We start from the raw sequence: 72089 nt of genomic DNA on the forward strand, positions 1-72089 counted from the left end.
GAGAAGCAAGGTTAACGATTCTGCACCAAAACAACTCATATCAAACTTGCTGAAACGCTGTTTAAATCTAAACTCAGAATCTTCATCTTCATCAAAGCTCACTACATTGCTGTTGTAATATATTAGTGAGATTAAGCTTAAACGTTAAGAGAAATATCACAGTTGTGATTATCGCTTTTAAGAAGCATTTGTAAACTCTTAGAATTACATTAAGTTGTAAGTAACTAGAGTGATCGTGTTGATCAGAATACTCTAGGAAGTCTTAGGAGTGAACTAAGCAGATTGTAACTAGAGTGATCGTGTTGATCAGTAGACTCTAGAAAAAGTCTTAGAGGGTATCTAAGCAGTTGTTCCTGGAGTGATCAGTGTGTGATCAGAAGACTCTGGAAGACTTAGTTGCTGACTAAGTGGAAAACCATTGTAATCCGTGCGATTAGTGGATTAAATCCTCAGTTGAGGTAAATCATCTCTGCGGGGGTGGACTGGAGTAGTTTAGTTAACAACGAACCAGGATAAAAATATCTGTGCAATTTATTTTTATCTGTCAAGTTTTTAAAGCTACACTTATTCAAACCCCCCCTTTCTAAGTGTTTTTCTATCCTTCACCAACATCAACGATGTTATCGATATATTTGTGCATAAAAAGTGACATCTCATCAATGTAGACAATTGGTGATTTTTTGATCGGCGGTGTACGAGGTGGCTTCGAAATACGGGCTCCTTTGTTACTACTACACTTAGACTTCGGTGTCTCGTGAATTTCCGGGAACGATGCATCAACATGTTCAAAGTAGGAAGGAGATCGTTTTGTTGACGTGTCATCTTGTGTAATTTTGGACTTTTTCGGTGCACCTTTCGTTTTAACCGGTTGAGATGGCGGTTTCAAATCGGTGGTCTCCGGAAATGCGATCTTTCGCAATTGTTCTTTTATGTGCATTTTTGTTGTGTCGTCCGCTTTAGCAAACTTCTCCATTATCACTTCCAACTCGTCGGAGATGGTGATTTTGGAGTCATTTTCTTTCGGCGGGTCAAAATCATCAAAACGAAGTTTCTTCCAATGGTCGGCTACCTCATCCATGCGTATGAGTGAATTCAAATTTTTCTTTTTTGCAAGTATACAAGCACACGGAAGGCCGTATGTAGTTCTAATGGTCCACCCACATAATGAACTATCAGTCCCCGTGGTCTCCGACCGCTTAGCTTCATGAAACAAAAAATTCAAACCCGTTCGAGATATGTTGTAAATCAATTGGGAGAATAGAATTTGGCCCTTATACCGGTGTTCCATAACCGTCTTGCTCCGACCGAACGATGTTTGAATTTCATTGTGTTGATTTTCAAGCATTTGGTTCACGGTGTCCCATCCGCGACACAAATCTCCCTTGCTATCACCCAACCACCTCTTGAAGACCGCATGTGCGGATTCAACTCGGTTAGTCGTGGTGCAACCAAGATGTCTAACCCGATTTGTCCAAGCGCACACGACTTTTTCTCTAACTTTGTCAAGAATGGTGGATTCGACGTAATGACAAAAAATCTTAATGGAACCACACAAAGACCTAAAGTGTACCAATTTCTCGGTATAATCCTCTTCGGAGTATGCATCCAAAATTCCCCTCCATGCCGCCATTATCCTATCAACCACAACACCGGCTTTGACAACTTTACCATTTTCATCCGGCCTATCTTTTGTCCAAACCGCGGGTTTCAACTTGCTTCTCACGTTGCAAGTTATGTGATACCGGCAAAGTAAAGCGGTAGATGTCGGGAAGACGGTATCGACCGCATTTATCAAAGCATTGTCCCGATCGGTGACAATGACCTTTGGCATAACCTCTTGATCAACTAACAAAAACTTGCAAATTCCCAAGGCCCACGTAAAGTTGTCTTCTTTTTCACACTCCAAAAAAGCAAACCCCACCGAATAAGTCTTGTCCGTCGAGGTCACACCGACGATCTCTAGAAGAGGAAGCCTATATTTGTTTGTCTTGTACGTCGAATCCATGACTAGAACGGTTGGAAATGTGTTGAATAATTTGATACTTTCGGGATGAGTCCAAAAAATATCACGCACCGTAACTTTATCCTCGGAGGTTCGGAAGCTTGAAACATATTTGTTATCGTCTAGTAGTTTCAAAAGTTATTGCATTTCCGACCGAGGGCCCATATTCAATACTTTGAGATTGTGCCGTTCATTGTAAACTTGCTTGATATTTGAAACGCTATCCGGATTCTTACGCTTCAAATCGACAAGTATGTTGCGAGGCGCCACTTTGACTATCGTTAGGTCCGATATCACATTCCTCTCTTCGCGGGACAAACGACACGCCATTGGATGCCCGTGTAACTTGACATCCAAGGCATGATTATGAATTCCACAAATTACGGTTAACCGCCACAAATCATCAACCCTCCGAGTAGCACGCAACTTAAACGGACACCCGCACTTCTTCGATCCCGTGTCCTCGTGTTTTAGCACCCGGTTTGATTGTACATAACTACCACCCCGTTCGCAATTCAAAACAACGAAAGTTTTCCGCCTACTATTTCCGTTGTCCGACCTTAAAATAACAATTCCAAATCCATGTTTGTGAGCTTCCTTCCGAACCCAATCAATCAATTATTCGCGACTACCGAAGCTCCGATCATTTGTAAAATGTTGCCGAACATCGACCGCATCGATCATAGGAGTAACGTCAATAACCGGATCGTTATTAACGTTGACAATTTCCGGAACTATGCCTCCATCGTCTTGCACAATGTTGTCCGGATGCGCCATACCTAACAAATGAATAAATTAGCAAAATTGGCCAAAACTGCTTTTTTTTTTTAAACTGCCAGGGCATATTTCGGAAGTTCATTTCCGAAATTTATTAGGTAATATATTTCGGAAATGAACTTCCGAACCATATCAGTTTTCAGCATAAAATTTATCAATCAATGTAGTGAAATAGGGGATGAAATGAGTGATGTTTACCTGAAATTGATGCTTTCTATGCTCCCTTTAACGTGATCAACAGTTTGAAACTTGATTTTAGGGCGAAAAATGGATGGAGATTGATTGGGTTTTAGAGAGGGGTTTGAGAAGTTTTGGAGAAAAATGATGAAATAGTGAAGGAGGGAAATTTGTATATGCAGCAATAGTTTCGGAAATGAACTTCCGAAAATATGCACGGATTTTGAATTTTTTTGACTTCGGAAATGCACTTCCAAATTGTGGAAATTTTTTTTAAAAAAAAACGCTTCGAAAGTTTATTTCCGAAGCAGGGATATTTTGGGATTTTCGTTGGGGGTGACCCCATAGAAAGGTGGCTAAAAAAATTTTCTTAGAATTAATTTCCAAAAAATGATTATAAACAATAAATATATGTTATTGAACCATGTGAGACACTCACCAACAGAATTATTGCACATCTACATCAGATATTGAACCATGTCTCTAAGGAGCCAATAACAACTAACAGTCCCAATTCATACACTAACCAGCCCACAAAAAAGAGTTTCAAAATCAGTTTGAAATCATATTTATAAACAGATTGCATACAGTTAAAATAATTCTAATTCATACACAACAATATCAAGTAACATGCAGACCCAATTCATATACTACCAAGCACGTAAAAGAGTTTCTAAATCAGTCTAAAATCACATTGTTATATTGAGTAGCTTATGCTTGTAAAGATTTTACAGCTCACACTTCGGCTTCAGCCTCCGTAAACTTATTTTGAGCTTCTTCTATCAATTGGTGTGCTTCAGCTAATTTACTCTCAGTTGCAACATTTGTTTCAGCACATTCACTACGCATCTCATTCAAGGCCTTCTCAAGCTAAAAAAAGCAATAAGAAATGCTAACTCAAACTTTGAATAAAAATGGATATTATTCAAGTGAGAAAATAGAATGGAAATAAAAATGAAATGGAATAAAAAATAGAATATATAGTTTTGCAAGGGAGGATATTATTCAAGTAGCTTACACTTCCTACGCATGCATCTTTCACGCCTTTCTCTCTAATATGAGAAGGTCCATGTGATGCTGATGATCATATATCTAAATAAAATGTTAGTCAGAAACAAAGTAAAGCAAGAAAGAAAAAAAATTGCTGACACCAATAAGGAAGGAATGTTCATCATGTATGTTACAAAATCAAAACACCACATAAACCTTTCACGGAGTATTCACTTGAAAATGCAATTTGATTGGTGGAAGAAAAATATAAGTTTGTAGGATAACAAACTATTTTACAATTCTAGAAAATTCAGTATCAACTCAATTTTCTCAACCAACCTAGTGAGTTGACCAGAAAACTAAATCATGATTATTCTTACTATACATGTGAGTCATATATAGAGATGCAAGCTTCGGCGGAGATCAGGAAAATGTAGGAGATCTTACTAATTCTTCATATTCACTCTTCCTTGAGATCTTACCGCTTCATCAAATGACGACAAATAAAAATTGCCACCATACTATAAATGCTTATCATATCTCTTTATTCATGGCTCACTGTTCTTATCATATCTCTTTATTCATGGCTCACTGTAATTGGAACAGGTGGGCAACTTTCATTCAAGTACTCGAAACCATCAGTTTGCATCACAACTGAAAAAAAGAAAGGAAACATAAAACTTTAGATGATAATCATAATTCTGGATGAATAACAAATAGGTAACAGTACCAATTTACTAAAGGCCATTGGATGTGGGATACCTCCATTTTAGAAGCTTGAGTAAAACATCGGTCTTGAGTAAATAAATAGAGTATTATGTATTAGTTATCGGTCAATCGATAAAATTATCAAGAGATAAGAAACTAAAATGTTTGACTTGAAATTTCATACACATATAGGACTTACCACCGCTTTAAAATCAGATCCGATAATTACTTTTGGTAGTATCAATTTCCTTTTATTAAAAGAGATTTTATAATTTAATTTTAATATTTATGTTATCATATCAGTATTAAGTGTGTATCAAATATATGAAATTATAAAATAATGATACCATATTTTTTATCATGTCAACCATACAAATGATAAAATATTTTTTTATTGTTTGTTTATTTTATGAGTTTAAAGATAGTGTACTGACAATGACAGTATAAACTAACTTACACATATAACCAATCAAAATTCTAGTTTTTAAAACCCAAGTATCGAACAAGAGACTAACAATACATGGCTCCATTAAATTAACCACTATAGCATTAGTGTTTCTATATTAACTTGAAGCTAAATTCTATGTATTCTATGTATATCTTATAGAAATCTATTTTAGAAATGTATAAACAAGTATTAGTGCAGTATTTTGTTTTTCTTGTAATTATTAATTTAATATATATTCATATTTTAAAGTAAAACTAATATTTATTACAATTTAATGTATTAAATAAATATATAATAATTATAGTACGCTTAGATGTTTGTGTATAGTAATAAAGTAGGATATTAGTTTGTTATTATTTTTTTTTAGCATAAACTAATAAGTATTTTTAAAGTTGGATTCAAATTTAGAACATCTAATTAAATTATAATCGATTAATTACACCACTTTCTATTAAAATAAATTTAGTTTTAATTTAATTTGATATAATTAAATTTTTGTATGCACATAATATATATATATATATATATATATATATATATATATATATATATATATATATATATATATATATATATATATATATATATATATATATATATATATATATATATATATATATATATATATATATATATAATTTTTATAAGACCGGGTCAACAACTATGCGGGTTAAATAATGACCCGTTGGTCTGACCAGTGACCCATTAACCCTATGCATTGACGGGGTCAATCACCTACTCTTTATTTAATGTTCAATCTAGATTAGATTAGCATGTAGCATGCGAATCTTTAGATGCATCTTTCTTTAGTTGTTAAAAGCCAATTGTAGTTTACAAACCTAGTATAAAGTGTTGAATTTTTGTATTCCAATACTACATTAATTGTTCAAGGTCGACTAATCGCATGGTCCCGCTATCTAGAACTACTAAACAACACTTGCTATGATACATGAGTACAAATGAAGGGATACAAATACAATATTACAATCCAAATATTGGGTCATTTGCACCAAATATAGAACTACCAAACTGTCTCGTATTCAAATCATTGCCATCCAAGGCTGTCCCAAAACGATCTAGCCACTGAGTTGGACTTGCAGTTTCATTTTCCTCCACCCACTCAGAACTCATGTCAATATCATCAAATTGAAGCATATCAACTTCTAAAGACTTTGCATTCATTTGCCTATTCAACTTGAGATTGTAGTTTATATAAACAAGGTCGTTCAGCGTTTCTCGATCAATCTTATTCTTTTTCTCCGAGTGAATTTGCCGGAAGGTACTCCACTGCCTCTGAAGTGAGAAAGTGCTACAAACTTGACTTAATATTCTAATGGCAACTCGTTGCAGCCCCGGAGCAGAATCACCATACTGTTCCCACCAAAGCCCTACATGTCATAAGCAACGAATTTGAAGAATAAATAACCATCAACCCAAATGAAACAAGAGCAGTTCATAAGACCGACATTAAAACAACAATTTCATTTTGTGTTTCTTACATGGTGCAACTGTGTTTCTTGCTTCCTTTGCTAGGCTACAACCGAACATTCCGTGTGCCTTTGTAAACGTATAGATTTGATTGGTCATGTCGCGCCTCATATCTGGTACAGGAAGCAACTTCTCGAGAACATTATAGAAGTCTTCTTTTATAGACGAGAGAAATTTGATTTCAGGATTGTACTGGATACTGGGGTTTAAAAAAGCCGCGGCTGCATGTAGAGGGGAATGAAGCTGTTCCCTCCATTTTTTATCAACTATATCTAAGAATGTCTTGCATTTATTCTCATCCATTATGTAGTATGTTCTGATAGATTCTTTAGCCCTAGTCATTAGTTCATATATCGAACCTACCGTTGGTTTCCCTTCGGATACTTCTCTTAATACCTTCAGAAATGGCTCGGAGATGGCCACACATTCTTCCACCGTCCTCCAGAAATCACCATCTTCAGCAATTGCAATACAGGAAAGACTCTGGGGTTTGTTTACATAGGAAGTGTTCGACGCATATTCGGGGCTGTGAAACATATGCTTCAACCGTGTTCTTAGCTTCAACATTGACTGCAAAGACAGGAAGGTGGATACAGATTTTGTCGCCCCGGTCCTGATAAGTTCCTGACCTCCGTTATACTTCTTCATAAGATCAAGCAATGAAGCATTATTGTAAATCAACTTTGATATGGTTTGTGCTTGTAAAATACACCTACTAATCCAATCAACCTTGGTGAAATCCTCCAATATTAGATTCAAACATTGCGAGGCACAAGGAGATACAAATATTGTCCCGTAGTTCTGCACTATATGATTACCAATCCCAGTGTAGTTAAAGCTGCTATCCATAATAATTTGCACAACATTCTCCGGACCAAACTCCTGAATCACAGAATCAAAAAGATCAGCGAGCCATTTCGTGTTCTTGAAATACGGAGACGCGTCCACTGATTTGTGGAAAAAAATCCTGGACGGTGACGAGACTAAGAAATTAATAATGGCCTTTGATTTATAATCAGTCCATGTGTCTGCAATAATGGTACAACCCGTAGTAGCCCACTCTTTCTCAACATCTTTCGACTGTAAACCGACTTCTGTTTTAATCCTCTCCAACCACGTTGTTTTCAAAACCTCAGCTGACGGACCTATAATCCCAGAGCCACATTTTGCAACGGCGTCAATCATCAACTGATAGGACGAAGATCGCGCAACACTGAAATCTATCTTATTCTCGAAAAAGAATAGAGCGATACTCCTTTCCGCAATCTCTTGATTATTTGTCGAAGAAGGCGTCATAGGATTGCTTAAAGGGAACATCTTCCCAATAGGAGATAATGTTGTGTCCAAAGATATAAGAGCTTTGGTTGCAGAAAGAGTACCGGGAGATTTAACTTCCGGTGCTTTTAGCTTCTTCACACTAGAGGTTTCTTTAACCTCTTCCTTCGACGCAATTATGTTTCTTACTCGATCAGTAACGTCGTCTCGGACCTTACTGCAAGGATTGACTCCTTTGCTTGGAAATCGCGATAAATGATGCTTCAATCTGCTAATGCCACCATTTAAAACTCTTTGGCAAAATTTACATTTCACTTTGTTCCCATCTAGTTTCTCTGCATATTCCCAACATACATCTTTTTCTCGGACCACTAACAGGAAAAAAAAACTACTGTCAGCACATTGTTCTTTAATTTGTTGAATTATTACCATTACAAAATAATAGATTCAACTTACTTAGGGTTCAGAAAGTATTTTCCGTGGAATAGTATTAATAACCTACACAAAAGTACAGAATCTCATAAGAATTAGAACACTCTAGAATGAAGAATGATCATTCAAATCTTCAAGTGAAAAATTATCGAATTCAAATAATATTGCATTTTTACTCGTTTCTGATAGCATAAGAACAAGATTATTTAAATTGAATCCAGTGACCAATCACAGGGAATTGAATTATTGAATTATAATATTAAAACAGTGGCAAGAAAAATAATCGAAATATAAAAACATAAAAAAAAAAAAAAAAAGAGATCCATGAGATTTAAGATAGCGAGAAATTTGGAGCTTACAGAGGAGAGATTTGGTCTTTCCCGGCGGAGAGATAAGCGGAGATCGCAGATTTCGATGGATTTTGCAATTTATCGCGATATTTTCGAACTAGGGTTTTTGTGCTGTTTCGTTGTGTTTTCGTTCTTATCTTTCGTTTTTTTTCTCCTCCTTTTATCTTCTCTTGTATTTTCTCGTTTTTGTTTTTTATTTTATTTTAAATTTTATCATTTTGTGGTTGATTTGCGTATTTGTATCTGTATTGGGTTACCTTTTGGCGATATATCGCGTACCTCTTCACAATTTTAAGCGATTAGTTATGGCCACGTTAGATTTCGTGAGGGTTTTCTAAAGAGACTAGCTACAAAAGAGTAAAGACACCTTAACATGTGTGTGGATTGGACGTGAACAAAATTTATTATAATAAAATTGAGTTTGATAGAAATGATTTTAAGAGTATTGAATTTGACAGAATTGATTTATGTTTGGATATATTTATGTAATAGTGAGTTGAATCATAAACTTTAATATAAAAATCACTCATAATTAATTTTAGAATAAATTCTTGAGGCAGAATCAATTGTACTTTTGATAAAACAAACACCTCAAAATATATTTTATGGTTAAGATTAAAATATATTTTTAAAATTTTATGGTTAATTTCTCTTTCTTCTTAATGCCACATGATTTAACAACAATTTAATATCATAACTTTTTTTTTTGGTTTATCACCACCGGTTTAGTCCGGTTCGGGGGTCAGTTCTGGCATCAAGTAATATCATAACTTTTCATGCAAGCTAGAATTTTCCTCTTCTTAATTTGATTCAAATCATAATTTGAACTTGACTCGAATCACAACACAATGTGACTCGGATAATTATTTGCATTTTACTCGAATCATGGCTTAAAAAATCCAAATTCCCACCTAAGATTTAAATAGTTATTTCTTTGATTCAAACATACATGTGTGAGACAATGACTCATGAAAGAGACTGTGAGATTATTTTCATGATGAAAGTCTTGGTGAAACCTTAAGAGAAAAATGAATGTTAATTTGTCTTTTCTTCTCTAATGTGTCTATTATTAGCACTTTGTTTTCTTTCTCTTGTTTCAAAAACAACCTCTTGAGTGTTAATCCATGTCCCATTGCATCTCCTTTTATTATATCTCGTGTATGTAATTTGTTGTTTGAGGAAAACCAAAGAAAAGGAATTGATCAATCTAGTAATGATTCATGACTGATCGAGCTCTTGATAACCATCAAGATCCAAGACTAGTTTTATCTAGAAATTTGAGAGAACCTTTGTGTGTTCTTCTTTCACCTCATTTAAATTCCTTGTAGTTATCTTGTGAATTATAGAGTGTTTGTGCGAGATTCCGTTGGCATTTCTCATCATTGAACAAATCTTTCACTCGGTTGAATTCAAATTGCAAGTTGTTGTCACCCAAGATTAACAATTGATTCACTGTCTGACACTACTCCTTTGCAAGAACCACCCGTTCTTTAAAGCTCTTAACTCAATCGAATCCAATTGCATAACCTTGTCGAAGACCCCCAAATCAACCCCTATGATTCTCAACCCAACCTTAGGTTACAACCAATCTAAATTGAACGTTATCAACTAAGTCTAGATGACACCTAAACAATGAATGAATATGTATACTTTATTTGTGTATGCATAGAAGTTGAAGATGATGAGCAATCTTAGTATATAGTTATAGTTTCATCAATCTGAAAGATGCATGTATTATGTATATATAGGTGTTAGTTGAAGATTTCGACTAAAGGATTATAATACCTTGAAGTGTTGGATTATGATGAAGGAAGAGTTTTCATAGAGCTATTTAAGGTTTTTTCTCTTTGGAGAAGCATTATTCGACCAAGAGTAATGTTAGTAATATTTGACAAGTATCTTTCGACGTAGGCGTTGGTATAGTCGAAACACTGGAGCGGGAAGATTTGAAATTCAAATGGAGCGGTTTCGTCCAGCGAACACGTGGGAACATCTAAAGTAAAGTAAAAGGTTCGAAACGTCGAACGTGGCAGACATCTATGTAATGACCGTTAGGGTCGAAGTAGTATAAATAGGAGTACTATTGTTTAGTTTGGGATGTTCGAATTAATATACAGAAAATTCACAAAAATACTCGAAGTACCGGCGCGAGAGAAAAGAGTCTTTGCTGAAACAATGTATGTGTGAAGAACATCGTATTTGCGTTTCATGTTATTTGTTTAAATGCAAAGTTATATTTAACAGTTCTTTGTTTATACGTTTGCTTTGTTTCGTTTCAAAGTCATTTACTTATTGCAATTTACATTATAAAGTTGTATATTTCTGCAAATTAGAAAGATTATTGAATATGAATCAAATCACTAAAACACTATTCGACAATGTCCTAGGATCAATCTAGTCGATCCTGCGAGTAACCAGATTGTTTAGACATTTTGGAAGACTAGCGATTGTTTGTTAGAAATCACTAGTAAACAATAGGTATGAGAGTTGAAGGCAAAATAAAGACTTAGAAACTCAATAGAAAAATTGATTTTTGCAATTTGCTCAGTATGTGTCGACACTTTATGGTAGTTATTGATGCATGTGTCGACTTGTAGCATGTCATGAGTTGTTGACTCATGCAATTACACTAGTCGACCTATATAAGATTTGGGTCGACACAAAGAAACACAATATTTTCTTAAAAACAATAGCACATGAGCCAACCCGAAACACGTATGTGTCGACATTTTCTTAAAAACAATAGCACATGAGCCAACACGAAACACGTATGTGTCGACTCATAGAGTCATTTATGCAGCATGTGTCGACACATGAAGAGGGATGAGCCGACACGGGAAAACAGAAACTTTTTGCCTTAAAACATGTAGTACATGCGCTGACATGTAACACATATGTGTCGACACATGCACATGATTTTTGTGCAAAATGTGATTTTTCATGCATTCTGCCAAGCAACAACCATTCCAAACTTGTTCTAGCTGATTTCTAAGATTCCTAATGACTTCTAATGCAAGGGTGCACACATATACTCAGAAACACCGTTCAATGTACATAAAAGCTAATTTTATCATAATTTTGACATCATGCAAAATATCTAAAAGGCAAGTGCATTAACAGGTTATATAATTATTGTTCATTTTACAATTTAGTACTCATATATATATATATATATATATATATATATATATATATATATATATATATATATATATATATATATATATATATATATATATACACACACATATATATATATATATACACACATATATATATATATATATATATATATATATATATATATATATATATATATATATATATATATATATACACATATATATATATACATATATATAAGGCATATCATATGAGAATGCCATATTTATATAGGAATGTGAGAATGAATCTGAACCATTGGATTTTAAAATAAATGGTGGAGATTATGGGTGAATCTTTTTTTTCTCTCTCCTACATCATTTATTTCAAAATGTATATATATATATATATATATATATATATATATATATATATATATATATATATATATATATATATATATATATATATATATATATATATATATAGGGCATATCATATGAGAATGACATATTTATATGAGAATATGAGAATGAATCCGAACCATTGGATTTTAAAATAAATGGTGGAGATTATGAGTGAATCTTTTTTTTCTCTCTCCTACTTCATTTCTTTCAAGATACAGGAGAGAGAAAAAAAAGATTCACTCATAATCTCCACCATTTATTTTTAAATTCAATGGTTCAGATTCATTCTCACATTTTCATATAAATATGTCATTCTCATATGATATGCCCTATATATATATATATATATATATATATATATATATATATATATATATATATATATATATATATATATATATATATATATATATATAAAAGAGTTTTTAAAATAAGAGATAGGAGAATTAGATGTCAACAATTAATTTAGATATATGACCTTGATGAAGTCACATGCAACAATTAATTAGATGTCACTTAATTTTATGAAGGTCTATTTTAACAACATTCTGTTGTAAATTTTAATTATATTTCAAAAGTTTTAAATAAGTTTACTTTTAATTTTTAAATGACAAATATTTTTTAAAGAAAAATATTATTATTAATTTATTTATGATTTATAACCATATTTAATTTGGTTAATGATTATTTTATTCTAATAATAATTTGACTTAGTCAAAATAATTAAACATTTTTTCTCTCTTTCTTATTTAAACGCCTATCCTTCTTTTGGACAGATGATACAAAATGGAAACAAATAACATAAATTGCAGAGATTTTTTTTCTTCTGGTCACATCTTCCAGCCATCTATAAGATGATTTCTTGTTGTTCTGTTGCCTCAGAATCTTATTAAGAATCTGAGAAGAACCTGTTGAATCCTGGGGGATTTGCGCTTATGAGGCGGATAAATCCTTAAGGACAGTGTATTTACACGCCTCAGGTTTATGTAATGGCTTATTATTTTGCAGGTCAAAGATTAACGATTACAAGAAAATGGAATCAAACTGCCTGGATGATCATATTCTACAACAATCTTAAGGATTTATATCTTGTTATGTGAAGAACAAATACAATGAGTGACTGGAAGATTGCTTGCATGCTTGAGCATGATACTTATTCTTTCAAGGTACACACCTTATTCTCATTATTTGATAGTATATTTAAAATGAAATTCCTTTGAAAATATAATTCACGCGGGTTCAATGTTTACTTTTATCGTCTTGGATACATAATTATATATTTGAGTGATATTTTCTTTATAGCTAAAATTTGAAATAAGGTAATTTCTTTGTGTACATATTGATGGATTGTGCAGTATTTTTAGAACTTTAGGCAACTACTTTTATATTAATTAAATTAGTTTATTTTAAATTATAATAGACAATCTAAGTTATTTGTGTGAGGGTTTGAAGAGTGAGAAAATGTTCCAACTTGATATTTTGTTAAAAAAATTTTTTCACGTTAAGAATAGAAGAATAGAATTTAGTCAATTTTTAACTTTTAGTATTGGACATTTCCTATTTTAAAAAATATTAATTTTCTTTATAAAGTGAAAGTAAGTGACAATATTTCTCCGAGAATCTTATCAGTATTAGGATATTATTACACTTTAATACACATTGATTGTGTTTTTAAAACGGATTTTTTCTTGTGATTTACTACTAATAATATATAACTGAAATTTAATTACTTATAATGATTGAATAGAAACGAGTAATTATAATAATGAAGATTTATTAAATTATTTGTGATTTTGAAAAGTCATTTAAATAGACCTGTACAATAAATTCATAAATGAATTTATTTATATCGTGATGGTATGTATGTATTGTTATTGAAAAAAAAAAGTATTTTAATAGTTGGTGATGATTTTTTGTTTATTTATTTGGATGATATATGGTAACTAAAATTAACAATATTTTTTTCCAAACATTTATCATAAATTATTATTGTGTTTTAATTATATAATATTATATTATTAAATATTTTTTTATAGAATGTTTCTTACGTTAGAGATTATGTGTTTTTCATGTCGTTAGAAACGGTATGATATTGGTATCATTATTACATACACTAATACACAATTATTATAAAATTATTTTACCATTATGCATATAACTTTATTTCATAAGAATATTATTTGAGAATCTTTTTAAAATAAAGATAAGTTTTGATTGAAATTATATGGTTGTTAAAATATTTATTTTGGGAATCCTTACATGAATTGTGTTAGTTTTAAATGTGGGGCACCGGTAAATAAATAAATAGTTACACCTCTTTATTTCTATAGTGACTTAATGGATATCAAATATCTATTTGGGTGGAGATTTTGTTTACTCATTTAATATAATTTAGTTGACATGAATTCGCGTTTAATTCTCAATTATATTAAGTAGAGTTTAATATTATTTAAACTAAATAATTAATTGAGTTAATTGTGTAATATTGAGATATTTTTGTTATAGCAAATATTTGTGAGAATAAAATATATTAATATATTTTTTAATTTGCAAAAATGTATTTTATTGTGGGGGCATACATATAACAGTTATACTGCAGGAATTTAATTTGATGTATACAAATATGTATTAATAGTAATATTTGAAAAGAATATGTGAATTATAATATTATGTTGAGATGATGAACCATTGTATTAAATTAATACGATGATGTTAATTAAATATGAACTCAATGAGAATAAAAATATGAGTATATTTATTTATCTTTTATTTGATGAAAAGTTGTCACTTGAAAGTTATTCAAACAGACATGAATAATACATATTTTTATAATTTTTTTTCATCATTGATAATATTGTCATTTGAAAATCATTCAAACAGACGTGCATAATAAATTCACAAGAGAATTTATTTATGTCTTCATTGAGATAATATTCTCGTTGGAAGTGATGTCGCTTATATGTCTAAGCAGACCTGTATAAACTTAATTTCAAATATTAAGTTTATTGTTATATACTTGAGTATATGAGATTGATTGACTTAGAGACGTCTTAGTCAATATTTTTTAGGAAGAAAATCTGTGACTTCCTCATTTGTGTTTAAAGTAGCTACTGAATATTGAGGTAATATCCACTATTTATATGAAGTCAGATCAAAGTGATCCTAGTCGGTCCTTTGACAAATCCCTAGGACGAAATAAATTTGTGGCACATCGAGGATAATTGGACTTAAGCCAATTGAAATTAACAAGTGATGGGAACCCAACCTTTATGATTGGAGATCCCATGAAAAATGTTCATATGGGTAAGAACAAGTCACTTGTTAGTTCTGCTAGCACAAAAAATTATTAGATTAATTTTTTTTAAGTCTTTTTCTTATGGTGTAAATGAGAAAGTGCTAGACACTGCATTATTGAGAGGATAAGCTTATGTAGCTTCTAATGAATTTCATATCCCTTATGGGTGGTGTATGATTTGCAGCATACACTTGATGAAATCACCTATATGAGTGTTGAGTGGGGCCGCTTATATGAGATCTTGGCAAAATCTCTAGAGCACTCATGAAAATAACCAGGCACGCGCATGGCCTACTAGCGCACCACAGCGTCAACAATAAGAATTGTGGGGGTGTGATGTGAGTGGTAGACCTCTAACATACACTAAGTGATGTTGGTTCATATAGCTTGCTACACCAATCTCACTGTATGTTAAGTACTATCATTCTAGGACTAGTTCATATAGCTTGCTACACTAGTTTGATGCATCACATTCATGATGTGAATCCAGAAAATTTTATTTTTTCTTCTTTTAAACTTTTGAAATATGTGGGGGATTGTTGTAAATTTTAATTATATTTCAAAAGTTTTAAATAAGTTTACTTTTAATTTTTAAATGACAAATATTTTTTAAAGAAAAATATTATTATTAATTTATTTATGATTTATAACCATATTTAATTTGGTTAATGATTATTTTATTCTAATAATAATTTGACTTAGTCAAAATAATTAAACATTTTTTCTCTCTTTCTTATTTAAACGCCTATCCTTCTTTTGGACAGATGATACAAAATGGAAACAAATAACATAAATTGCAGAGATTTTTTTTCTTCTGGTCACATCTTCCAGCCATCTATAAGATGATTTCTTGTTGTTCTGTTGCCTCAGAATCTTATTAAGAATCTGAGAAGAACCTGTTGAATCCTGGGGGATTTGCGCTTATGAGGCGGATAAATCCTTAAGGACAGTGTATTTACACGCCTCAGGTTTATGTAATGGCTTATTATTTTGCAGGTCAAAGATTAACGATTACAAGAAAATTAAATCAAACTGCCTGGATGATCATATTCTACAACACATTCAACTTAGGGTGTATTTAATATTATTATTTTTTTTTAAATTTCCTAAAATAAATCTTTATAAAAACAAGTGGATATATATATATATATATATATATATATATATATATATATATATATATATATATATATATATATATATATATATATATATATATATATATATATATATATATATATATATATATATATATATATGAGAAATGAGAACAATGAATCACGACCATTAAATTTTGATTTGATGATTTTAATGGACTGTATTGGTTTCTCTTTCTATGATCCTTAATATTTATTTTAAATCAATATAGAAAGAGAAACCAATCCAGTTTATTAAAATCAACTGATCAAAATTTAACGGTCGTGATTCATTGTTCTCATTTCTCATAATAACCAAATGTTCTCACTTGAGTCGTCATATATATATATATATATATATATATATATATATATATATATATATATATATATATATATATATATATATATATATATATATATATATATATATATATATATATATTCTTAATTAAATTTAAAAACTACATGTAGAATTGACTAAAATATTCATTTTGGTGGTTACGGGGTAGTTGCATTACGATAAGATTAATGATGTATAATTAACACCATGAATATATATATTAACTAGATATAGTACTAATAATGGTGTATTATTGCAATAATGGTAATATGTATTATCTGGTACTAGTATATGATAATGTAGTATATATAATGGAGTACTTATTAACTTTTATAATTATCTATTAGCACCATCTATATATTAATTGAGTCAAATATATATTATCAACTAGTAATAAGTAGACTTCTACTTACCCGTTTAAATACATAAGATCAAATAATACTAATGAGTCAAATTTAATAACGTGATATCTCTGAAAAATCTTTATCACATATTTATATAGCAATATTCACCGTTGGATAACATCATATAGATTACGTTCATAAAATTTAACATCAATAAGAAATTATTTGATTTGACAACGAGATGCATAAAAACCAACGTCGTACAAAACTTTAACAAAACCGTTAATTTTGACCATTCTCTTTAACATATAAATGATTTTCAGTTAAAATTTATGGACATCATATGATGCTAGCTTCCAGTCCAACGGTTGATTTTGTTGTATGGATATACGGTAAAAAATTATCGAATGTGTCATTTGATCATGTCTCATATATATATATATATATATATATATATATATATATATATATATATATATATATATATATATATATATATATATATATATATATATATATAATCATATGAGAATGATGAGAATAAAAATTAACTATTAGTTTAAATTATGTAGTTGAAATTATATTATAATTTAAATGAGCCATGTGCAACTATTTTTCACTCTTTTTCTCTTTCTCTTTCATAATAAATACACAATTTTTTTTATAGAGCATGTGAGCAACACATGACTCACTTAAGTTATGTTTTAATTTTATCCACATGATTTAATTTAATGGTTATTTTTTATTCTCATCATTTTCATATAAAATATATATTCTCATATGATACGCCTTCTCTCGTATAAAAAAGAATTTGAAGGATCAAATACACCTATATAAACCACATAAGTTGTTAGTGTTTGTCGAGAGATGACATTTGAAGACATCGCCTTTCATATGTCCATTGGTGAGACGACATTCGAATACACCGTCTTCTCATATGTCCATTGGTGAGATGAGCCTCACCTTGGATGATGTTTCTTGTTTACTCCATATACCTACCAGAGGCCGACTACTAGGTCATTTTATTATTTATATATTTGAAGCATTAGTCGTTATGATTAAACACTTATGGGTTGGTCCCAGTGGGGGATCTAGGAAATATTCGGAATGGGGGCAAGCAAATAAATTTATAATATAATATGTAAGAATAAACATACACTTTAATATAATATGTAAGATAATATTTATTTTTAGACATGATATATCTTATATTAAAGTGTATGTTTATTCTTAAATATGTAATAAAAGTTATAAGAACAAATTATTAAAATAATTCTCTTTGTCGTAAAACATAAATATATATTTAACAAAAAAAAGAAGAAGTGTTTTTAAGAAATAGATAGATTTGGCCATTTGGTATTCACTTGTTGAATTAGATGCGAGATGTTGGTCTAAAGTTCAACCTTTAATATTAGTGTTTTTTTTTTTTGTATTTTTTAAAAATATAAACTGTAAGCAAGTAGATGATATTTATAAATTAAAACTTGTATTAAAATAAAAAATATACATATATTTTCAAATTAATAGATTTATTTATTTATTTTTTTAAATAAATCCAAATTAATATCATGAAATTTTTTAAAATATGAAAAATTAAAATTAACTATATACATATAAAACAAATTTTAAGATATATTAATAGATAAAATAGACAAATAAACTACATTGTCATTTTCTTTTAAAAAGTGAAATATACAATATGAGTGCTTGTGTTATAAAAAATAAGTAATAGTAATAAATAAGTTATCTCTTCTAATTTTTGAAATTTATTTTCTTAAAAGAATTGTTTAAAATAGATAACAATTACTATTATTATGAGAATGAACAAGGTAGAGCTTAATATTAAATATAATGATGTATTCAAGCAATGTAGTAGTATTATATATAATTATATAAATAGTTTTCTTTTGTGGGCTTGGGGGCAAGGTTGAACTTATAATTAAATATAATTATTTATTCAAACAATGTATTATATATAGTTATGTAATTAGTTTTTCTTTGTGGGGGCTTGAGCCCCCTTGGCCTTCTACATGGATCTGCCCCTGGTTGGTCCTACGGAGGCTCAATTTGAGATAAATCAGACACGAGGATTCTATGCACGATTTATATGGTTAGATTTGATATACATCGACCATTTTAATGGCTCTATTTCTCATTGCGTTGGTGATGCATTTATAGACTATCACATACTTTGTTCCATCAAGATATATTTTTTGTACTTGGTTGACATAGAAACTTTTACGGATAAGAGTGCAACATACATTGATATTGTACACCTAAAGTACTTCATAGACATAGAGAGTATTCATTAGTACACATGAGAAATTGTAAGTCTAGATTACTTGTACACTTAACTAGACGAAGGAAGTAAGATCAAGACTAAACACTTGACATGAAACCCATGTCTCCTTCAGATGATATTTGTGTAACTTAAACATTTTATATAATTCCTAATATTTTTTGTTTAAGAGACATGGATATTACAACATTTTCTTGTTACCGCTTTGTGGAAAATTATCGATGAATACAACAAAGAGTTTTCTCGTGCCTGTTACATTTTTCAAAATACGGGGAATACTAATATTGATATGTATATGCATTATCTGGACCGCATTTTGGAAGACTAAATATGTTTTACTCCATGCCCCGTTCACCTTCAAACACGACCCTTAAAGGATATTTACTCGTACTCAGAGTGGCTAGAATATGGGACTCAACTATAACATAACTTTATTTACTAAAACAGGTTGGTAAGTGCCAAAATTATTTGTTTCACATAAGATCTTATTAACTTAAATCACAAGAAATCACATGAAAACCCCCTTAATCCGTCATTAAAAGGAGATAAAACATATGTATGGAAATTTTAACTAAGTTATTCATGAGTATAGTGAAAATATCCAAGGAAAATATAGAATATAATAAGTTCAGTAGCAGAGAACTTGCTAGAAGAAGCACAAACTTGTCCAGAAAATACATGAAAGAAACATGGCATCCTTTTTTATACATTCTCACCATGCGAAGATATTGGATTACTGGGAGATAATAGGCGGTTCTAGATAACTTCTAGGTCAAGTTACTTCATGGATAAGTAAGGTAGCTCGTGTGGATCTATGTGCTTGCAGGTATGGAGCTAAGGATCCTAATATCGTTGACTATCCTGATGTTTTGATAATGACATAGTTAATGCATGTTGAAGTCGGTGGTGGTATCTTTACAACTCTTTAATGATGGTGATTAACTTGAAGATATCTTAAGTCTCATAAAGTAGAAGGTTCAAAGTTTTAGAGAAGTTCTTGTATGATCGGTATATCTGGCAAAGGAACTTGAAAGGTTTAGAGTAATGACAGGGAGAAAGTTTGAAAGCTCGTCTACTCGTGTCTTTATGAGTGGCCGAAGTCTTATGAAAGTAGGAGAGTAACCCCTAATATACAGTGACAACTTTCTCACACACACACACACACACACACTCTCTCTCTCTCTCTCTCTCTCTCTCTCCCTCTCTCTCACACTCATAAAATAATTTTAAGGCTTCTGTTTATTTAATAAAATCACCTAAACATATTTTTAGGCCTAGCTAATTGATTAAGGGAATATATGATTAATTGGAAGAAATTTTTAAACTGAATAATTGATTATACCTAACAATCTAATTGATTATTTTCATTAAGCTAAGTTTAAAATCCTCTGGGACAATCTCTTAATAATTAGCAACTGATAAATATCAAAACCTTCCATTTGTGGCTTGAACAATAGATTATTGTGGGTTAATAATCAATTAGACTAATCGATTATTCCTATTAATTCGGCTCTTAGATTGTTTTCTTTTTTAGCCCTATTTTATCATATATAAAGGAGGCTTCTCCTTATTTGAAATCACACCATAATTTTGAGTTTTCTTATTTCTTAGTATTTTATTACAATCCTCTTCTCTCTTTTGTATATTCTCTCCATCAAAGTTGCCTTAATGCCTTTTGGATGAAAACTACTTGTGAGGAAAGTATTATGCTGGTGTCATGTTATTGTCTATTTCAAGAGTGTGATTTTCTTTATGGTTCGTGTTTGGTTGTTGAGATAAACCAATGAAAATCTCTTTTATCTTCTAGAACTTATTCGGTAAAAGTTATATTTGATTATTTAGATTAGCCAGTAAAATCTTTACTTGGTTCGTGAGTTTAGCCCTTGAAAAAAGCTCTTGTTTGATTGGGGAATAAGGTAGTGTAAAATTTCTAGATTCTCTTGTAAAAAAAGGTTTGTGGGAATAATTTGTAAAAGCTTAAGATTATCATTAAGACTTCCAAGAAGATCTCTTAGGGACAATAGTAAACCAACGTTCGTCCGCACCTATATAAATCTCGGTGTCATCTATCTAACCCTATATCTTTGTCATTTAATTTATTATTTCAAATTATTTATGATGTTTTTATATATGTTTTCTTAATAATAAAACTCATTATTATTTTAAATAAGAAAACTTTTAAGTTAACGGCAAATTATGAATACTACAATTCACCCCTCTCCTGTGCTTGAAGTCACTTGTCCAACAAATGACATCGGAGTCTTTGTTAAATACTAATCATCCAAGGAGGAAATGACTTCAAGCTATTCACTCAACAAACCCCCATCATTTAATAGAGAAGGATATAATTTGTGGAAAGAGAAGATGAAGTTCTTCACCGAAGGGATGAATCGTGGTATTTGGAAAGCTATGAAGAAATGTCTATTTATTCCTACACACAAAGTTTATGGTGTTCTAGTGAATAAACCTAAAAAGGATTGGATCAAAGATGATAAAGAAAATTTACAATGTTGTATAAAGGTAAAAACTGTCAACACTACCGCTCTCGATCTTGATGAGTTTTTGAGAATTTCTCATTGCAAGATTGCAAAAAAAAAAAGTGGGACATCCTCTAAATTATCCATGAAGTAACTATAGAGGTAAAGAGGAAAAGGTTGGGCACATTAACTCACGAGTATGAAATTTTAAGAATGAAATTTGAAAAGAACGTAAATCAAGTGCAAACATGGTTTACCCACATCGCGAGTCATATGAGAACTAAAAAAATACATTTTCAAATGAAAAATTAGTTCTAAAATTCTTAGATGTTTAAATTGTAGTTGGCAATCTAAAGTCAATGTGATTTGTGAATCTAGAGTTTTAGAAACCTTGGTCACACACACTTATTTGGAAAACTATAGGAACATGAGAGAGAGCTAAAAAGGCTTGCCATGGACGAGGAGAGAGAGAGAGAGAGAGAGAGAGAGAGAGAGAGAGAGAGAGAGAGAGAGAGAGAGAGAGAGAGAAGAAGAGCAAAATTCTAGCTCTTAAAGTCGAAGATTCTAATTTCGATGGTGACATATAACTCATGGTGACATATCACTAAATGTTGGAAGAAATAGAAAGCCTTAGGCTATGTTTGGATTGGTGGTATGAGATGAAATGGAATGGAATGGTATGGTAATTAATGAGATTCCATTGTTTGGATTTACAAATAATGGATGGAATGGAATGGAACATGATGGAATCCATTCCATCCCATTCCATCTAATTCCCCTTTTTTATTCCATCCAATTTGGGGTGTATGGGATGGAATGAGAAATTTTAAATAAAATAACCAAACAATGGAGTGAAATATTTATTTCGTTCCGCTCCGCTCCACTCCGCTCTGTTATGTTTCATTCTGCTCCGCTCCGTTATGTTCCATCAATCCAAACATACAAAATGATCTAGTCCAAAACTCTCTCCCTTCTAAAAAAAAGGGATGAACTTGCCAAGTGTGATAAATGTGATACTTTGAAAACTAAAATTTGTGATATTCAAAAAATACTTGGCAAGTTTACTAAAGGAGTAGACAATTTGAATCTTTTGTTAGAAAATTAAAGAGTTTCATATAATAAAGTTTGTCTTGGCTATGAACCAAAGAACAATAGTAAGAACTTAAATAATATTTATAATGCGAAATATGCATCTTCGTGCAAAACCTTAAAATGTAATTACTATTATAAAAATATTTCTATGTTATGTTTCATTAAAAAAGTCATGAGAGCAATCAAGGACATCATCCTTCGTACTATTTTAGAAATTATTGTGAGCGCAAAATGAAAAATATATCTGCCTCGTCACATCCTTGAGTTTCTAATAAAAAAATCCAGTGGTGACATGAGTAGGCATAATGTAAAATCTCTTGATTCGCTTGTAATGAAGGTTCGTGGACATAGCATATAAAAGATCAAATTATTATTAAAACTCTTAAGAAGACCTATTGGATACAAGAGTATGTCAAAGTTCAACCGAACCTGTATAAATCTAAGTGTCATATCTCTAACCATATATTTTACTTTTTGACATTTATTTTATTATTTCAAATTATTTATGTTGTTTTTTCTCTATATTTTTAATAATAACATTCATTGTTGTATTAAGTAATAAATTTTTTAAATTAAGCACGAATTTTGAATACCACAATCACCCTCTCCTATCTCTTGTACTTGAAGTCACTTGTCCAACAGCACACTTGTCGAGTTGACAAACTCGCTAGATGAAACTGGACAATTTCAAGATCACTTAGCTGAGTAACTTTAGAATGAAGAAATGATTTTCTCGTTGGGCAAAAATAGAGGTTTGCTTGGCGAAATAAGGTAGCCACAACCCACTTGGATGAGCTAGACATAACTTATGGATAAAAAAGCAAGCTTGTTGGACGAAAAAGGCCTACTCACACCTCTATATATAGAGGTCACAACCTTTCACAATTCATGAATTCCATAATTTAAGATTTATATATCATAAATTAGAGAAAATTGAGAAAGAAATTTCAAGAAAAATATTAAAGATTGAAGATAGAGGCTCTATCCGGTTAGAGAAATTTCCTTTGATGTTATTTCATCTCTCTTTCTTTATGATCATCATTGTAAAGTTTCTATTGTGAGAATTGGATCGAACTCTATTAAGGTTGAAGGGTAGCTTTTGGTTCGAAGGAGAATATGCATGAGGATGAAGCTTGTTCGCATGCTGTTGTCGAAGACCTAGATACTGTAGTCGAAGTGTGTTCTAGTATGTGGGTGTTGAAATGCTAGGGTTGTTAGTATTTTGAATTGGGTCTGTTTGTAATGTCCAATTGTTTATGTTACCTTATAATGGGTATTTGTGAAAAGCCCATTAATTTAGTATGTTAGGTTTATTATAAATAGCATACTAGTCTCTCATCATTGCATATGACAAATCTTAATTTAGGATGAGAGGGTTATTTGTTATTCTTGTAACACTTCTAATCTTGATTCAAAGAGAAAGTAAAGAATATCAGTTATAACCAAATCATTGTTGTTCTCCTTGCTTCTCATTGTGTTCCCTATTATACTTTGTTCTTGGCATCGTTTTTACAACATCTATGAATAAAAGTAGCGAAATTTTCTTTTGTTGGAATTAAGTGTAATTGTCCAAATACTCATGTATTCATCTTGATCATGGCGTTATAAATATTCTAGTCATTCATTAATATTGTTGATTATATTGGTTCTTAATACTTGTTATACCTTAACTATTTATAACTTGTTATAATAGTTTTGCATTGATTACTAAAAAATAATTTTCATAACTAGAACAAATATTTTCATCGGTTAAATACTAAAACTCTAGAGTCGGATTTAGGTTTAACATTCATACATATTATTGAAACTTAACATTGTCGTATTGATTAACCGACTAAGAGACCTCTGGTAATTAGCTATACGATTGATTTCACATCTTTATTTAGACATAAACAACATATGCAAATCAATATGTAATAATATTATCTGATGACTAAGAATATATATATTTTTAGTCATCAGATAATATTATTACATATATATCTAGAGAATACATGAGGATAGATCGATAGGATAATGAACTCTAACCCTAACTTTATTTTTATTTATCGTTAATTAAATTTAATTCTATAAAAAAAAATTCCAACTACTTTTAAAATTATAAAGAGATATGATATACAAAAATACTTATTTTTATTGTACCGACGCAATTCTTGTGTTTACATGTCTCCTAAAATTGATTTATAGGGATGTTGAAATATTGTCTGATACTCTCTCCATCCCAAATTATATGGCGCTTTGAAGAAAAAATTTGTTCCAAATTATAAGTCACTTTATAATTCTAATGTCACATTAATACAATTTTTCCCAATATATTCTCAATTATTTATTACTATTCTTTTTCATACTCTTTTAATTTGGGTTTCCAATATAATTATTGAAGGACATTTTTGTAAAGTTATGTATCATTTCACTTTTCATAAAATAATAATTACATTTTTTATTTCGTGTGAAAAACACAAAAATGTTTTATAATTTTGGACGGATGTAGTAGTACTTGGTTCAAGAGATTGTACAAAATTGGTTAGCTGATGGGTAATGAATTACTGCATTTGATTACATTCAATAGGGGAGAGGATCTTTCTAGTTTTCTCTTCTCAATTTTACCTCCAATGAAATCTAAGGCACTTGTTGAAGAGAGATGAAGAGATAAAAATATTAAAATAAAAAAAATTAACAACAGATAAAGTTTTAATGGTGCAGGCACTATTTTCTCTCTCTCTCTCTCTGGTATAAATATACACATGAGACAATCCCTTCCCATTCAATAATTTTACAAAGTATCACATCCTTCCAAGTTGTCCAAGGAGACTTCCAAAGACCAGCTCTTCATGAGATCATGAAGAAGGCACATTCTAGAGGAGTGATATTGGAAGGGACACATTGCAGGCATAAAATCCCTTAATTCTTTAAACCAAATTCCTTAATGTAGAGGAGTATTTTGCAAGTAACATGTACAAGTGGTATAGTTGTATGGATATGAAAAAGTATATTTTGCAAAACAATAATGTATAATAAGGGTCCATACATTTCACATCATATGCACCCTCCTACTTGTACGGCATAAAATAATATTATTATATATACTAGTAGTTAGCAATTGGGGTTGAAAATGATGATTATATATCGAATGAGTTTGTCTTACTCCATTTGCATGTGATGCCGCTCTTCCCGCTACCATATCCAGCTCATCCTCCATCATTACCATTTCCATTTCCCAACTTCTAACTAACTGCTTCTCAAACAACAACATATGGTCCCTCTCCTTCTCCATTTCTTCCTTTGCTTCTAACCATCCAATTCATCAGTTTCTTGAAGTAAGTGTGTTACTTTTCTCTCTTTATATCAAACTCTATCAATTCCTTTGTTTCTTAGCTTTATGCATTAGTATTATAACTAGTGTTCAAAGACTTGGTCAGCAAATTATTATTGGCTGGTGTTAAACATTAGCTGTTTATTTTGACTTTACTGTATATAGTCTTGGTGAAATGTATACTGTATATACAATTGTACATTCAAACAAGCCTCATACACAAGTTGCTTTTTTTATTTTGACTATACAACTTTTGTTTAATTATCTAATCCTATGTTAATGTTACCTACCTCTTCAGTTTTGTTAATTTCATGTGAAAGTGACTGATACCTTGAGAAGAAAGAATAGAGAGAGAGGTTATTACTTTACATCAAGTGTTGTTATTCTCTCTTCAAGTCAAAATATGGACAAGAAGCTATCTCTCTTGTTCATGTTTTCAGTAGTGTTTGTTAGTGTTGGAGCTGAACCAGTGGAAGATAAACAAGCTTTACTTGATTTTCTTCATAAGATGAGTCATTCTCCACATGTCAATTGGGATGAGAATTCTTCTGTATGCCAAACATGGAGAGGAGTTACCTGCAACGCCGACCAAACTCGAGTTATCGCGATTCGGTTACCTGGAGCTGGATTAAGAGGTCCAATTCCGCCGAACACGCTCAGTCGCCTCGCGGCGATTGAGACAGTGAGTCTTAGATCAAATGGTATCACTGGTTTTTTTCCTGGTGGATTCTCTGAGCTGAAGAACTTGACTAGTCTTTATCTTCAGTCTAACAAATTTTCTGGGCCATTGCCATTGGATTTTTCTGTTTGGAATAATCTTACTGTTGTCAATTTGTCCAACAATTTTTTCAATGGTAGCATCCCTTTTTCAGTTGCAAATCTGACTCATCTCAGTTCATTAGTCCTTGCAAACAACTCTCTTTCTGGCGAGATTCCTGATATCGGTATTCATAGCCTTCGAGAGCTAAATTTAGCAAACAATGACCTTAGTGGTGTTGTGCCAAAATCACTTCTTAGATTTCCAAGTTGGGCTTTTTCTGGTAACAATCTTACATCGGTTAATAATAGTTCGCATCCTCCGGCTTTGCCTATGCATCCACCTTATACTCTTCCACATAAGAAAACCAAAGGACTAAGTGAAACTGCGTTATTGGGAATCATCATCGGTGTTTGTGCACTTGGATTCGCGGTGATTGCAGTTGTTATGATTCTGTGCTGCTACGACTTTGCTGCTGCAGGTGTAAAAGAATCTGTGAAATCGAAGAAAAAAGAAGTCTCAACGAAAGCAGAAACTTCTGCGAGCCGAGATAAAAACAAGATAGTATTTTTCGAGGATTGCAATCTCGCGTTTGATCTAGAGGATCTTTTGAGAGCTTCTGCTGAGATTCTCGGAAAGGGAACTTTTGGTACAACATATAAAGCTGCTTTAGAGGATGCAAGCACTGTGGTGGTGAAGAGGTTGAAAGAGGTTACTGTTGGGAAAAAGGAGTTTGAACAACACATGGAAGTTGTAGGGAAGCTTAAGCATGAAAATGTGGATGCAATAAGAGCTTATTACTATTCAAAGGATGAGAAGCTAGTTGTATTTGATTATTATCAACAAGGAAGTGTTTCTTCCATTTTACATGGTATGTTGTTGAATCTTTTCTTTTATATTATCTTGATTTACTTGATCAATTTTCCGAGTTTTGAAAGTGGCTAATGTAATCTAAATCATGAAGGTAACCGAGCGGAAGGACGAGCTTCTCTAGACTGGGATAGCCGTTTAAGAATCGCGATTGGAACCGCGAGAGGAATTGCTCACATCCATGTTCAACAAGGAGGGAAACTAGTTCATGGAAACATAAAAGCTTCAAACATCTTCGTCAATTCACAAGGATACGGTTGTGTATCTGACATAGGTTTAGCAACATTGATGAGTTCAATACCTTCACCAGGGACAAGAGCATCAGGATACCGTGCGCCAGAAGTAACAGACACGCGTAAAGCAACGCATTCGTCTGATGTATACAGTTTTGGTGTCCTGCTACTCGAGCTTCTAACTGGAAAATCGCCGATATATTCAGCAGAAGGCGAACAAATTGTTCACTTGGTTAGATGGGTGAATTCGGTTGTGAGAGAGGAATGGACTGCTGAAGTTTTCGACGTGGAGCTTTTGAGGTATTCGAATATAGAAGAAGAAATGGTGGAGATGCTACAGATAGGGATGGCTTGTGCTGCAAGAATGCCAGATCAGAGACCAAAAATGCCTGAAGTGGTGAGAATGATGGAAGGGATTCGTCCAGAAAATCGACCATCGTCTACCGAATCTAGATCAGAAGTTTCAACTCCAACTGTTTATGCAACTTAAATACATTCTAATTTTTACTTATGTTTCATGGTGTGAGATTCTTTTGTTTTGGCCAGTAGCTTTTAAGGTGTAATCAGTGGTTTCATTTCAATTAGTATTAACTTGTGGAGTTCTGTAGTTGTTAAGCAAGTAAATTAAATTAAATTGGTGCTAGGTAATTAAGCTTTTAGATTTAGCTGATTGTGAATCAAATTGGGTCCCTTTGCCTGTTACTATTTGATTGTGTTGTGGGATTCTTTAGTTTGGGATCTACAATGTATATGGAACCCAAGTTCTGATAAAATTTTCAAATAAAGTGTTTTCTAAGTCTTTTACAACTTCTAATTATTTGACTATCTTCTATCTGATTTGATACGATTTTAAACCACTTAAATTATTATTATTTTTTTTTTTATCTTTTCTATTGTAGATGCTAACACAACATTCTTTTTGTTAGGTCATGAGAGAGTCTGGGAATAATCATATTGAAGTCTGAAAAATCACATAAAATAAATTGGACACCACATTTTAACCAAAAATCTTAAGTCGTTAAATTTATGAGTCATCTTACTTATAAAGTGTTCAACATATACTTTTCCATCTAATATAGAATTCACACTCACACTTAATATACCAACACTCTCTAATATTTATCATTTCTAATTTTATCTCGTCTAATCTAACTATTCATCCAACACAAAATTTTCATTTGTGCTACATGCATCACTAGTCTTACAACTTTATATACCAACGCGTACCAAATAGTTCCTTAGAGTTTCTAATGAGACGCAATTGCGGATTACGGATCCTATAATTTTTCCTCTTACGGGGTAAATTCTCACACACACACACACATATATATATATATATATATATATATATATATATATATATATATATATATATATATATATATATATATATCATCTTTATCTTCTTATTGTATGTATATGAATTACGGATGCGTACCATTTTTTTTGTGTAAAGAAAAAAGATGATAGACTAGTTGATATTTCTATCCGTTAATGAAAAAGCCCAATGCAAAAAAAATGCACGTTGGGTCTTTAAAACAATTCAAATAATTTTGATAATAATAGTTTGATCTGTTTTACCGAGAAGGTCTACGGTTCGAGTCCGTATAGCCCTAATATTACTAGCGATGCTACTCAGATTTATATTTATTATCTCATATCTGTCATTACAAATATATTAGTACTAATACTATATGTACAATATTAGTACTATATTGAATACTAAATACTCCATATTAGTAATACTACTAGTATAAATATACTTTCAATACTTTTTGTAATAGAAAGAATCAATCAAGTAATTTCTATTGGAATAGATTCATAGTGGATAGAATAATATTAGTATACTCAGATAAGAATCTCCATTTTATTAGAAATAATGTAAACTTCATAAAATACAAAGCATTTCTATTTAGATTAGATTAATGAATCTAATAATTTGAAAATTTCAATTCAAATTGACTAAGAATTAATATGAATCCAGTATATTTTCCCCATTCATAGGAGTACATTTATGTTTTTGCTTTATAAATATGATATTTTTTGGACATTTCTAATAATATCGATCTTGATTCCTATTTTGGCATTTCTAATTTCTGGAATTTTAGCTCCAATTAGGAAAGGGCCAGAAAAACTTTCTAATTATGAATCTGGAATAGAACCGATGGGATCTTTAGGCTATGTTTGGGAGTTTGGAGGAGAGGGGAGGAAAAGGCTTCGAAAACGAATTTTTTAAAAAATATAGAAAAATATTTGACATTTTTTAAAAAAATGATTTTGTTTAGAATGATAAAAGAGTCATTATCACTATAAAATTTATAATTTTCAAAATAGTATAACAACCTAAAAGATATTTGGAAAATTTATATAAGCCCTCCAAAATCCTTCAAAACCGTCATTCAATACAATTTTTGAGTTCCCCATTTTATGGGATTTTTGATGTTATGAATAAAATCAAATCTTCCAAAACCCTCATATTCAATTTTTTTTATTCTTTTTACCCAATCATCCTATTTTTCAAAACCTTCAACTCCCTTCCCCTCCAAACTCTCAAACATAGCCTTAGAATTTCTAATGAGACGCAACAAGTTAAAGACTTTTTATAGTAACATTTATCATATTTAACTTGAAAAAATCGGAAGAAAGAAGTTTGTGATTCACATCAATTTATTCCTTATCAATAATTAATTTTGTCTCAATAAGAATTTTAAAAATTGATTCTACCATTAATTAAAAAAAATATTAAAAAAAATTGATTACATTAATCTAATAAATGATATTATATATTAAAATATAAGTTAAACCCTATTTTGCCCCCTGTCATTTGGGGCGAATCTGAAAAACAATCCTGTAAAAAAAAAAACAGATTCCGTCTCTGCCATTTTACCCCTATTTTTTTAATTAGTATATTATGACGTGGAATGCTATATATTGACGTGGAATTAAATTTTTTTATTTTAAATTCTTTTTAATTCCACATAGTAACCTTTTATTTTATATTTATTTTAATTTTATTATTATTATTATTATTATAACATTGTTAACATTCAAAATATATATTTAATAATTCTTAAAAAATTGTCACAAATAAGGTTTGAACCCAAGACCTCACATACCATTCTACAACATCCTGACCAAGTGAGCTATCTAAGTTTCTTGTTTTCTACTACATCAATATCTATATCATACATAGACGAAATTCAACCATATATTAAACGAAAAGTATTTTTTCAACCATAAGTATTATTCAACCCAAATTTATTATTCAACCATATATTAAAGTGAAATATTATTTCTATAAATAAATATAATTTTCAAATATATTATATATAAACGTTATTAAACAAACAATTTTAATATTTACTATTTAAATACTAAAAATAATAAAATAATAATAAGTTGAAAATAATTGAAATATAATTTCAGTTTATTAATTGAACGTAAATATAATAAACTGAAATATTTAAATATAATGCTTTTTTATGTTTAATATATTAATTATTTTTAATTGAAATATTAAAAACAATTAAAATTTTAAGAGATAATAAATGTTATTTGAAAAACAATTAAAAGGTTAATATTTATATTTTAATTATATTAAACTGGAAATAAATATATTTTATGTATTAAAAAGTTAATTAAAAAGTTAATTATATTAAACTGGAAATAAATATATTTTAATATTTTAATATTTATTCACCACTTTGTCTTTTTTATGTTTTTTATATTTAATTTATATATTTTACTTTCTTAATATTTCATTTTATTTGAACGTAAATAAAACTAATATTAAATAAATTAAACAAAAAATAAATTTATTTTAATATTTATTAATAATAAACTGAAAATATAAATGTATCTTATTAATGATTGAAAGTATATATTAAATATATCTAATTAATATATCAATTTTATATTTATTTATATTTTTACGTTAAACAATATAACATATAATTACAGGTGGAGATATTATTCATATATAGCTTGTATAATGTTACTAAAATTTTATTGTAAGCTTTGAAAATATTTTTATATGATAAATATTATTTAACTTTTTTTAATGTTTTTTATTAAAAAATGGAAAATCTTTTTATATGATAAATATTATTTAAATTAATTTTATTTGAAGTTTTTTATTAAAAAATCGCAAACTGTTCCTGATTGGATAAAATTGTACTTAATACATACTTACACCTTTTGCTATCTATTTGATAGCTTTGTATCATATAAAATTACAAGGAGGAATTAACTTGCCACCTCCTTTTTTAGATGTGTCATTCTTCAATTTTTTAATCAAATTTTATCCTTGATAAAAAAATGTAAAAACAAAAAATTTCCAAAGCAAATTTTCGGTATGCATCACAAAATTTCCGATACTAAATGCCGAAAATTCGGTTAATTTGGAATTTTCGATACACCATACTGGAAATTTAGTTTATTTGAAATTTTCGGTATATTAGAATTTTTAAATTTCCGATATGTTTCAATTTTTTGTTTTTTAAACGGTTGAGATTTTGTCGACACTTTTGGATGGTCCTGATTGCACCGACACATTTGTGTGGTCTAGAATGCACCACTATTTATATAAATAGGGGTGTTAGGGTTATGTGATAACACATCATTTTAACAAAATGCCTCTTCCTCAGTATTTGATTAAAGTATCTGTGTATTTCAATGGCCGCAACCCTGCTGTTCAAACCAAGATTCTAGATGACGCTGCATCTTTTGTCACCTTGAAAGAAACGTTGAATAGTTTGCTGCTTGATTCCGATAACAGAAGGGTGACAAAGATCGAGTTTCAGGAGGAATGGATTGATACAAATGGAAGGGTGAAATACAACTTAATCGAGTTGAAGAATGATGAAGATGTGAAGGCCATGTGGAAATCATTTCGCCGTAGGATAACAAAAGGTCCGATCGAATTGGATGTGCATATCCAAAGATACGTTGACGACATAATGAAGTGTCTGATTCATCCAGAGTTTTCCGGTTGTGCCTAGGTTTTCATGTTTCGGAGTAATGTTTATGCTTGTTTGTTGTTTGTCATTTGATGCACATGTTGTGGTGTTCGTATCATGCACCACCCGCTCCTCAGTAATTCCCTCATCAACCACAGTCACCTGATAACACGTAATTATATCGTATATTAGGCTCGATTATAACATAAATTGTTTCGTTATTTTACTATAATTATATTTTATCACGGTATTATGCTGGTATTTTCCTTTGTTTCAGGTATTATGTTTATGCAAGAAGCATTTGGCAAAAGAAGAAGAAATCGAGAAGAAATCGTATTAAAAAGGGCAAAAGAATCAAGTTGGAGGTATTGTAGTGAAGTGAGGTGCAAATAGAGGAATCCAAAGTGGAACATGCGAGGCCCAACCCACGTGAAGCTTAATCCCCCACGTCTCCAAGTGGGAGATGGCCGTCTCACCCTCCACAAAACAAGGGACGCACGTCCCCATCATCCAAGCCACGTCTCCAAGTGGGAGACGCCCGTCTCTAGGCCCACTACAAGGAGGAGACGTCCGTCTCCTAGGTCCAAGGGTGAAAGAGAGCCACGTCAAGCACTTGGGACGTCTGTCCCCATTTACTCCACTATCTTCTCCATTTCTTTCTCACACAAGGCGCACTTCTCCAACATTTTCCAAGTCAAACTGTTCCTAAATTCTCGGGGAAGAAAGAGGAAGACGTGAAGAAACAGTTACCATATTTTTCATTATAAAAAGAGGCTTCTACGAAGTGAAGAAGGATTGGACCATTCTTTAGTCCCAGCCACATTTTCTTTCGTCTAGTTTTCCTATTTTCAATTCCAGCATTACTTTTCTTGTATTGAAGCTTATTTCCATTTATTATTCTTTTTCTCTTTTCATAGTTTTAGGCAGATATTTATTTTCTCACAATAGCTTCTACACCGGAAACTATTGTGTAATTTTTACTAGATCTAACCTTACATTAGATCATAGTATTTTAATTCCTTGTTTTTATTATTTGATCGAAGAATTCTAAGAACAGATCCAACTGGCTTGTGGTGGAGTCTGCTCTATTTCAAGATTCAAGAATTAATTCAAGTTATACTTTCAGGTTTTTATTTATACTATTTATTTAATTTATAGTTTTATATTCCTTGCTTATAAATTATTGAATATGTCTAAATATATTAATTACGATTGTTTATGCATGTTTAATTTAATAAGTATGTCTGGCTAATTTTATTTAGATGTCGGTATGTAAATTAATCTAACCAAAGGGATCCGAAATAAATTGGCCTAAATAATATTTTATTAAAAATCCCTCGTTTTTGGTTTGTGTCTAATTTAATTTGCTAAAGTTCTAAAATCAACAGAGCGAGAGTTTGAGATTTTAGAACTGATAAAGGTTACGATCAACAGAGCGAGAGTTTGAGATTTTAGAACTGATAAAGGTTACGATCAACAGAGCGAGAGTTTGAGATCTTCAACTGGATAGTAGACATAGAACATTAGTTTAAAGGATGGAGAAAGCGTATTAAGACTAATTAGAATTTATTTATTTTCAAAAAGTGTTTTTACACCCGACACGGGACAGCGAGAGCGTACGTTAGGGAATACTGGCATTATCCGAGTCAACAGAGCGAGAGTTTGAGACTAGGAGATTTAAGTAGGTAACGTCTTCATGAAGCGAGAATTTTATTAAATATGATGTTTTCAAAAAGCGTTTCTAAATCTGGTGGGATGGCGAGAGCGTACACCATGAGTTAGGATCGTAGTCTTAATCAATAGAGCGAGAGTTTGAGAGGAGGACTTTTAAATGACATAGTTAGTAAAGGTTTTTGATTTAATAAGAATCTGGCCTATGGAACTTCGGATCACCTAAGTTAGACGAACTACATACCGATATCCGCGCATTTATATTTCATCTAGATTTAAGATTTTAGTTTCCCCATTTATAAACAACCCAAATATCATTAGCCTTAGCTTTACGTTATAACTTTAGATAACGGTAGATCGATTTATAGTCCCTGTGGATTCGATATCTTTTAAAACTACACGACACGACTGTGCACTTACAGTTATATATGATGATGAAGCACTTTGAGGAAACACAAAATGTAACGCTAACTCCCTTTGAAGAACCTCAAGAATCCCATAATTTTAACTTCGAAACATCAATGGAGGATTCCGACGAGACGCTAACTCACTCTAGATTAGAAGCCATGATGGAGCACTTTGTAGAGACACAAACCGCCCAAAACCAAGAGTTTATCAAACAAAATCTTCAAAACAACGAAACTCATAGGCAACTGACCACTATAGTAGAGTCCCTCGCGACTCACAACAAGGCATTAGAGACCCAAATCTCCTTGCTTAAACAAAAACCTCTAGGACCCTTACTTGAGGAGTATATGGACGCAACCAATAGTGAAGAACAAATCTAAAATCCTAAGGAGAGTGATAATGAGATTGAGGAGAGTGATAATGAGATTGAGGAGAGTGATAATGTGGTTGAGAAGAGTTCTAGTGAGAAAAGAGTGTAGATTGAGAAAAATCCACCAACACAAAGGGAGGTTGTAGAAGAAGTAGAGAAGGAAGCACCTATTGTTGTTCCTCTTCCCTATACCCCACCGATTCCTTTCCCGCAAAGTTTTATGGAAGCTAAGGTAGAATCACAATCCAAAACGTATGTGGAGGTATTGGAAAATATCCACACCGATGCACCTTTGTTTTAAGTCTTGCATAAAAAGAGAAAGTTAGAGGACCATGAAACTAGGGATATCGTTATTGTTAAGAGGGTAAGGTTAACCTTTGAGGTGGTGGATAATATCACTAAGCCCGAACTTGAAAAGCTGATGCCTAGGATTGATCCAGAACCACCACCACAATTTCAAAAGAATGAACCACCCCACAGAAGAAAGAAAAGAAAAGGTGAGGGATATGTGAGATGGCTTGATAAGTGGCCATGGAAAACAAGGTTTTCTAAAATTTCAACCGAGGAGTCATTCTCGAGAGAACCACCTTGAGTGCTTGCACTCTTAAGCCGTCGAGCTATTGACGTTAAACAAAGCGCTGCGTGGGAGGCAACCCACGGGTTTTTAATTTAATGTTTTCCTTTTATTGTGTGAACTTGCAGAAAGTAAAAGTATGGATCGCTTGTCACATCTCAACCATATCTAGGCGAAAAATATATAGATGATCATCTCAAAGATGAGCGGGTCTCCACGCACATTTCTACGAGTGTTGGTGCTGGTGGTGACACCGTTGATGAGCATGATAGGAGAAGATATTTCCTCCAGACGCGGAGTGGATTTGGTCGTGATGGAACGCCTGTAGCATCCATATAGGTTATGTCTTTCCTTTTCCATCTTATATCAAAACATTGAGGACAATGTTTGGTTTAAGTGTGGGGGAGGAACTTTACTGTTCTCATTTGTTGCTTTATTGTCTTCTAGTTGTGTTGTCGAGTCTTTGTTCGTGATTTTCAGTTGCTATTGAATTTCCCATGAAATTTAAAAATTTTAACCACCAACAAAAATTATTTGCTTTTTGATACATGGCATGCACACTCTGAAAGTATATAGGTCGTCACACTTTAGGCTTTGTTAGAAAGACTTGGAGATGTTTCAACAACATTGATACCGTCTTGACACCCTAAACCCCCTCATTATGTGATATCAATTTGAATGCCAATTATGTCGAGACCTTAGGCTCAAGTTTTCAAAGTAGCTCTTAAGTAGTTTATATTAGCAGTCAGCACCATCCTAAGCACAAACTACGTAGGGAGTCGATGAATATAAGTGAATGATCCTGTTTTTAATAAATAAATGATTTGATTGAAAAATAACCTTCTAAGTTAGGTGACCCTCACCTGGTCATTTAGCCCAACGGTTGTTAAGCCAATAAGGATTTAATAATAAGCACCAACTGTTGGTTGGCCTAGAGGTCACTGGTATTGGGCTTGGTAGGGTGGACTATGGTCCGATCCCCCGCAACTGCAGTTGGAAAAGATGGGGCTTCACCAGTTAAAAAAACCAGAACCCCGTGCTAAAGTAAAAGGATCATAGTCGCTAACTGATTTCCCATACTATGTGAGTGTACGTATAACGGGCTTAATGTGATTACGCTTGAATGAAAAGGAGCAAAAGAGAAACGAGAGATATAGGTTGAGTTATAATGGCATAATTCGAACTGGTCTGCATAAAGAGGGAGTCTCTGAAACATTGTGTCATTACGGTATCCTTGGTGTTGATATCTAGTACCTATCGATGTAACATTTGCCTAACACAAATATGATTAGGATTCGTGTCATGCCCTTGTTTCGAATCGAGCTTAATTATTTCTTTTTACCGTGTTGGCTGATTGCTTGAGGACAAGCAATGGTTTAAGTGTGGGGATGTTGATAACACGTAATTATATCGTATATTAGGCTCGATTATAACATAAATTGTTTCGTTATTTTACTATAATTATATTTTATCACGGTATTATGCTGGTATTTTCCTTTGTTTTAGGTATTATGTTTATGCAAGAAGCATTTGGCAAAAGAAGAAGAAATCGAGAAGAAATCGTATTAAAAAGGGCAAAAGAATCAAGTTGGAGGTACTGTAGTGAAGTGAGGTGCAAATAGAGGAATCCAAAGTGGAACATGCGAGGCCCAGCCCACGTGAAGCTGAAGTCCCCCACGTCTCCAAGTGGGAGACGACCGTCTCACCCTCCACAAAACAAGGGACGCACGTCCCCATCATCCAAGCCACGTCTCCAAGTGGGAGACGCCTGTCTCTAGGCCCACTAAAAGGAGGAGACGTCCGTCTCCTAGGTCCAAGGGTGAAAGAGAGCCACGTCAAGCACTTGGGACGTCCGTCCCCATTTACTCCACTATTTTCTCCATTTCTTTCTCATACAAGGCGCACGTCTCCAACACTTTCCAAGTTAAACTGTTCCTAAATTCTCAGGGAAGAAAGAGGAAGACGTGAAGAAGCAGTTACCATATTTTTCATTATAAAAAGAGGCTTCTACGAAGTGAAGAAGGGTTGGACCATGCTTTAGTCCCAGCCACATTTTCTTTCGTCTAGTTTTCCTATTTTCAATTCCAACATTACTTTTCCTGCATTGAAGCTTATTTCCATTTATTATTCTTTTTCTCTTTTCATAATTTTAGGCAGATATTTATTTTCTCACAATAGTTTCTACACCGGAAACTATTGTGTAATTTTTACTAGATCTAACCTTACGTTAGATCATAGTATTTTAATTCCTTGTTTTTATTATTTGATCGAAGAATTCTAAGAACAAATCCAACCGGCTTGTGGTGGAGTGTTCTCTATTTCAACATTCAAGAATTAATTCAAGTTATACTTTCAGGTTTTTATTTTTACTATTTATTTAATTTATAGTTTTATATTCCTTGCTTATAAATTATTGAATATGTCTAAATATATTAATTACGATTGTTTATGCATGTTTGATTTAATAAGTATGTCTGGCTAATTTTATTTAGATGTCGGTATGTAAATTAATCTAACCAAAGGGATCTGAAATAAATTGGCCTAAATAATGTTTTATTAAAATTCACTCGTTTCTGGTTTTGTGTCTAATTTAATTTGCTAAAGTTCTAAAATCAACAGAGCGAGAGTTTGAGATTTTAGAACTGATAAAGGTTACGATCAACAGAGCGAGAGTTTGAGATCTTCAACTGGATAGTAGACATAGAACATTAGTTTAAAGGATGGCGAAAGCGTATTAAGACTAATTAGAATTTATTTATTTTCAAAAAGTGTTTTTACACCCGACACGGGACAGCGAGAGCGTACGTTAGGGAATACTAGCATGATCCGAGTCAACAGAGCGAGAGTTTGAGACTAGGAGATTTAAGTAGGTAACATCTTCATGAAGCGAGCATTTTATTAAATATGATGTTTTCAAAAAGCGTTTCTAAATCTGGTGGGATGGCGAGAGCGTACATCATGAGTTAGGATCGTAGTCTTAATCAATAGAGTGAGAGTTTGAGAGGAGGACTTTTAAATGACATAGTTAGTAAAGGTTTTTGATTTAATAAGAATCTGGCCAATGGAACTTCGGATCACCTAAGTTTGACGAACTACATATCGATATCCGTGCATTTATATTTCATCTAGATTTAAGATTTTAGTTTCCCCATTTATAAACAACCCAAATATCATTAGCCTTAGCTTTACATAGTAACTTTAGATAATGGTAGATCGATTTATAGTCCTTGTGGATTCGATATCTTTTAAAACTACACGACACGACTGTGCACTTGCAGTTATCCCGACTAATAGACACGTAAAGTCGCGATCATCACCCGCTCCTCAACTCTAACCACCCCCTCATCAGCAACAGGTACCTGCTCCTCAACTCTAGGCACCCCCTCATCAGCAACCCCCTCCCCAGCAATAGCCGCCGACTCCTGAACAACAACCTCTGCAACCTCATCCTGCTGCATCTGCCCGTCCACAACAGTGGAAGCTCTACCACCCCGGCACCGAGGTGCACAGAACCTCCTACCTGCTCCTCAACTCTAGGCACCCCCTCATCGGCAACCTCTCCCCAGCAATAGCCACCGACTCCTAAACAACAATCTTTGCAACCTCATCCCACTACACTTGCCCGTCCACAGTAGTGGAAGCTCTACCACCTTGGCGCCGAGGTCCACGGAACCCCCTACCCGTATGCGCCTGCTCAGCCCTCCGTTTCTGGTTAGAACTGGTCGGAGCAACTCGTACAACACGTAAGACTGATGTACCAGCCTCATCAGCCGGAGCACGAGTCTCGGCTCTATCGATGGCCCGACCCGCAACAGTATCATCCCTGCCTCTAATCCTCACTGAAAAAATTAAAAAGTATAAGAAATATAGCATTTAACAAAAAAATAGAAATATCGGAAATTTCAAAATTTCCGGTACTGGAGAAAATACCGGAAATTTCAAATTTTACGGTATTTTTAAAAATTTATAAAGATATCTGAAATTTTGAAATTTTCGGTACAAAATACCGTAAATTTTAAAATTGCCGGTACAAGATACTTCACAATTTCCGGTAAAAAATACCAGAAACTTACTTGTTTTCGTGAAATTTCCGGTACACTGCTCAAATTTCTGATATCGTCCTAAAATTTGAAAAATAATTTTGGTTGGACATTTTGATTTTTTTCAATTATTTTATTTTGGAGGACGTCAGAGATAATTTGGGGATGGCAAGACAAAATCTCAATTATGAGTTTATTTAACGCATTTCGGTTTGTAAAGAAAAATAGGGTAAGCATTCCCTCTAAAATAAAATAAAATTATATTCCATGGCAAATGAAAACTCTACTACATATATCAAATAACTATAGTATATAAATTTAATTTTTATTTGTCATTTAAAAAATAGTTATGATAAAGTCAAATATTTGTAATTTTTATATGTTTTTAAAATAAATTCTAATTAAGTTTTTTTAAATAGAAAAAGTCATTTTAAATTTATTTTTATAAATTAAAAAATACTTAATTTTAACATTCAATAAATACATATTATTAAAAATTAAAATAAAGTCAAAATTATATAATTTTTTCAAAATATATATTTAAATTAGAGCTTAAAGGTAGTGTATTGTTAGTGTAAAATATTTTATACAGATAGTGCATCACAATCCTTAAAGAGAAATATTTTATATGTAATTTAAAGAAAAAGTTAAACTACTTTAACTTTTAGTGTATTTTCATTAAATTCTTTAAATAAATATGAATGGATTTGAACTAGAGTTGAATTCACGGTTGTTGTATTTTTCTATAATGTGATATTTTAAACAAATTATTGATACTTATAAATTAATAACCTTTTAATAAAAAAATATTATATTATTGAACAAGAAAATAATATATATATTTAATCCTTGGTTTATACTAATTAAAAAATAATTTTATACTAATTAAAAAATAATTTACTAAAATGTTGTATATACCTAAATTAACACTTAATATTATCTACTAGGGCCATTAATATATATTAATTCAGTCAAACATATATTCTTAATAACTAATATAATTTTATATATTGCAGTTAAGAAAATAATATAACTATATATTGATTAGAATAATGGAGTAATATAATATTAAATAATGTATATAACTCATTAACACTAATAATATATAATAATTAATTGACATATTTTATACTGTTATATATGGAAGGATGTCAAAAAAATCTTTGAATAATTTTTTCTATAATTATAAAAAACCAAAGGATTCAGTGAAACTGCAATATTCAGAATCATCATTGGTGTTTATGCACTTGGATTTGCAGTGATTTCATGCATCATGGTTCTGTGCTGCAAAGACTGTGGTGAAGGTGTAAGTGAACCTGTGAAATCCAAGAAAAAAGAAGCATCTTTGAAAGCAAAAACTTCTACAAGTCGAGAAAAAGACGACAAAATCGTCTTTTTTGCCGATTGTAATCATCTTGCATTTGATCTTGAGGACCTTCTGAGAGCTTCTGCTGAGGTATTTGGAAAGGGTGTTTTTGGTACAACATATAGAGCTGCTTTAGATGATGCAACCACTGTGGTAGTGAAGAGATTGAAAGATGTTGCTGTAGGGAAAAAGGAGTTTGAACAACACATGGAAGTTGTAGGTAAAATTAAGCATGAAAATGTGGATCCAATAAGAGCTTACTATTATTCAAAGAATGAGAAACTGGTTCTTTCTGATTATTATCAACAAGGCAGTGTTTCTTCCATGTTGCATGGTATGTTGTTGAATCTTTTCTCTTTAATCCATTTTTATTTTATTTTTTTGCAAATTCTTCACTTGCAAATTCTTCATTGTATGTGGTGCACATTTAGTGTATATATATTGAATCATTTTTCCGGTTCCATATTGAATTCCGTCCGATTGATAGGAGGGTCTTGTTATCATCTCAACCGCTCGATTATTGTTATCGGGTTTGGTCATGATAAACTAGTGATAAAAGGACCCTCGTGTCAATGGTAAGGGTCCTAATCTGATTCAATTAGTAGAAACTTCTTATCTTGATTTATTTTATCGATATTGCTACATACGAAAGTGGATAACGTAAGCATGGTTTTGCATTTAAATCATGAAGGCAAAAGAGGTGAAGGAAGCGGTTCTTCTCTAGACTGGGCTAGCCGATTAAGGATCGCGATCGGTACAGCAAGAGGCATTGCTCACATCCATGCTCAGCCAGGAAATCTAGTACATGGAAACATAAAAGCCTCAAACATTTTCCTCAACTCACAAGGATATGGTTGTGTAGCTGACATAGGTTTAGCAACATTGATGAGATCAGTACCTTTAGCAGACAGTAGAGTAACAGGATACCGCGCGCCAGAAGTAACCGACACGCGTAAAGCAACGCAGTCGTCTGATGTATACAGTTTTGGTGTCGTGTTACTTGAGCTTCTAACTGGGAAGTCACCTTTATATGCTTCAGATGGTGAACAAGTTGTTGACTTGGTTAGGTGGGTGAAATCTGTTGTGAAAGAGGAATGGACTGCAGAGGTTTTCGATGTGGAGCTTTGGAAGTATTCAAATGTAGAAGAAGAAATGGTGGGGATGCTGCATATTGGGATAACTTGTGCAGTAAAAAAGCCACATCAGAGACCACAAATGTCTGAAGTTGTGAAAATGATGGAAGGGATTTGTCCTGAGAAAAGATCAGAAGTTTCTACTCCAACTGTTTGTGCAACTTAAATACTTTTCTATTTCTTACTTATGTTTCAGTGAGATTATTTCAAATTGATTTGTGGAGTTTTTGTATTGGAATCCACAATCACTATGGAACCCAAGTTTTAAGAACATTTTTGAGTCAAAGTGTTTGTCTTGAGCTGCTGCAGACATACACTAATAAGTTTAAAATAATTGTTTTTTCACCCTTACGATTCTTCATTTCTGAAATAAATAACTCAATTAAAAACAACTAGCCTGGTAGGTAAAGAAGTTTAATCGATAAATGGACGACTTATATTGAATCTTGAAAAAATGCAGTAGAATTATTACTGGTACGCCAAGGGGGAAAGAACACTGGAATTTTTATTGAATCTCGTACCGTTTATGCAATCATGTGCATGGAATGGAAACGAATTGTACACACCATTGGAACAGAGTTTTACTAACTTTATTTGTATGACTAAAATAGAGACATTTTACTCTATACTTTCACAATTTTCCATCTACTTGACGACTTTGTAGTTAGAGGTAAACTGGTGAGTTTATTTATCCTGTGCGTTTAGTTTGTAAAGAGTAACAGGGTCGGCATTCCCTCTACTTAGTGATATAATTCCATCAAGTACCATCAATCCAAACAAACGTACAAGCCCTCCAATTTATATTCAACGAGAAAACAAAGAGGCTATAACATCAACATACTAGGTCATGTAAAACGATCTACTAAAACGACAACCCAAACAGGCTACACATGAAGGTAAAAATCACAGAACTTACATATTATTCCTAAAACTTTGATTTAATTCTATCATACACACAGCTTAAGCTGGTTTTAAGCTGAAAACTTACATCCCATATACATTTCTTTTCTTTTGAAACTTCTGATACTATTAACCTTGGGAAAGGGAAAGCTATGCCCAGAAGAACCTTTCCCACACAATCAATAAAAAATCATGTCCTGTACGTTTCTCCTACCAAGTTTACAGATATCATGGCGAAAATGCAAAATGAAATTCACTTCCTCAAAATTCTTGTTTTGACACCCCCTGAAATTTATTAAAACAGAAATAAAAGAAGCTTCAGAAAGTGTCGCAGAAAATACTATACACCACATAAAGGACAAAGCATGGAACGGAAAAGTAGATGATAATTCTCCGTCCACACTGACTAGACAAAAACTTTTGGGACATACCTTCAACTTCCTCAAATTCAATCTCCTTAACCAAGTCAGATTGTGCATTATACTCAAACCTACAAAGGAATTGCAAAACATGTCTTTAGTGATAGATTGAAACTCAAGAAAGTTTCATGTTAACTGTTTGTAACAATCTCAACAGAATTTACAAAAGTACATTTTGACAAAAACACCAATCAAACTAAGTGCAGCCCACTTAAAATGTAGGTTCAGGAAACATTAAAGTATGAACTCCATTATCATAATTCTAGTCATCTAATAGAATTCATGGCGTTAAGGGACGAGAGAATACAGCGGTGTTGGAGACATTTGCAACGCAGGAATATGCTACTATGTATCCAGGTGTCATTTTTACATATGGACCTACTTTTTGAATTTTATGACATCGGAGGTGGGATAGTGATTAGCGACATGCATTCTAAACAAGGATATTTGGGGATAAAAATGGATTATGTTTCCAAATGGAATTCAATACGAGTTTGAGAATGTAATGCTGGAGGATAAATAAGTCAGATATCTTTTAACAATTACTTGGAATTCCCGTTAGCAACCCACCCTCCGTAATTCTCACACATAACCAATAACTTTGAACTGATAAGAGAATCGTACCAGACAAAACCTTACAAGGCAGCGTATACGATGGACCATGAATAAACAATCCATCATTGCATATGGTGTTTTAAGCATTGGATATAATATATTTTTATTGGATATGGATATGACTTGTCAGTGGAAACCTATAACCGCATTACCTTTGGAAAATTGCTGATATGGTTCTAATCCGTTACTCATTCCATGAACATTGGGTGAGTGGTGCTTTTGACAAGACACGATGGTGTCTTAAGCATACATATTATGGAAGAAAACGCAATGTAGTGATTTTTGAATGGTCATATTAGCGACCTAAAGCGCACATAGAGGAAGGAAAAAGAAAAACAAGTCGTTCTGATATACAACACCCAAATGCATAATTTTAAAAGAAGGGAGGAGATGTGTGAGTTTATTGTTAGTTCCAACATCCCCGTCGATCAAAAAACCATCACCGAAAACCACAACAAGCTTCGCAAAAACCAACGCTTGCAATTTGCAAATTAGGCTAACTGGCTAAGGCGCTTCATTAGATCAGACCCCACTCCACACATCAACTAGCGGCTTTGTCACCTTTCCCAAATGAAAGAACCAACTTAACAATGGTTCCTATTTAACATTTGTGAATTTCAAATCCATATTCCGTTCCCTTCCTAACCCTAAAGCTTGAAATCCCCTAAACCTTGAAAACTCTTACTTAGAGCATTTATATATTTTGTGGTTCATTTTTCTCATAGGAAGGCAAAACTGGAGAGGAGCGGGAGAAGGGATCAGTAGATTTTGAAGCGGTAAGATGAAATATAGCAGATATGACGGTGGGAGATTTAGGCATGACTTGTGGGAATCGAAAGGATCTTTGTAAAGTAGAAAGGAAGATAACACTAAGGAAACAGGGTGAATGAAGAGATTATTTTGCTATTTTCTCCCTATTGCTATTGAGTATACCCAGTTGTGATAATAGTACACAGGTACACTATACTCAAAATATTCTGTACAAGCGCCCATTACAATCTTAAGATAGACAAAGATAAATAACCAGAAATTGTAAAATAACACGGCATATGACCTCCGAATTATATTCTACTTTCATACCGCAAACTCGAATTAGTAGCACATCCCAGAAGAATGCAACTCAACAAAGCAAACAGGTAACACAAGTTAACTTTCAAATGAAGGACTTCTAGAAAATTCAAGTGTTTGCTATTCCTAGAGTATATATTTGTACAAAAATAAAACAACTTCTAAAAAGTTATGCAAATATCCTTAACCAACCATAGCAAAAGTTTCAATGCAACACAACCATGTTTGTATATTCAAGACAAAGATACTCAAGTAAGTAAGCAACAAAGGATTAAACAACCATAATGTAGTAGAAACAGTTGTAATTGGAGTTACCTATTGGAAGAAACCACCTCAAGTTCATAATCAGAAGCTTTCCTAGTAGCTTCATTAAAAGCAGTAACAATTTCAATCTTCCTCGCACTCGCAACTAGTAAATCATACTCAGTCGGAATTATAACAGCCAAAAAATTATCATTTAGTTTACTTATACAGATCTTATCAACAGCTGCAAGTGCTATCCTTCGTTTAAGAGAATCAATCTCCGGGTCAACAATGTAAATGGCAAAATCAGTAATCAAAAGAATGCGGCTTTTCATCTTCCCTGAACTAGTAAACTTCAAAACTTTATCTGCAAATAGAACTTCCTGGTCCCCTGTAATAAAGCATAAAAATTTATTTCACAATAACCCTAAAATACATAATTATCCTTTCAGAATCGTTAACCCTAATCGATGATGAAATGAACAAATTGGGAATGAGGGTGAAATTAGGGTTAACCTTGTTTGTGCAAAATCTTGGTGAGAGAAGGGTGAGAAGAGAAGTTGATGTAATCTCTCTTGGTGAGTATTTCTTGATCGGCGGGTTGAACCGGAGAAGATTGTTCGCCGTCGATCTGGTCTGGCGCGTGCATCGTGCTCAACCGTTGGAAAACTCGACAGGGGAAGGAAGGGAAGGGTTACGAGTTATGAGGTGAGTTGAGATGAGCCAACTCGGTGAGGTTTGCGTGCAGGTGGAGCAGTGGACCCCTCCAGCTGGCTCTCGTTGATTTCATTTGCATTATTATGATGGTCCAGCTGGACCATGTCCATCATTTTTCTTTTTTTTCTTTTTCTTTTTTTAATCATCAAATTGGTCATACATTGAATTATTTTTTTCAATAATCAAATATTGAAAAAATATTCACAAATAATCACGTTTCGGATAAAATTACGCAAATAATCATGTTTTAGAAAACGTTATAAAGGAAACGTCAAATGAGATGGCATCACCTCTTAAATTTATAAGGAAGGCGTCAAATGAGATGACTCCTCAGTGCATGACTTTTTGACTTAGCCGTGTAAGATGGCGCCTCCTTTATAATTTTGTGAGGAGACGCCAATTGATTTGGCTCCTACATGCATTCATGTTTTCTATAATATTGTGAGGAGGAGCCATGAATTCAGACAACTTATGTGGCGTACGTGTTGTTGGTTTATCTGGTGTTTGTGTTCTTGTCTTAGTCTTTATGACATTCAATGTCTTGTTTGTGTTTGGTATGTTATAACAAATGTTCGTAATGAAAAATATTACGTTGAGATAATAAAAAAGTGCAGATATTGTGAATACAATTTTTATGTTGTCGAACTAGTAGCACGAGTGGGACAATTTTTTTTGCTGTGTCCGACCTGACGGCATAAACCACACTTTCTTTCTAGCTTGTCAAGGGAGTCCATTTCAGTTGTGATACGCTTGCTTTTAGGAAGACCCTTTTTAATCCTTCGCATTTGATCGTTGTGCCAAACTATTTCTCCTTCGTACGCAGGCCAATAATCCGGTTTTGCTACCACTGGAAAGTCATTGTTGTATACGTTGATAAAATAAATATGTATAGTTGGGGTTCCTCCGTTTTAGCCTATCTATACAAATCATTATGTAAAAATGCAACAAACGACACATGTACTTTTTGTGGATGCGCTTTCTTGCTCCAAGCATAGGGTTGGGGGAAAATGAAGTCTCTTAACCCCGTCAACCACAATCCGTTCATGTTACCCTACGCTTAAGACTATATCATAAATAATTCATTATTTCTCTCTTCGCTAAATAGATGTACATAATTAATTGTTTTTTTCATTCCTTTAGGTTGTGTACCGGGTATAGATTACAACAAGAATCCAAGAAGTAACGTGGCTCTATACCGTAATCTTTTGGATCACCTTGGCCGGATGGTGTACGCATTAACTCGAAACTTTTCTTCTTTTAACTTAGGCCTTTTTTAAGTTATCATTATTCTAATTTAATTTTATCCGGATACCATATTTGGGTTTGGACCATGAACCCAACATCGATGATGCATTAGTTTGGATTGCAACTACTGCAATTATACGGTTCAACGTCGTGTAGATGCACTAAAGCGGCCATGTCAAGATGCAGTTCGGAATGCATCAAGAAATACCGTGCGCTCTAACTTGTTTAGAACCTTGGCATCTCAAAAGGGTCGACGGCCAATGAGGTATTAATTGGAAAGAATTCGCTCCGAAATGGTGTAAGATGTGATAAGCAAATATATAAATTTTTATAAAACTAAATACTGACTAAATATATATTTTTAAATAATACAAGATCTAAACATATTAAAAAGCAACATTAGTATATAAATAATACTAATATAACTAAATAATTAGTAGGATAATGTCATTAGTTGATAATTAAGTGTACCACCAAGACAATTTGTGAAACGCACTTAGAGATGTATATAATAATATTTTTTTAAAACAAACTTTCTCCTTTAAATGGGCCAAAACCCAAATTGGATCCATGTGATTTTTATACCAAAATGCACCCTTCTATTTTGAATTAAAAACTAAAGAAAGATGACTCATCTTTTTAGAAGTGGGCTTAACAATTAAAATGTTAAACCCAATAACATCCTTATTTTTGAATATATCTCTTATAAATTAATAGTAAATAAAAGGGAAAAGCAATAACATGCTTTAACTAAAATAAACGATTGTTTAAAATAATAGGGCAAATTTTGGGCTATGACACCGCTATGTCTGCTTCAACAGTGAGGCGATGCATTAATTTCCTCTCATGTTGCCCCTTATGGCCCCCTTACAAATATACTAGTACAATTATATTAACCAAACAAGGTTTTCATCCTATAAGGAAAAATTTGTTGCTGCATGGACTAAGAAAGTCACTCACTTAGGAAACACGAAAACAAACAAATACATTTTTTACATGAGTTTAATTTTATTACACAAATATTAATCAGTTTTTATATATTTCTCTAATATTATTTTATAGGGTTGAGTTTTCTCATTAGAGACTCAAAAAATGTTAAAGTACAGTAAAAGAGATCTACGCAGAAGCTAGGGCGCAATCAACATCCCGTTTAAGCTGCAACTAGGTGCAATTAGAGTATCATTTCAAAAACGTGTTGTGAACATTGAGCATCAACATAACACTCCTTTTTATTCAAGATTGCATGGTTTCGCCTCAAGACAGTGTAAACATGACATTGTGAAAGAGTTTGAACATGTGAAAAGAGTTGATGTTATGTTGCTATGTTATGATATTTTAATTGCAATAACACTAAATAAAGTAACACAACAACACCAAATAAAGTCACACAACAACAAAATAGTGTCATAGAGCCAACAAATAATGTAAAGAAACAAAAATAAGCAATCATAATAAAAAATCTAAACTGGTCTACCAAAGATAATGTTTGATATATGTGATGTCAAAGCATAAACCTTGAAATTCAAGTTTACCAAACCCATGAGGTTATTAGAAAGAAGAGCTATCATAAGCAGCTGATTTTGATCAGTCATACCAAGTGGTGGAGGAGGCGGTGAAATGTCATATGAATATCCTCCAACAGACAAATATCCAACAACATTTGTAGGCTCATTTGAGCCAGAACGGATGATGACATGGTGTGATACTCTATAGTTTCACTCTAAGTAACCATCCAGACATTGTCTAGGAAAAGATACAACTACAACATTTTATCTAATCATATTGTCATTACTCACCATGTTAGCACGAAACCATTTATCAACGCTAGATGGTAAAGAGGGACTGGTTAAGGCATACCCTTGACATAACCAAAATAGAGGAGACACCTCTCAAATAAATAAGCAGCAATAATACTCTCCCATTGCATATAACCTAAAAATTGTGCAGTGTCTTCAAACTTCCGATGCACTCTATAGTCAGTGTACGGTATCTAGATGACATCATATAGGGTCGGAGCATTGATCCTCCGTGTGTACTCCTAAAGGACGCCTGTATGAGAATTCTTGGAGCCCCATCTTGTGACTCGTGGAGAGCCATCTATGATAGAACCTCAATCACATCTGTCACAAATGGACGAAAAATTCTTGTATATCCAATACTGCAGTAAAACTTAGAATTTAAACATAACAAGTTAAACATAATAAATACATACAAATAAAGCATAATAACTATTTATATCTAAAATAGGCTCATATAACTGACAAGTTGCCTCATCTCAAATGTAGTCGCCTCTCTGATAGCATAATAGAGTAGCGTCGAAACAATACAACCCCATGCCCAATTATGAAATCCAATATCAACAGACTGTCGCATCAATGTAGACATGAGACTTATCTGCTAAAATAGTGCATTCAACGAGATGTAACACGTATACCTTGATGACCTTCTAATACATAGATTGCTCCACCAATGACACATAAGTTTTCCATAAGCAAGTGAGACAAAAATGAGCACCCCATTAAACCTAAACTCCTCCAATATCATCCTTATTGTAACCCAAGCATATCTCTATATTCATAGTTGCAAGTTCGACGATAATTAGAATCCTCGGCAGCAATGGTCTCTACCACCATCTTGTAGCCTAATAATAACCATTAGATTAGTTTTTTAATTAGTCTATAAAAAAACTAAATAAGCCTTAATTAATTCAAAAAAAGAATTTATTATTTAGATTGAAATGCAACTTCTATTACAAAATTGAAATAAAATCTTTCAGTTATCCTAAATCCACCTCATCTGTTTTCAATCTCTCTAAAAATATGTATTTAGATTTTTAAATTAATTTAAAATTTCTTCAAATTTTAATACCTTTAAACTTTTCATTTTCAAATTTTTTTCTCAATTTTTAGTAAAAGTTCAATTTGCACATTTTAAGTGATTCTTTTACTAACATTGATCTTACCGGGATCAAACGATCGTCATGGCCTACAAACTGGATTGTGTCGGTCCAAAGAAGAGAAGGGAGTGTATCTGCAAGACACTCTGATGTCAAAGTGAGGTTCATAGTGAGAAATAAGTATGAAGTAGAGTGAAATTGAATACCTGACCCTCTTATGAAAGAAGGTATTTATAGTGCCCCCAAGCACTGGGCCAAACTCTTCTGTTTTGGGCTGAATTCTCAGACCCAAAACAAAGGACTGCTAGAATCCTACGTGGATAGGGCAAGGTCAACATGTATCCTTCATCCTGAGTCAACCGCCCGTGGACCTCGGAGGAGGAGGACCAGTTCTTTTGAAAGACAGTTGGCCAGAGGGACACATGGATGTGGCGTTCCCAACAACTATAATCGTTCGGATCGTTCCGTTGGGCCTCTAGCAGCTTTGCTGGACTAGGCCCTGCCCGACGATGGACCAACCACAAGCCCTAAACATTTAGAATTTAACATATCACAATAATAAAAATTCAAAATTTAATAATCAAAATATAAGATAAATATAATATAAAATTTTATTAATGGTATGTTATAAAAAAAGTATTAAGAAAGCAATTAAATATTAAATTATAAGATTATAAAATAAATATATAACTTTATTAATTATATGTCATAAAAAATCATTACAAAATGTAATGCAAAATTTTATTTAAAAAATCTGAATAAATTAATATCATAAAATTTAAATTAAAAAAATTGAAAATGAAAAGTTTAAAGTTATTAAAATTTGAAGAAATTTTTAAGTAATTTAAAAATATAAATACATATTTTTAGAGAGATTGAATACATATGAGGTGGATTTAGAATAACTGAAAGATTTTATTTCAATTTTGTAATACAATTTGCATTTCAATCTAAATAATAATTTCTTTTTTTGGAATTAATTAAGACTTATTTCAGTTTTTTATAGACTAATTAAGACCATTGTTGCCGAGGATCCTAATTGGTTCCATGGTCATCAACATAGTGATGAAAAAATTACTTGCAAATGGAAGATGGAATAGGCTTGAGATACAGGGGTGCTATAATTAATATGAAGGGATGCCACATGTTGTTGAAAATTTCCCCTTTAAACAAAATTGTAACCAAAAAATAAGAAAAAAAGAAATGATAGTCCAATAGAGCATTTTGTAAGAAAACATATGGGCTTGAAAAGCCCATCACGGATGAAAATGTACAAGACTATAGGACTACTATTCACAGATTTTTATCATATATTTATGAGAAAATACTACAAAATTAGTACAAAACACAACATACATTAATGTGTAAGACTTTATAGTTAAGTTTTCTCATGACATAACAAGCCGTTTAAAATGTGCTTGAAATATATGATAAGAAGTAAATAAGAACTCGTTTACGTACACTTTCAGTAACAAAGTCATTTACTTCTGAACTACAACAATGCATGCCTCAGGTTTGATAAGTAAAAAGCTGAGCCATCATCCAAAAACATTACTAAACTTAAAACCATGCACCAAAATTTCTGCAAAAAATTGGTGAATATTAAATGCTTCTTTCTCAGTTACATATTTAATTTACTTTAGCCTTGTTTGCTAGGTAGTAAAAACATACTCTATTTTTTGAGTAGGTACCTTTTGAGTAAATATTAAAAACAAACCTATTTTAATGAACTACCGTAATTATTAATTATTATCTATTTGGTTCTTTTATTATGTTGCACAAAATTGGTTGACTAGCAATAGCTATCTAGGCCAACTTGCATGGGGGACAATACCATTATTTTATATACGAATAGGGAACCGTTAATGCTCCTAATTTCCAAACGACTATGAACCTAAAAAATTATGTTTTTTTTTATAATAATTATAATATATGCAATAATCAAATATTGCATCTGTAATTGGCCACACAACACTCTCATGGGCCGTTTTCTGCATTAACTCTTCACAACAATCACTGTACAACTCCTATAGAGTTCAGTTATTTAAACATGATGAGATCTTCACCACCATGCCAAGAGCAAAAATACGTTTGTTGTTGTTTTGGTCTAACAACTTGTGTGTTTTATATAATTGTTTTTGATACACAACATCTCTCATTTTTGTAGTTTTTATAATGGGAAATAGCTAAATTGATTCCATAATTGAACTGTTCTTATATATGTTCGAATGTTTGCAACACTATATATAATAAGTTGATTTCAATATCATGGATATGTATAAGTAGATATGATTATATGTTTCTTCCATTCTATGTGTTATGGCATCATATATAATTTTTATATTAAATTTAACTCATTTTTATAAAACCGGCTTATAAAATTTCTCTAATACTAATTTTAGGTTCAACAATATTCAAACATCGTTCACACTCAAATTCAATACCTTAAGTTATTAATGAGAGACTAAAGAGGTTTCACAATTATTGGTATACTATACAATAGGAAAAGTAACTACAACATGTCATAGATGATCGGTTGACCGACTCTTTGTATTCAAAATTCTTTTGATTATAATAATCATATAAAGTGTCTTGTTGATATTTCATTTGCATGATGTTCTTAACTTAATTCAGGAAATTTTGGACTCATAAACCAAGCTGATTTCTTTATACAAGATAATATATGAATCATTCTATTTGACTCATTTCAGTCGTGACAAGGTTGTTTTATAAATAATTTATTTTAGAACGAGACACAAATCAAAATATTTTCTCTCAAATTCTATTACATTTGTTAAACGTATAATACATGATAACACATATTGATTAATGGTTGTTTGACATTTTTGGGGCTTGTTGTGAGGTTGAGAGTTAGCTCGTGCATATGTGATAAGCTTTGTATGCGTGTATTTTTGTATTGGAGTTAGGTTAGTCCTATCACCCATGATGTTGGGGCATTTATAGCTGTATTGGGTTTGAATATGAGGATTCCTTGGAAATAGTAACCACTAAGAGAATGTAAAATAGATCTCCTAGTATTCAGAGGAGCGTGATCCACTTTTCACACGACTTCATTCACGTCATTACAGGTTTAGGACACGTAACTCCCCAATTCCCACCTCAGGCGATTTATCTCATAGAAAAGTAGCATATGTAATAGAAATAAGATACATCTAATAAAAGAAAATTGAATTGATCACTACTATGGATAACATATTTCATAAGGGTTGTGAAAGAAATATAACCACAATTGAGGGTCCGTGGTAAAGTAGCGTGTGGTTGTAAGTGGGCTACTTACAACCACGATCTACATGTCGTGGTAATAAGCTGACAAGCGCGCTACATATCACCACATTTGTAATAAACGAACGTAGTGAAATAATTTAAGGTCTTGGGTTCGATCCAACAATGTAATTTTGGGAGTTTTAAATTTGGATAGTGCGCTTACACATAACCACAGTTGAAAGAACCAACCGTGTGGTGAAATGATTTGTTTTTTTTAATTTTTTTTTTACAGAATTATTAAATTTTTAAACTGTATTTTTTGAATCGTAAATAAAGCAAAAACAACAAACAAACCATTTGTAAACCACACATTTAGCTGACAACTAAAATGACTAAAAATTATATTAAATCAAAACCAAAAATTGTATTAGGTATCAAAAGTTGTATATTACATCAAAACTCATATGTAAAAAACAACATACGATCTACGTATTATTACATTAAATAATATCTACAACGTGAAGAATGTGTCTTGTCTCTTGGTGTCTTTAAACACCTATAATTTAAAATAATAATAATACTTGTTAGTAAATAATCTTAGAAATTATAACAAACAACAAATTATGAATATACAATAAAAACATATTTACTTGTTAATTTTTTCGTATGCCATCTTCATGATCATTACGAATATCACGCACATCATCTCTATCGACTTCTTCATATGAAGTAGGCACTTGTGTTGCGTAAGAAAGAGTCTAAGGAATAACAAAACTTAAATCATGATTTTCATCACTATGACGAATGTGTTTTCTTTGGAGAACAATTGACCATTTTTTCCAGAAGTGTCAGTCACATAACACACTTGTTTTGCTTGGGTAGCCTTGATGAATGATTCGATCATATAAGTTGGCTTGCCAAGGTCAATCTCTGTGAATCATAACTCATTAGTTTGTACACCAATGTTATTTCCAACCCTCTCACATTTAAATAAAGGCACTTTGAATTAAAACATAATCAACCTCCCAAATCTCCTAAATAACCCCAAAGTACACTATAGATGCCAATATAAGATTCTTATCTTTCGAACTCGAGAAATACATGGATTCGGCCTTAACCATAACCCCTATACTTTTCATTGTAGTACGATCATCTTTTGATTTTGTATAAAAGGAAAAATTACTAATGTCATATGTAGTCCAAGTTACTCCATTACATTTTGGCAAGTATGACATCCATTTAATTGTCTCAGATGCATTATCATCATTTGAAATATTTTCATTAAATCAACTTATAAAATTCTTATTATGCTCTTTCAACAACCACTTGTCACTCATTCAGGGACATTTTTTCCTGATAAGTCTTTTGTGAGTATATAAGTAATATTCAACTTCGTCAACATTATTCAATATATACAAATGTGCTTGAAGAACTATATTCTGAGGAAATGAAATAGCATGTAAATCTTGATTAGCTCTACCTCCATATCTATCACCATGACGATACTTTGGAATTCTTATAGACTCTTATTCCGACAAATAGTTTGAACAAAATTCATCAGCTTGTTTTGTGATGTACCTTTCAACGATCGAAGCTTTCGGTCGATGATGATTCTTCGTATATCCTTTAAAGATCTTTATGTGTTGCTCTATTGGATACATCCACCTTAAATAAACAGGACTACACAACCTGATTTCTCTGACTAGATGAACAACTAAATGCATAATGTGAAAAAATGACAGAGGAAAATACATCTCCAATTGACACAAGATTATTGCAGCCACATCTTCTAATTTATTTAAGTTGTTAAAATCAAGAACTTTATTACATATATAATTGAATAATAAAAAAAATCTAGTTATAAATACTTTTACATTTTTTAGTAGGATGCCACGGATAGCCATTGATAGTAAGTTTTTGCATCAAGACATGAAAATAATAAGATTTTAAGCCAATTAACTTGAGATCTTTCATTGATACAAGTTTCTTGAGGTTTGACGAGTAACATTGCAAAATTTTAATACCATGCAAACACTCGCATACAATTTTCTTTTCCTTTTTAGATAGAGTGTGACATGCCTGAGGCAAATAAGTTCTTTTTCCCCTTTCTTCCAGAGCCAACTGTTATCGTATACCCATCTCCACCATATCTAGACAGGAATTCTTACTATCTTTAGTCTTGCCTAGAATGTATAGAAGTATTCCAATAAAACTATCACCCACATTTTTCTTCACATGCATCACATCAAGACAATGTCTTACATCAAGGCTAGACCAATATGGAAGATTAAAGAACACCGATCTTTTTTCCAAATATTTCTTTCGTAGGGCCCTTTTGTTATCTTTTCAAAGACAACAGTAAGGTGTTATTGTCATTGATAAAATTTGTCCCCAGTTAAAGCTTTATGAGCGATTTCAAACTCCCGCTCTCTGTTAAAAGCCTTATGCAATCCATGATAAGGATGATTCGGGTTTAGAAATTTTTGATGTCCGAGGTAAACGGTATTTTTTCTAAACTGAAGTTGGTATAAACAAGTATTAGATTCACATGTAAGTCTCGTTTTATATTCATTGACACTGTATCTAACCAAATTACTATATGCACGAAATTCGTTGATTGTGCAAAATAATATGACACACATCTTAAACTTTTCACCTGAATACGCAGCATCAACGTAAACGCCTTCCTCTCACAACAGTCTTAAATATTCAATTAATGGACTTAGGTAAACATCTATGTCGTTTTCAGATTGTTTTGGTATGAAAATCATCATGCGCTTCATGTACAACAAAAGATATAGGTTGTAAATCGTGAAAAGAACAAACCACAAAGCATGGTTAGTACTCAGATTATCAAAGGGGTTCATTTCATCTGTGGCAAATCCAAACCTAAGGTTTCTTGGCTCAAGGCTAAAATCCAGAAACAACAAATTAATTTTCTTCCATTGCAAAAAATCAACTACATGACGAATGTTTCCATCATATTTTCTTTCATCTACATGCCATCTAATATTTTAGATGCCATCTCATATTTTTGTGTGTCAATAACTCCTTTCTCATACACAGTACCTAATCTATCAGCTTTCATCCAACTAAGATCCATAATATATTTGAAAATTTATATCAAAAACTTGTAGAATCATTTAACAATACAACAACACAACAAGTTATAAAACAATCTTCATCTTCATATCATTCAATCACAACAATATATAACATTTTCAACAACATAAAAAAAAATCTCAATATCACTCGATCACAACAATACAAATGATACACTAATGCTACACACAACATACTAATATTGTTACACAACAACATTCACACAACATTCTCAGATACTAATATGTTGCATACACATATATTCAACAACACTCGCACATATATACAACCTTCATTCACATAAAATACTAGAGATTGTTACACACACTACATATAAATATGGTTTTTTTAATCAATTTTTATTCACCACAATGTAACATTTAACAACACCAAAACCTAAAACTCAACATAAATGGTGATAAAGGTGATGAAATAGATGACGTTCCGTAAATTAAAGAAGAGGTTGTGATCAAGAAACACCCTTTGTGTGCGCTGGTCCTTCATGTATTGTAAGAACATGAAGTTTGGATGTTCCAAGAAATGAATGGTGATAAAGGTGATCAAGTTTGAAAGTATATTTTTCTATCGCTTTCATTTGTATTCTTCACTAGGGTACTGTGTTCTGAAGGAAATAAACTAAATCTGATATGTTTTAATTTTAAATAAATACATTTCATCACAGTTGAAAAGATGAACCGTATTGAAACATATTAATCTTAGGTGACATATAATCACATTTGGCAAATACAACCGTGGTGAAATTATTTTTAATTTTTATATAAATATAGAAATTAATGGACACACTCTTTGTTATATAGAAAAAATATTGATACTGAGTTTCGAAGCCAATAAGCATTAACATATCACCACGGTTAATATATTTAAAAAAAATAATAAAAAAATATAGGCGGAAAAATAAGAGCTATTACTTTGGTTGATTGATTAACTGAGATTAAAACATATTACGATAGATATATTTTATAATAATTGATAAAGAGGCGACTAAAAAATTCCCACGTCGTCTCATAAGACCTTCACAAAAGTAAGTATAACGATACACCTTTTAATTTATTTTTTTAACTCTCACATCTATTCCCTTCTAAACTATAAAATAGAGTCTTAAAAATTAATAATTTAAAACTTTTATATTCTAATTATATTAGACACATCAAAAGAATTTTGAAATTAAAGAATTTTAAAACTATATTAGTGCTCTACGAATAAATTAAAATTGTATAATAATATTTTAAGTACAAAAGTCTTATTTTCACATTTTCCTCCACTATGTACGTTATTTCCATTGGTCTCAAATGATGCAACAATTTACAACATAAATGATTCAAAATTGGGAGCAATAATATTCTATTACTCTCACAATTTTTATTTATTTAGTCAACATCAATGATTCACACACCCTTGGAGAGACACTTTGGAGAGGCAATATACAAATATACAAACAAAAATACAATCAGATCTATTCAATTTTATTTGAACTTATCTTTTTCTTTTTTAATTATTATTTGAATTTATCTTACCAAATAATCTTTAGCATATTTTTGGAATCAATATTTGGATTTTGTTGATTATTTATAACGTGTACATATAAAAAGGTTTTTTTCTAAACTTCTAACCAACAATAAACTAGTATATATCAATAAAAAGTTTGAGTTAAATTATAATCATTGTCTTGTAATTAGCAATCCACCAATAAGATAATCCTCATTTTTCTTCTACCCCTAAACTTATAGATCAAACCCAAGTCTAGTACAAAATTAAATTCGGTTATACTGCATCATAAAAATGACTATAATTGGTAAACAATACAATCAACCTTATAGAAGAACATAAAAAGTTGAAGTTAATTTTCACTGGAATTTCTTCATTTTTATATAGAGAATTTTGACTACATTGAGTTTTGCAATAGGAGAAAAAGTCTACAAATAATCTATGCCATAGATTTGAGTAAATCTTTTGACAACCACGAGCTTTGTATTTTTCGATAGTCAAGTACTTGACAAAAAAGGTCTCATTCTACTACATATTATTCCGGTTGAAGAATTGAACCAAGTGATGCAACCATTGAACCTACACTACAAGAAAATCATCCTCAAGTGACGTGATTTTATGGCGATGTAGCATATTAGAGTTTGACCTAACTCATCCTTACAAAACCGGTTGGTAAGGTGAGGAGTGTCCCTCTATATATATTCTTTGAAAGCTCTATCTCTAGCCAATGTGGGAGGATCTTCCTAATACACCCCCTCACGCCCAGCACTCTTTTGGGCTTGGTGCGTGGATATTAATGGTGGGCGGCCCATGGTCCGATCGATAGGCTCTGATACCATATTAGAGTTTGACCTAACTCATCCTTACAAAACCGGTTGGTAAGGTGAGGAGTGTCCCTCTATATATATTCTTTGAAAGCTCTATCTCTAGCCAATGTGGGAGGATCTTCCTAATATAGCAAAAAAGGTTTATTGCAATGTATTTATCACGTTACTATATATTTTAAATAATAAAATATTAGAAATCAGGTTATTATCACATGGAGAAAGTTTGAAATTTTAAAAAAAAATTGTGGCGTGGAAAACACGCCGCAACATCCTTTTTATAATATTTAAAATAAAATAAAAAAAACATTGGGTTTTGAAAGGGAGAATTTGAAAATTTCAAAAATTCAGTTGTGGCGTGTAAAACATCGCAAACAACATTTCAAAAATCAAACAATTGAGAGAGAAAGTATGACTGGAAGAATTGATGGGGTTACAGGTTGACAGATAACTTTTAGGTAGTGACACGTTATTCACGTCGCAACGCTTATGAACGTTCTGACTAGGAGTGCTCATTGGTTCGGAAAAATCCGAATCAAACCGGAATCCAAACCAGACCATAGTGTTTGCTTCAGACACTTTTTTAATTTGGACAAAAATCGAATCAAACCAACAAAATCCTATGTTAATTGGTTCAGGCATCAGATTTCTAAAACTCTACTTGCGGACCCATCTACCCGAACCAACCATAACTAATTTGTATAATTTGTATCATAATTATCATAGAAACTAGTATAAAGTATTCAACTTCAAGAAGAAAAAAATGAAATTCCATTTGTGACATTCACAATCTATATGGAGAAACGGAAAAAATTAGTGATTCTATATTATTATTGAAATTTAGTTTATGTAAATTATATATTTTTTAAAGGCTTAAATGCACCCTTGGTCCCTGTAAGTTAGCGAGTTTTTGATTTTCGTCCCTGTAAGTTTTTTTTGTTGGTATGAGTCCCTATATCTTACTTTTTGCTTGCGGTTTAGTCCCTAAAGCCAAAATCCGCAGGAAAATCTGCAGGTTTTCCTAGGAATTTTCCTGCGGATTTTGATTTTAGGGACTAAAACAAACGCGAAAGTGAAATATAGGGACTCAGACCCAGAAAAAAAACTTACAGGGACGAAAATCAAAAACTCGCTAACTTACAGGGATCAAAGGTGCATTTAAGCCTTTTTTTAAAAATATTTGCGCACATTTGTTTTTAGTGTATCCGATCAATCCAACCCAAATCAACCCGTTGTTTTTAATTTGGTTTGGTTTGGGCTTTATTGCAAAAATGTACGAATTCAATCAAAGCCCATCCATATATTTTTGATCGGTTTGGACATCAGATTCTCTTAAAATCGAACTAACTGGCCCGCGAACACCCTTAGTTCTGACTTCACAAATTTTCCGACGTGTTAATCATGTCGCTATGCAATGGATGCATTTATTTGCAACCAGAATCTTGTGGGATCCTTCATCTCACCTACCAGACACATACCCTCGTCATCCAAGCATCCTCTGGGACCCCGCACCTCACCTACCACACATATACCTGCGCGTGAGGAGGGTCATGAGGATCAGGATGAGGACGATCATGAGGAGCTTGATGACTCTATTTTGGAGGATCACAGTGCAAATTCGAATGAGTATCAAATTATTGATGGAAGTTATTATATTTTTCCCAACAGAAAATCATAAGTTTCTAATTTATAAATTTTTATTTTAAATATATATGTTGTCATTTTTTAGATTTAATACTTACTCAAATTATTATTGTTTAGTTTCGACCCGAGTCGGATTGCTGCCAAATATATAAACTATGTTATTCAACTAATGTATAAAAAACTTAGAAGAGATTTGGAGAACTTACCTCGGGTGAAAAAGACGCTTGGCTTAAAAATTTAAGGTATAATAAATTTATTTTAAGTTATTGTTATTTAAATTACTTTTTATTATAATTATTTATAATTTATTTGAGTCTCATACAACATTGTAGGAAAAGTGTATATGGGATGTAATTAACAAGCATAAGATTAAAAAATAATTTTGGGAAAGGACAACAGTCCGACTTTCAGACATGCTACGACGTGGTTAGGAAGAACAAAACGTTCATTCTAACTGGATAGACAATGAAGTATTTGATGAACTTCTTGTCTATTGGAATACAATTGGTTTTAAGGAAAAATCTGGAAAGAAAAAAAAAAAAGAGCATCTAAAAAGGGGAGTAGTCTTAATACAGTTGGAAGTATTAGTATCGTTGAACATGTTCGACGCATGTTAATTATAACTACTTTTTAAGTTATATTTTGATTTATTATATATTTTTAATTAAAATTAATTTTATTAAAGGTTAATGCAATTTTACCCGTCATATATTTTTGACTTCTAATTTACCCTCCTATAAATATTTTACCCGATTCTCTCATTTTTGACATATTAATAATAAATAATTTAAACACTTTATTTCATTCAAATCAAAAATAAAACTATACTAAACATTTCTTTCAAAAATAAATTATTATTTTTTTAATTATATGAATTATTTAAATTTATTTTATTTAAATACATTTAAATAAAGTCCTAAATGAAATTCATATGTTTAAGTAATAAACAAAATAAAAAATTGTTTAAAATATATTTTTAATTAATATTTTAAAATGTAATTAAAATCTATACAATGTTAATTATTTTTCATATATGATCTTTATTTTAAATCTGATTTAAAAGAATAATTTTTAAAAAAATATTAATTACATGTGTAATTTTTTGTAGTGATTTAAATGTGTAATATTTTAAAAAAATTATTGATATTAAGAATGGTAGTGATTTATTGTATCAATGTTAAATTTTTAATGACATTTTTTAAAAAAATATTTCATATCTTTTTGACGTCACATTTTGATTTTTATCTACTTTACCATTACACGTCCATGTTGTATAATTTTGACAAAATTCTATCACAACATAGGTGATAGATAGAATATTTCTTTTTTTTTTTAATTTTTTTTTATATTCCCGTATATAACACAAGTCATAAACTAAGCTACAAATATCATATTGATGCGTACGAGTAGGCGTTCAAAATCTAAGAAAAATAAATATACAAGTTTTATGTTGATGTTAGACACTAGTTCAAATTGTTGATGATTAAAATGTTAATTTTTTCGTGTAAGACTTGAGGCAAAGCTAATAAAATTTTGTTTGGTTCATTTTATATTTTTGGACCCGATGCTCTTAAGGCTCAAACCTTGATTCTATTTAATTTCAATTTAGAAAATAGAACAAGGACGAAATACAAAATTCAAAATTGTAAAAAATCAAAGCATAACTCGTCAGGGTATTAATCAATAGAAGATTTGTGACGCTTATTGTTTAAAAGTAACATTGAATTGATTGATTTATGCTTGCTTAATTTATTTTAAGATTAAATTTTTTATGTCGTCCTCCTAAATATCTTAAATTTCGTTTTTAGTTCTTCTAAATATTTTCTTTAAAGAGTGATCCTTCTAAAATTTTTCATCCACACTTCTGGTCTCTTATGCAATTTAGCGACGATTTTTATAACTTAGTGACAAAATTAGCGATTAGCAAAGGTTTATTACTTAGCGACTGAATTAGCGACAGTTTTAGCAACAGTTTTAGTATTAAGAACCAAAAGTGTGGATGAAAGATTTTAGAAGGACCATTCTTTGAAGGAAATATTTTGAAGGACAAAAAAATTAAATTTGAGATATTTAAGAGGGCCAGAAACATATTTAACCCTTTATTATATAGTCAAACATGAATAAAATCAATATTATAGATTGAATCCTAAAATCGATAGGACATTTTTACTCATGCAATTTTAATTGAATTTGTCAAAACCAAACCAAATTCAAAAACCCACTTTGATTTTATTGATTTTAAATTTAAGTTAATCGAATTATGAGTCCCTATGATGCGACTCAAATGTCACAACCTTATGCTACATACTAATAACTCATGTTTGACTCCAAAACGATATTCAATCAAACAATAAACTAATTTTAAAACAAAAACATTATGGACAAAAACACGCTCAATCTAGTGTTTAATGACACAATGAGATATGATAAGTTAATCCTGAAATTTATCATATTTTGCCTCACTAATTCAAATTGTTACCTTGAATATGAGCTGAGTTAGAATCCAGCTGAATAGGATAAGAAAATAATTTACTAATCTAATATACACCTGAAAATAATTTACCAATGTACCCCTATTATAGAAAAATATTATATTTTTTTTACTAATTTATAAATTTGAAAATATTTTACAAAATAATTTAAAAAATATATACTTGTTTTACTAATATATATATATATATATATATATATATATATATATATATATATATATATATATATATATATATATATATATATATATATATATATATATATATATATATATTATGTTAGCACTGCTGCAGAAATAGAACCCAACAATACTAAAGACTCAACAATTCCAAACAGGCCCAAACGAATTAGCAAAAGGCCCAACAGATATGAAGACTAAAAGCTAGCAGCACAAGATGACAAAGAATAAAAAAGAAGCTTCCTATGATTGTTATCCATTATTAGCTGTATTAGATTTTTATTAGCTGTACTAGATATTCCACTCCTTAAAAAGTGGGATTCTATTTTATCCTTTGAATAGATCCGTTATTAGATCTATATATTGTACTCTTCTCTCAAAAGGAAATATCAATCAGATTATTCACAAAAACTCTTCTCTTTTCTTATGCTCTAAGGAGGATTCCCTTGTCCTACTAAATCAAGGAATTGTATCCCTAACAATTTGGTGCTCTCATTGACCCTCACCTCCCATGGCCGGCAGACCCACAAATGCAGAGCGATTTGATGACCTTTCATCAAAAATCGACGCTCTCGCTGACCAAATAGCCACCCTAACCGCCGTTCCACCACCACCCACACCACCATCACCAAACCACAACAACCACCGTTTTCCTACACCCAGAATGAAACTGGATGTTCCGAAGTTTGACGGAACCGACGCTCCGGGTTGGATTTTCAAAATCTCACAATTCTTTGATTATCATCAAACTCCTGAGGCTGAACGATTAACTGTTGCTTCCTTTTATATGGATGGAGCTGCACTCAGCTGGTATCAATGGATGTTCCGAGATGGACAAATCACGACCTGGACTGGGTTTCTCCAAGCACTCGAAACTCGCTTTGCTTCTTCCTACTATGACGATCCGTCCAGCTCCCTTTTCAAACTCGTACAACGCTCCACCGTCAACCAATACCTTACAGAATTTGAACGCCTCGCCAACAGAATCGTTGGTCTCCCTCATCCTTTTCTTCTCAGCTGCTTCATCTCAGGTTTGTCACCGGAGATCCGCCGTGAAGTTCAAGCACTTCGACCCTTTTCACTCACCCAAGCCACTGCTTTAGCCAAACTTCAGGAAGACAAGATCGATGAGCGCAAACGCTTCTTCAAAACCAAACCTCTCTCACAACTGACCACCACCTCTCAACCCACCACAACCTCACCACAATTACCACCTCTCCTCACAGCTCCCAAAACAAACCCACGCCTTAACTACCGCAAGCTGTCACCGGAAGAGATGGCTTCTCGCCGCGAAAAAGGACTATGCTACAACTGCGAGGAAACCTTTACCCCTCAACACAAATGCAAAGGCCGCTTCTTTTTACTAATTAGCGAGGAACCACCCGATAACGTTTCTGATATCCTCGAGGTCGCTTCACCTGCGTTTGATGAAAACCAACCAACCGAAGAAGTCACCTCCCTGTCTGACGCTCAAATCAGTCTACATGCCCTCTCAGGTTGCGCCGCCGCTTCCACTATACGACTCAGCGGCCGCATCTCAAACCACCCGGTTACCGTCTTAATTGACGGCGGTAGTACACATAATTTCGTTCAAGATCGCCTCGCGCGTTTTCTAGAACTCCCTTCAATTCCAACAACCAACCTCAAAGTCATGGTTGGTAACGGTGAAAACCTTGATTGCAATCGCTTCTGCTCCGATGTTCCTTTATTCCTTCAGACTGAAAAATTCTCTGTTGATTTCTATGTTCTTCCCCTGTGTGGAGCTGATGTCGTTTTAGGGGCCCCTTGGTTACAGGCTATTGGGCCTGTCCTAATGGACTATACCAATCTCAGTATATCATTTACCCATCAAAACAAAAATATCACCCTTACAGCCAATACCCAAGCCCAACTAGCTTCTGCTTCGGCCCACCAAATTAAACGCCTTATCCAGACCCATTCCACAGCTGAGTTATTCCAACTTCAAATCCTATCCAACGCCTCCTATCCAACAACTGAGCCAAACTTCCCTCACCCCATTCCTGAAATCCAATCCCTCCTTACGCGTTTCTCCACTCTCTTCACTGCTAACCCAAAACTTCCCCCAAAACGTGATGTTGATCACCACATTAATCTTCTCCCCAACTCCAGTCCCATCAACACCCGCCCTTACCGTTATCCCTATTTCCAGAAAACAGAAATTGAGCATCAAATTCAAACTATGCTTAACACTAAGTTTATCCAACCTAGCCAAAGTCCCTTTTCATCCCCTGTTCTTCTTGTTAAGAAAAAAGATGGAGGTTGGCGTTTCTGTGTTGACTACAGAGCACTCAACAACATCACTATCCGTGACCGTTTCCCAATGCCCACCATTGATGAGCTCCTTGACGAATTAGGCAAAGCTTCTTGGTTCTCTAAACTTGACCTTCGACAGGGCTTTCACCAAATTCGAATGCACCCAGAGGACATTCCTAAAACTGCCTTCCGCACACACCAAGGCCATTATGAATTTTGTGTTATGCCCTTCAGCCTCTGCAACGCGCCCTCGACATTCCAAGCTTCCATGAACAACCTATTACAGCCATTCTTGCGCAAATTTGTCACCGTTTTCTTCGACGACATCCTCGTCTATAGCAAATCCCTACCTGATCATCTTTAACACCTTGAGCAGGTTTTTCTCACTCTATTAGAGGGTGAATATGTTCTTAAACAATCCAAATGCTTATTGGCTCAACGAAGTTTGAATTACCTAGGCCATATTGTTTCGTCTCAAGGCGTTAAACCTGAACCCTCCAAAATACAAGCTATTTTGGACTGGCCCCTCCCCAAGAATATCACAGCCTTAAGAGGCTTCTTAGGACTGACTGGATTCTACCGTAAATTCATTCAGCGGTATGCTTCCATTGCTTCACCCCTCACTTGCTTACTGCGCAAAGATGCCTTCCGCTGGAACCCCGAAGCCACCATTGCCTTCAATGCTCTCAAATTAGCCGTCACCTCTGCCCCTACTTTAACTCTACCTGATTTCACACAACCTTTTTGTCTCGAAACTGACGCTTCAGGTTTCGCGATGGGCGCTGTCCTAATGCAAAATTCACACCCCATTGCCTATTTCAGCAAACCCTTCTGTCCCAAACTTCAAAAAGCCTCAACATACGTCCGCGAACTCCATGCTATCACCACTGCCGTTAAGAAATGGCGACAATACTTATTGGGTCACAAATTCACCATTCACACGGATCACCAAAGCCTCAAAGAACTCATTACACAAACCATACAAACACCGGAACAACAAATCTACCTAGCCAAACTCATGGGATACGATTACACGATTCAGTATAAGACAGGGAAATCCAACTTAGTAGCAGACGCTCTCTCTCGCATTCAGGAATCAGACTCACCCTCAGGTACGCATCTCTCTCTCTCTCTCTATGCCTAATTTTCTGTTTTTAGAGCAACTCAAAATAGCATTGGCTGCTAATCCTCAATTCACCTCTCTATACAACCAAATTTCCCAAACACCTTCCCAATTCCCTAACCACAAAATTCTCCAAGGTCTCATTTTGTTCAATAACCGTATATGGCTTCATCAATCCCTTCCATTTTGTAACACACTCTTAGAGGAATTCCACAGTACCCCTACAGCTGGCCACATGGGATTCGCAAAAAACCTATGCTCGTTTGAAAGCAAATTTTTGGTGGGAAGGTATGAGACAACAAGTGCAAGACTTTGTCAAAACCTGTGCCATTTGCCAACAAGTCAAATACGAAACACAAAAACCTTCTGGCCTACTTCAACCACTGCCAGTCCCCCAGGCCATTTGGGAGGATCTCTCTCTTGACTTCATCACAGGCTTACCTAATTCTAAAGGTCACAACGCAATTTTGGTGGTAGTAGACCGCCTCTCTAAAGGGGTACACTTGGCTGCTTTATTTCCTAATTTTACTGCCCACAGAGTAGCCACTGTTTTCTTCGACATTGTGTGCAAACTTCATGGAATGCCAAGAAGTTTAGTATCTGACCGTGATCCACTTTTCATTAGTAAATTCTGGCGTGAACTTTTTTCCCTCTGTGGCACAAAATTACGAATGAGTACAGCTTATCATCCGGAAACAGACGGCCAAACCGAGGTCTTTAACCGTGTTCTCGAGCAGTATCTACGATCATTTGTTCACCACAAACCATCTCAATGGTCCAGCTACCTATCATTGGCTGAATGGTCTCACAATACTTCTGTCCACTCCACTACAGGCCTTTCCCCCTATCAAATTACATATGGTAAAGAACCTCCATCCATACCACAATACATCCAAGGCCAATCATCCATTGAAGCAGTAGATTCATTACTCTCTTGCCGACAGCAGCTTATCAGCAAACTCAGAACCAAAATTCTCAAAGCACAAGCTGTCATGAAACTTAACGCCGACAAACATCGAAGAGACATCAACTTTACCGAAGGCTCTTACGTTTATGTCCGTCTCCGACCTTACCGTCAGAAAACTGCCACTAATCCTCCATACACCAAACTTTCCAAAAGATTTTATGGCCCCTTCAAAATATTAGAGAAAATTGGCAAAGTCGCATATAAACTCGACCTTCCAGCAATCTCCAAAATACACCCTGTGTTCCATTGCTCCTTGCTCAAATTACACCATGGTCCCATTTCAACAGTCACTACCATACCACAAACTGCCATTGATCACCACCCTGTCATCACACCATTAACAATTCTTGACACAAAATTCGATAACTCCACAAATCCTCCAACCAAACTAGTGCTGATACAATGGTCCGGTTTACCTCCTGAAGATACCAGTTGGGAGTCTTGGACTGATCTTTGCTCTGATTACCACCTTGAGGACAAGGTGTCTTCCCAAGCAATAGGGGTTGTTAGCACTGCTGCAGAAATAGAACCCAACAATACTAAAGACTCAACAATTCCAAACAGCCCCAAACGAATTAGCAAAAGGCCCAACAGATATGAAGACTAAAAGCTAGCAGCACAAGATGACAAAGAATAAAAAAGAAGCTTCCTATGATTGTTATCCATTATTAGCTGTATTAGATTTTTATTAGCTGTACTAGATATTCCACTCCTTAAAAAGTGGGATTCTATTTTATCCTTTGAATAGATCCGTTATTAGATCTATATATTGTACTCTTCTCTCAAAAGGAAATATCAATCAGATTATTCACAAAAACTCTTCTCTTTTCTTATGCTCTAAGGAGGATTCCCTTGTCCTACTAAATCAAGGAATTGTATCCCTAACATATTATGTGTGAACTAAATACATGATAGGATAGTCTTATTCTGTCTGTATCTTATCATATCTTTATCTTTCTTTATATCCTTTCATGTTTCTATCATGATACCCTTTTATGGTTTAGTGTTGTAATAATCATATACATGGTTGAAATGTTGATCTTTCTTTGATGTTGATGCATGCTTAATTTATTCTACCGTGAGTGTCTAAAAAAAGTTATATTCACAATTCATGTAAACTAAATCTACAATATTAACAAATTATGAATTTAAATATAAAATATTTCTAAAGGCTAAGACATATTAACAAGAACACAATGACACTTTAACCCATATAAATAACTTAAATATCTAAAAACATCGTGACCCATGTCGTGCATGTTTTAATATTATCTTCCATATGACTATGGTACTTCGATCACATTTTAATATTCACAAAGCATATCTACCCAACGTGTATCTGTTAGACAATCTACTTTGCTACAAAAAACTAATCAAATAATTTTTCAACAAAATATTAAAATATAAAAAATAGGTCGTGTCCACGAGTGGAATTTGAAAGCATGGCCCTTAAAATCAGGTTCATTAATTAACTAAAACCCAATTACCTAATCCTAGTTCCATGTACACTTATGTAACCTTGTCTCTTATGAAGACAAACCCACAATGTAAGGTTTATTGTATAACCTGAATTTGAATATGCACTAATCACTGCCATTTTACATGTCAATTTTATGTCACTACTTTGAGTCAATGCAATTCCTTACATATAGCTGTCGACAACTATATAATTAACACTTAATAATATTATTGTCTTTATGATATTAGATAGTATCATAGTACAATACAAAGTACAATTATAAATATAGTTAATTAAAATTATTAAGGAATTAATGGTGTTGGTTTCTCATGCAACCCACTAAAAATTTGTAATAATAGTGAACAAATTATTATGAGAATTTAGAAGTGGGTTCCAACTATTTTTTTTTATGGTGAGACAAGAAAATAAAAATCACATGTGTTGCAGAATATAGTTTGCCATTTATATGTCAATAATAAAGCTTGGATAATTTATTTAAACTATATAATTAATATTCTCAAAACATTAAACCAAAAATTTTGTGGAAAAAGTAAGAAAGAGTTATGCTTTTGCAGGACAGGTTTTTGGAATTGCACTTTTTCTCTACCAAACCTCCTTATTCTCTGAGTTTAGCTTTGTCTTTCTTTTGTTTGGTTCTTTACTACTTTTTCTACTTTACTATTTTTCTATTTTTTTTCTCTTTTTTCATCTTTTCCTAATAAACCAAAAAGTATTTTAATGTTTGTAACCAAAACCGAGTTCTAATATATTCGTTATTGATTTATGGGGTTTGAAGTTTGGTGAGAACAAAAACATGTTCTTCCACCACCCCCATTTTGATGCATGACTTTTTTGGGTTGTTACTAAATTTTTTCATTCTGCCTAATTTTCAGAGTACATTAAGATTCCAAACTCCCAAGCAATTAGCGCATTTAGTGTTGGTTTGCATTAAAAAACGACTTGTACAAAGCTCAAAGCTAGTACTAGTAGTATCTTATTATATACTATGGCTCAAATTTGGAATTTAGGTAAAATTGTTGCTACAAGTATCTTTTAAGCTTAAGAAATTTATTCTAGAATAAGTGTAATTTGCAATATTAATCAATGTTTACCAACATTCCTCTAATTTTATTTTTAGTTTTTTAAAATATTTAATTTAAAGAATGATCATCTTAAAAATTTTCATCCACATTTTAGGTCTCTCCTGCAACTTAGTAACAATTTTTACAACTTACTGACATAATTAAGGATAGTTTTAGCAACGATTTATTACTTAGCGACGATTTAAGTAGTATGGACCAAAAGTGTGAATGCAAAATTTTAGGAGGACCATTTTAAAAAAAAAAAAATTTTGACGAACTAAAAAAGAATTTTGAAATATATAGGAGGATCATAGACATATTTAACCTTTAGGATCGTAGCAGAGAAACATCCCATTATCAATTGGATGAAGGTGTTTGGGTCTATTGCATATAAACATGTGTCTGATCAATTAAGAAAGAAGCTTGATGACAAATCAAACCAAATGATCTTGATTGGTTATCACTCAAATAGTGGTTACAAATGATTTGATCCTATGAATAGGAAAATAGTGATCAGCAGAGATGTGGTCATAAATGAGCTGAAGGAATGAGATTGAAGAAATAGTGCTAAGAATGATTTAGTGAGGACCATGTATGAAGAACCAAGTATTAAATATGAAGTGTAGACAACTTGGGTACCAACATGCCTCAAACAACTAGAAACATTCCAGTCATACTACAAGATTGTGTAGTCACACTAGATGATATGGTCAATGATGAAGGTGAACCGGTACTCAATGCATTTTATGCAAACATTCAGTCAGTGGGTGTGACTAAGACATTGAGGGATTCTAAATGGGTGAGTGCTATGATAGAGGAGATGGACTCTATAGAAGTCAACAAGACCTAGTCACTTGTTAATTTACCACGGGGCAAGAAGAAAATAAATATGAAGTGGGTATACAAAGTGAAACTAATTCCTAAGGGTGAAAAGTAAGGCTTATGGATAAATGGTGTCTTTAAAGAGAAGGGATTAATTTTGATGAAGACTTTTCACCTATTATCATAATTGAAACAATAAAATTAGTTGTTGCTTTAGCCAATATCAACAACTGGTCCATGTGTGAGATGGATGTAAAGTGTGTCTTTTCAAATGGTCTTTTGGATGAAGAAGTGTATTTGACATAACCAGTTGGTTTTGAGAAAGAAGGTCAAGAGAATAAAATGTACAAACTGCATAAGGCATTGTATGAACTTAAAAATGACCCAAGAGCTTGGAATAGGAAGATTGATGGTTTCCTAAGAGAGATAAGATTCATAATTTGTGCATCTAA

General features: G+C 32.5%; 4 protein-coding genes across 4 annotated transcripts; 2 read left to right on the forward strand and 2 right to left on the reverse strand.

Annotated features, from left to right (window-relative positions):
• Nucleotides 1–5813: 5813 nt before the first annotated feature.
• On the reverse strand, nucleotides 5814–8868 carry LOC131622571 (uncharacterized). The gene is made up of 4 exons (XM_058893610.1): nucleotides 8657–8868; nucleotides 8322–8363; nucleotides 6602–8236; nucleotides 5814–6490 (listed from the first exon to the last, which is right to left on the reverse strand). Coding segments are annotated over exons 2-4 (2043 nt in total). The 5' UTR covers nucleotides 8323–8363; nucleotides 8657–8868; the 3' UTR covers nucleotides 5814–6083.
• A 17404-nt stretch (nucleotides 8869–26272) lies between these two features.
• Nucleotides 26273–29137, forward strand: LOC131622572 (probable inactive receptor kinase At4g23740). The gene is made up of 3 exons (XM_058893611.1): nucleotides 26273–26459; nucleotides 26754–28083; nucleotides 28177–29137. The coding sequence occupies exons 2-3, from the start codon at nucleotides 26859–26861 to the stop codon at nucleotides 28803–28805; spliced, it is 1854 nt and encodes a 617-aa protein (XP_058749594.1). The 5' UTR covers nucleotides 26273–26459; nucleotides 26754–26858; the 3' UTR covers nucleotides 28806–29137.
• A 12457-nt stretch (nucleotides 29138–41594) lies between these two features.
• LOC131622575 (probable inactive receptor kinase At4g23740) lies at nucleotides 41595–43175 on the forward strand. Its single transcript, XM_058893613.1, has 2 exons — nucleotides 41595–42036; nucleotides 42394–43175. Exons 1-2 carry the CDS (start codon nucleotides 41610–41612, stop codon nucleotides 42999–43001), a joined length of 1035 nt encoding a protein of 344 aa, XP_058749596.1. The 5' UTR covers nucleotides 41595–41609; the 3' UTR covers nucleotides 43002–43175.
• A 551-nt stretch (nucleotides 43176–43726) lies between these two features.
• LOC131622574 (uncharacterized) lies at nucleotides 43727–46852 on the reverse strand. The gene is made up of 4 exons (XM_058893612.1): nucleotides 46597–46852; nucleotides 46153–46471; nucleotides 44167–44225; nucleotides 43727–44020 (listed from the first exon to the last, which is right to left on the reverse strand). The coding sequence occupies exons 1-4, from the start codon at nucleotides 46727–46729 to the stop codon at nucleotides 43989–43991; spliced, it is 543 nt and encodes a 180-aa protein (XP_058749595.1). The 5' UTR covers nucleotides 46730–46852; the 3' UTR covers nucleotides 43727–43988.
• Between the last annotated feature and the right edge of the window lie 25237 nt (nucleotides 46853–72089).

Source organism: Vicia villosa, unplaced genomic scaffold, assembly GCF_029867415.1.
Source record: "Vicia villosa cultivar HV-30 ecotype Madison, WI unplaced genomic scaffold, Vvil1.0 ctg.000032F_1_1_3, whole genome shotgun sequence".
NCBI classification, from domain to species: Eukaryota; Viridiplantae; Streptophyta; class Magnoliopsida; order Fabales; family Fabaceae; genus Vicia; species Vicia villosa.

Bases quoted from the DNA above. Each gene is read 5' to 3' on its own strand.
- LOC131622572 (XM_058893611.1), top strand. From the start codon at position 26,859: ATGGACAAGAAGCTATCTCTCTTGTTCATGTTTTCAGTAGTGTTTGTT. The intron at 28,084-28,176 runs GTATGTTGTTGA...TAAATCATGAAG, and splicing joins TGTTTCTTCCATTTTACATG to GTAACCGAGCGGAAGGACGA.
- LOC131622575 (XM_058893613.1), top strand. From the start codon at position 41,610: ATGGTTCTGTGCTGCAAAGACTGTGGTGAAGGTGTAAGTGAACCTGTG. The intron at 42,037-42,393 runs GTATGTTGTTGA...TAAATCATGAAG, and splicing joins TGTTTCTTCCATGTTGCATG to GCAAAAGAGGTGAAGGAAGC.
- LOC131622571 (XM_058893610.1), bottom strand. The intron at 6,491-6,601 runs GTAAGAAACACA...TATGACATGTAG, and splicing joins AAGAAACACAGTTGCACCAT to GGCTTTGGTGGGAACAGTAT.
- LOC131622574 (XM_058893612.1), bottom strand. From the start codon at position 46,729: ATGCACGCGCCAGACCAGATCGACGGCGAACAATCTTCTCCGGTTCAA. The intron at 44,226-46,152 runs GTAACTCCAATT...ATTCCTTTGTAG, and splicing joins GAGGTGGTTTCTTCCAATAG to GTTTGAGTATAATGCACAAT. The intron at 44,021-44,166 runs GTATGTCCCAAA...AATAAATTTCAG, and splicing joins TGAATTTGAGGAAGTTGAAG to GGGGTGTCAAAACAAGAATT.